At 40.8% G+C, this 59,900-nt stretch overlaps 3 protein-coding genes and 1 long non-coding RNA gene across 6 annotated transcripts; 2 read left to right on the forward strand and 2 right to left on the reverse strand.

The window, feature by feature from the left end:
- Positions 1–7,545: 7,545 nt before the first annotated feature.
- Positions 7,546–9,806, forward strand: LOC306893595 (zona pellucida sperm-binding protein 4-like). Its single transcript, XM_079455528.1, has 8 exons — positions 7,546–7,927; positions 8,002–8,189; positions 8,257–8,354; positions 8,425–8,582; positions 8,672–8,864; positions 8,934–9,081; positions 9,157–9,232; positions 9,299–9,806. The coding sequence occupies exons 1-8, from the start codon at positions 7,594–7,596 to the stop codon at positions 9,367–9,369; spliced, it is 1,266 nt and encodes a 421-aa protein (XP_079311654.1). The 5' UTR covers positions 7,546–7,593; the 3' UTR covers positions 9,370–9,806.
- Positions 9,807–17,310: 7,504 nt separating this feature from the next.
- LOC306893604 lies at positions 17,311–19,034 on the forward strand. The gene is made up of 4 exons (XR_013786598.1): positions 17,311–17,546; positions 18,189–18,295; positions 18,390–18,482; positions 18,577–19,034. It is a non-coding gene; the product is annotated as an uncharacterized lncRNA (long non-coding RNA).
- A 1,357-nt stretch (positions 19,035–20,391) lies between these two features.
- On the reverse strand, positions 20,392–42,876 carry radil2a (Ras association and DIL domains 2a). The gene is made up of 16 exons (XM_079455539.1): positions 42,348–42,876; positions 40,694–41,023; positions 40,310–40,545; positions 39,054–39,382; positions 35,828–36,475; positions 35,608–35,645; positions 35,074–35,240; positions 34,850–34,962; positions 31,737–31,956; positions 31,075–31,247; positions 27,853–27,997; positions 27,580–27,758; positions 26,525–26,891; positions 24,711–24,820; positions 22,574–22,713; positions 20,392–21,772 (listed from the first exon to the last, which is right to left on the reverse strand). The coding sequence occupies exons 1-16, from the start codon at positions 42,473–42,475 to the stop codon at positions 21,673–21,675; spliced, it is 3,423 nt and encodes a 1,140-aa protein (XP_079311665.1). The 5' UTR covers positions 42,476–42,876; the 3' UTR covers positions 20,392–21,672.
- Positions 42,877–46,050: 3,174 nt separating this feature from the next.
- luc7l3 (LUC7-like 3 pre-mRNA splicing factor) lies at positions 46,051–58,776 on the reverse strand. 3 transcript variants are annotated; one of them, XR_013786636.1, is made up of 11 exons: positions 58,502–58,732; positions 57,516–57,582; positions 57,394–57,433; positions 56,902–57,046; positions 56,178–56,252; positions 55,988–56,092; positions 52,659–52,820; positions 52,214–52,557; positions 51,804–51,991; positions 49,324–51,692; positions 46,051–46,927 (listed from the first exon to the last, which is right to left on the reverse strand). XR_013786636.1 is itself a non-coding variant. In XM_079456005.1 (11 exons), the coding sequence occupies exons 1-10, from the start codon at positions 58,598–58,600 to the stop codon at positions 51,529–51,531; spliced, it is 1,389 nt and encodes a 462-aa protein (XP_079312131.1). In that variant the 5' UTR covers positions 58,601–58,776; the 3' UTR covers positions 48,909–49,397; positions 51,496–51,528. The 3 variants fall into 3 exon arrangements, 2 of the variants coding, with proteins under 2 accessions (XP_079312131.1, XP_079312130.1); XM_079456005.1 differs by lacking the exon at positions 46,051–46,927 and having other exon boundaries at positions 48,909–49,397; positions 51,496–51,692; positions 58,502–58,776; XM_079456004.1 differs by lacking the exon at positions 46,051–46,927 and having other exon boundaries at positions 48,915–51,692.
- Between the last annotated feature and the right edge of the window lie 1,124 nt (positions 58,777–59,900).

A 59,900-nucleotide genomic window follows, 5' to 3' on the forward strand; every position in this document is an offset into this window, starting at 1 on the left:
GCTTCGATGACTTGGATGGAAGCACTGGCCTCTGCGGAGGCGATCGCTGCGGCGACGCTGGCTTCGATGATTTGGATGGAAGCACTGGCCTCTGCGGAGGCGATCGCTGCGGCGACGCTGGCTTCGATGATTTGGATGGAAGCACTGGCCTCTGCGGAGGCGATCGCTGCGGCGACGCTGGCTTCGATGATTTGGATGGAAGCACTGGCCTCTGCGGAGGCGATCGCTGCGGTGACGCTGGCTTCGATGACTTGGATGGAAGCACTGGCCTCTGCGGAGGCGATCGCTGCGGCGACGCTGGCTTCGATGACTTTGATGGAAGCACTGGCCTCTGCGGAGGCGATCGCTGCGGCGACGCAGGCTTCGACGTCTTAGATGGAAGCACTGGCCTCTGCGGAGGCGATCGCTGCGGCGACGCTGGCTTCGACATCTTAGACGGAAGCACTGGCCTCTGTGGAGGAGATCGCTGCGGCGACGCTGGCTTCGACGTCTTGGATGGAAGCGCTGGCCTCTGCGGAGGCGATCGCTGCGGCGACGCTGGCTTCGACGTCTTGGATGGAGGCTTCTGCTGAAGAGTCTGCTGTGGCAGAGCCCGTGACTTGGGCGATGGCCCCTGCAGGCGGGGTCTGAATCCCTGGTAATTGCTGAGGCGGTTGCAGTGGCAGCGAGATCCCCCGCCAGGGAGATGAAGGCCGAACAGTGGAGGCCCGAGCCCATGTGGGCGAAGGATGGACTCTTAGATGATTCGGGAAATGAGGGTTCGATGGGCTTCCCTGATGATTGAGAGATCTGACCTGATGTAGCTCTTAAAAGCTTCCGATGTCCAGCGCCCTAGTGCTTGGATTTGAGACTGCGATAGGCCTTTTTGGGCGGCTGTAGTTGCTGCGCCTATGCGGAAGGAGTGGCCGGAAAAGTGGTCTGCGGGAATGCCAGACAAGAGCAATACGGCTTGAGGTGTTTTTGGAACCAGAAGCGTGTGACTGGGCGGTTAGATTCGTCCACGAAGAGAGGGTCTGATGTGGTTTTGGTCTGAGATTTCCTGAAGTGAAGGTAGGCTAGAAGGGTCTGATAAGGCTGAATCGGTGACTGGAGGTTGAAGATGTAGATGAAATGTCCCCTCCTGGTTTGGTCCGTCTTGCTTTGTTTAATTAAGAATGAGATCGTCTCTGAATCGAGTACTGATAGGTCAGATAACGTTGGATGTATTACGGGGTTGAAGATGGACGTGGTGGAAATTTCAGAACATCTTAGAAAGCCGAAAAAGGCTAGGATAAACATGGAGTCGAGCGTGCGATCGACGTGCTTGGAGTGATATCCTTTACGGAGGGTGGAAATGCATCTGGTCAGTATATCCAGGGTTATAGGTTGCCTGGGCGAGCAGGCTGGGTTCTTTGAAGGCCCTTGATGAGCATAGATGTTTGGGAGCTGGCTATGGCTGCGGATGGAGAGTTGAATATGAGCTTGTGGAAGAACTGGACCCCACTCATGTAACCTTTAATTGAGCTTGCTTGGAGGTTTCATTGCTTGAGAAATTGTATCCATAAGCTCAGGTCGTCAAGGCAGGGGCTGGATATGGATAACATGTCCTCTAAAGCGTGCGCGGAGGACGCGAGAGAGGGGAGGTGTGAAACGAAGGGGCGACCTTGCGGGATTATTCTCATCGCGAAATTCAGATGGCCGAGAACGGACAGGAGCTCGCGTTTGGAGCAGCGGGGATTTGCTAACAGCGAGGAAGCGATGACGATTGTTCTGTCGATTTTCTCTTTTGGCAGTGAAGCCTGGAATTTAAGAGAGTCTAATTTTATTCCGAGAAATTCGATGGAAGTGCTCGGTCCTGAAGTTTTGTCTGGGGCAAGGGGGACGCCGAGTTTTTCAAAAACCTGATGGACTTTTGCTAGATGCGCAGCTGGAAACGAGTCGGGAGACGAGATGATTAAAAAATCGTCTAGTAGGTGGATTAGGTAGGGAATTGCATAATTGTTAGAGAGAATCCAGCAAATTGCCTCTGACAACATGTCGAAGATTTTGGGGCTGCTTCTGCAGCCGAAAGTAAGGCGGACAGAAAAGTAAAATTTATTGCGCAATTGTATGCCGAAAAGGTGCCAGAAGTCTGGGTGGATGGGCATGACTTTAAATGCGGACGTAATGTCGACTTTGGCTAGCCAAGCTCCACGACCTGCATGTTTTATTAAAGTAATGGCTTGATCGATGTTGTGATAGTGCAGCGAAAATTCCTCAATTGGAATGAGGCTGTTGATGCTTGGAAAGGCCGAGCCGTGCGGTGACGAGAGATCGAAAATGAGGCGCTTTTTTCCAGAGAATTTACGAGTTGCTACGCCGATGGGGCTGATGCGAAATACGGAAAACGGGGGAGCTTCGAAAGGGCCGATAATGAATTTTGCGTCAATCTCCTTTTTAGTAAGGAGATCGACTGACTCTGGTTCGGAAAGCGCGGACTGAAGGTTGGGGCAAATTAAGCTGCGTGATGGAAGACTGATAACGCCGGGGTCGAAGCCGTTCGAGAGACCGGTCAGAAGGTAGTCCGTGAACTGAATGTCGGGGTGCGAAGACAACTCGAAAGACAAACAAGAAACGTTCACGGGAGTCGAGAGGTAATTTTTTAGATTTTTATTCTGCACTTGGGACATCGGGCATACAATACGAGCGTGTGCACCGCTGCAGAAAAGGCACACGTGCAGGAAGTGACAACGCTGCCTGGAACATCTTCCTGAATTGAAGCTCCTGCATGCCTCCAGACTGCTGGGTTGCCCGTGAGCTTGGTTGGCTGGGCGGTTTGGCAGGCGCGGAACAGAGGAAGTGGATTTGGGAGGCGAAACTGGGCATGGGGGAAGAGAGGGAGTGACTAGGGGACAGTTGATTGTGGAATGCGCTACTGAGCGACATACCGCGCAGGAAATATTCCGAACGCCTAAGAAAACCCTGTTATGCAACTCAGTGTCCAGTGCGCCCCAGTAGGGGCACTGGTTCCACTGAGCCACACGAATGGCACACTTGGCGGAGAAAAGTTTGTGGTAAGTATAAAAATGCGCGCCCCCGTAGGAGAGAGCGAGCTCTGCCACGATGGCGAGGTAATCGCCCAGCTCGCGTCTCCTATGAGGGAACGCAGTGCAGATCACGTCAGTGTAACGGGAAAAAGCAACGGTAAATTCGGGGAAAGACAGTGTGCGGGTGTGGTTGGGTGACTGATTTTTAAATGTGAGCGATAGATCACCGTAAGTGATCTGCCGCTCGGTTGACGGGGGTGATAATGGTGAGAGGAGGAAATAAAGGTCTGTGTCCGCACCTGTCAAGATCTGCGTTCTTATGTTCCCCGAAACTGGAGGCGGTTCCAAGGCTGGTGCGTTGATTGGCACTGGCATTGCTGTCGCCGAGGCCAATGAGAAGCTCGATCGAGCCTGCGGAAGAGAGAGAAGGGGGGGAATGGCAGCCGCCTGAGCGGCTAGCGGAGACATGCTCGCGCTAGCAGCGGCTACCAAGGTGGCTGGGAAATGGCTAGGGACCGGCGCCTGCATCGCTAGCTGAGGCAGCCTCGCGCTAGCGGCAGCTCCCGAGGTGGCTGGGAAATGGCTAGGGACCGGCGCCTGCATCGCTAGCTGAGGCAGCCTCGCGCTAGTGGTCAACGCAGGTGCCGTGGGCCAAGAGCCAGGGGCAGGGAATGGGTGGTAAAGCACCGGAGCTCCAGGTGCTGGTGAGCCAATGCTTCGAGGGCGGCCCGCTACTGCTGGCGGGGTGTTTGCAGGAGGCCGAAGCTGGCCGACGGCGAGAGGGACCGGTGGGTCCGTGGCGATACCTGCGCTCACGGAAGCCCTGCTGTTCCGGCTTCCCCGCGGGCGGCCGCGACTAGCTGCGGAGGTGGATTGCCCGGGTCTGGAATACGGAGAACCGCGAGCCGTGCCCGGCTTGGTGGCGGAACCCCCCGTAGCGCCCTTCGGTGAGGCGGTATCCGCCAGGGAAGAGGCGTAGAGGCCGTAAAGCTCCGCCTTGGTCTTCCGCCTGTGGAAGTGGACATCCGCGTTTGACAGAGCCAGGCGTAAGCCCAGGACGGTCCATTTCTGTATGGCGGGGATCGCGTTGTGAGCAGATGTGTAGGAAGAAGCCGGTGAAAGAGGTGGACGTCTCCTCGAGCCAGGAGACGATCTGCCACCTGTGGATTTAGCCTTCCGAGGTGTAGAACGGCGGAGCTGGCGGCCTCGTGATGAAGCCGGGGAATCGCTTGATGTATCCGATCCTGAGCTGGACTGATGAGCGCTCGGCGGCGCTGAAAGAGTGTCGTCGATGACGGGGTTCTCAGACATAGCGTTGATGCTTAATCTAAGGAGATCGAGCAGGTAAGATGGATTCTCTATTTATGAGCGAGCTCGCTATGGCTAATTGTGTATGTGCAGTGATTGCTGATTGTGGACCAGCCGGCTGATTATATGCTACGGCTCCTCCCGAACTTTGTTAATTAAACATCATTTTGGGGGGGACTCCCGACTACTCGGACTATAGTGACGCAGTATATACATTTTTTTTTTTCAGAAAACCACTTCCTTTCAGCGGGTTTCTCTGTTCTTACACAGAGGAGAGCTCTGCTCACATTCTCAAAGACAAAATATCTGCCTTTCTCGAGAAGGGTAGTATGGGTGGTACCTCCGCATCTATGCAATCAGGGTTTTTATTCTCGTTATGATTTCCTAGTTCCGAAAAAGGACGGCTCGCTTTGTCCCATTTTTGACCTCAGAACAAACATTTAAGGAAATACAATTTCAGGATGTTAACACACACCGCTTTTTCTCTCGCTCAATTCATCATAACGACTGGTTGACATTAATCCATCTTAAGGATGCTTTTATCCACAAAAGCATTGATCCTCTGCACAAGAAATTCCTTAGTTGCGCCTAAACAAGGCCTATTGTGTGCCACACAGGAAGGAAAAGCAGTGAATGGTGTTTGGCCAAGTACACTTCGCTCAGCCCATATCATTATTTGGAGCTCCTCACTGTGTGGAAGGCTCCTGAACATTTTTTTCCTGCCTGCAGGGGCATCATGTGTTGGAAGGCTGCAACAATATCACAGCTGTAGCACATTTTAATTGCCAGGGGGAATGAGCTCCTCCGAGCTCCACACTCACAAGCTTGAAAACTGTTAGTATGGAGCAGGCAGCCTTTCTTGTCTTTACTAGCCACCCATGTTCCGGGCATTCTGAACAGGGACGTAGACCTTATATCGAGGGGGAACCCACTTAACTAGTAAACTGGTGCCTCCACCCTCAGGCAAGGGGTCTTCTGTGGCAGAGGTCGCCCAAACAGCTGTAGATCTCTTCGCCTCATGTGACAATGCCCATTGTCCGATGTTCTTCTCACTACGGGACGAGGACGCACCACTCAGCATGGACGTACTAGCCCAACCATGGCCTTAAGTGCTGCTCTATGCGTTCCCTCCTCTCTGCCTGATAATGCCTACTCTGGCTAGAGTAAGAGATCAGAACCTGACTGATGATTCTAATAGCAACCAGATGGCCCAAAACACCATGGTTTCCGGTAATCCTCTGATCTATTCTCAGGAAAGGATATGTTAAATTATTGCACCAATGAGGACAGCGCCATCTATGTGCATGATGTGATTTAGCGTGTGGAGTAGGGACCGCCCACAGCAGAGTTAATGAAGCATTTCTGTAATTTACATGTTTTCCGTGGTCTGAGAATAATCATTTATTACAAAACACAGAACCAAAACACAAATATTTGCTCTATTATGACTGTATCTTCCGTATAACAGTAAAATTAAACCCATGTCGACGAGGACACATTTAAAGGTCCAGTCAGTAATACCTGTAAGGAAGGTTGCGAATAGTAACCAACCGCTCACTCCACCCCTCCCTTTCCAAACACTACAGAACAAGTTAATAAAAACATAATGCTTCATTGTGTAAGCTTTTTATACACCTCTGAAGACATAGATATGTATATTATATTGCATTTCTATCAATAAATCATCCTTAAAAGTATAGACTGGACCTTTAAACAGCATTTTTATACTGAACAGGTCAAGGGGTGTGTTCCCAATGGAGTAAAACCACATCAGAGGTGTTTGTTAAAGTGGTAACCACCATGTCTACCATACGGAAGGGCTCAAATCTGATCACCTCAAAGGCTGTTTAGGATGCTGGATTTTGAAGGGTACAACTGATTTTATGTGTCATGTGAGTGTTTTACAGGTCTCATACTGTAGGTCTGATGGTTTTTTCTGTCTTATGGACAATTTGATAAGTTGTTTTAATTTGATGTCTTTTTAGGGCTGGTTTATTTAAGATGTTTTAATGTTATGTCACAATAAATGACTGGCATGTCAAAACAAAAAAAATTAATTGCCTCACCTATTAGTTATGACTGTACAAAAAAGGTGAAAAATAGAAGAAATATTAAAACCTTTTGTCTTGTATTTAAGTATTAGAAAAAAACTAACTTTGCTATCCACCACTGGAAAACCTGTAACAGCTAAACTTGGCTTTACAAATTAAGAGAACCTTTCAAAATAATTTTGAGTCATTTGCAGAAAAAGTTCATATTCACTTTTAAGCAATACAACAGTCCTATTTCTACATGTATTGGGAAAAGTAAAAAAAATGTAGCGAACAAACAACATAGATGAACTTCGCGAACACAGAACTCTCTCTCTCTCCTGCACACATGTGAAAGTGACATGTGCGCATGGACCTTCTCCCGCTCTCCATGGTTGATGCATGGGCGTGCTGCGTGCTTTTCTGGGAGAATTGTCCAATAAGGGACTAAGAAAAGTTGTTACATAACGATTTTTCATGTTTGAAAAAAACTTTCCGAAACCTGTACGAACACTTGGGGAGTGTATCGAGCACAGAAATACTATTTTATACGTCCAACTAGTGTTTTGACAAGTTGACCATGATAAGCATGACAAGACAACATGTTCAACACTGTAAAGAAGTCAGAATGCATGACACACCGTTGCACCACCCCTTTAACCATCATACATGTTTCACATTCTTTCTGATGGCACTCATCTTCCACATATCATGCACATGCAGGATAACATTCACATTTAAGTGTGTCTGCTATCTACATCAACTTTTAAATAACCTTTTGAAGAATGCTTGTTTAACAATGGCTAAGTAGATTATTATTGTAATACATCACAGGTCAAAGGGAATTCAGGTGACATGACAATAAAAACATGGCAGATTTTGTATATATTCATACCGCACCCACACAAACAACATGGAACATATTAGTTGATAGGTGTGTTCTTCATCTAATTCAGTATCTACCATCTGATATATGTATCATATTTCAGACGGCGCCCTGCATTTTGGTTTTTGTGGTTCCAGTGTTGGAAAATATTTACAGATGTTCACTACATTTCATGTTTTTTGTTTGAAAAGAGCCAATCCAAAAGAAGATATTGTTTAACTTATTGATTGTGCAGAACTGGACTGTGATAGATGTTAATTACAGAGGAGGGGTTCTCGTTATCACTAATCAATCTACAGAGTACAAAAAAGACAAGAAACAGTGTCTCAGACTATCAGTGAGTGTATTCTTCTGTGGTAGAGAAATGGCTGGAAACAGAAATTTACTGAGTCACTTAATTTTTCTTTTCCTGAGCTCTGTTTGCAGAGCTGTTCCACAGAGAGGGATCCCAGTTAATAGTCCACAAGCTCTTGGGTTCCAGCAAAATGAACAGAGATTTGGACTCGATCAGCAAACTGAACAACCGTTTTCTCAGCAGTTTCCACTTCAGAAGCCGGTGGTGCAGTCAGAACCTCTTGACAAGTGTGCTGTAGCTGATTATGAGCAGATCCAGTGTGGAGAACCTGGTATCAGTGGTGCTGATTGTGAAGCTATCAACTGCTGCTTCAATGGACAGCAGTGTTATTATGGGATGTCAGGTAAGGGTGTTTGTCCAGTTAAATATTTCTTGCCAAGCTGATCCTATGATAACTTCCTCTGTTTCTAATTACAGTGACTGTCCAGTGTATAAGAGATGGTCAGTTTGTGTTAGTGGTGGCTAGAGATGTCACGCTGCCTCGTCTGAGTCTGGACACGGTCCGTCTGCTGGGTGGAAATGAACCACCTTGTGGTCCTGTTGGTTCCACACCTTCCTTTGCGATATACCAGTTTCCAGTCACTGCCTGTGGCACCAGCATGATGGTGAGTTTGCTGTTTGTGATTTGGCTGTCTAGAACATATTTGATGTCAATCGTGTTTCTGCTTGCAGGAGGAAAATGGCTATGTTGTGTATGAGAACAGAATGACTTCATCCTATGAAGTGGGGATTGGACCTCTTGGCTCCATCACAAGGGACAGTCATTTTGAGTAGGTTATCTGCACTTTCTCATGAGTGAGTCTTGAACCGATGTCAAAAGCTCACTGTTTGTTTGTGTAGACTTCTCTTCCAGTGTAGATATTCTGCCACTGCTGTGGAAGCTCTGGTTGTGGAAGTCAACACAGTTCCACCACCTCCACCTGTTGCTGCTCCTGGACCCCTCAGGGTGGAACTTAGACTGGCGAATGGCCAATGTGTCACTAAAGGCTGTGCAGAAGGTAGTGACTTGCTAGTCAAAAAGGAGTCGTACTTGTGGAACTGGTTTAAAACTCTAGATTGAAACTGTAACGCAAGTGTTAATCCTCAGGAGATGAGGCGTACACGTCCTACTACAGTGAGGATGAGTATCCAGTCACAAAAGTCCTGCGAGAGCCTGTGTATGTTGAGGTGCGCATTTTGGAGAGAACTGACCCCAATCTTGTCCTGATATTGGGGCACTGTTGGGCGACATCAACCCCTAGTCCTCTCAGTCTACCCCAGTGGGATCTTCTAGTTGATGGGTGGGTAGAATCTAAAGCATTTGTTCAGATCGTGCACTGTAAACGAGTCCTGACTCACTTCTGTTTTAGATGCCCTTACCAGGATGATCGTTACCTGACTGCACTGGTTCCCACAGTTGGCTCGTCTGGTCTTCAGTTCCCAACCCACTACAAGCGCTTTGTTGTGAAGATGTTCACGTTTGTGGATCCAGCGTCACTGGCCCCTCTGCAGGAGACCGTATGATTTCCCTTAGACTTCTGTATCCTCTAGATTCCCTTGCATTTGATGCTAAAGCTGATCTCTGTTTGTCAGATCTACATTCACTGTAGTACAGCGGTGTGCCACCCTGCTTCTGGCTCCTGTGAACCGAGCTGTGCCAGGAAAAGCCGTATGTTTTTTACTTCGGTTTGATTTGCTGTTAGTTTATTTGTCCTGATACGTTCTTGTGTTCCAGGGAGAGGTCTTGCTTACCAGAGGCGTGAAGAAACCGTTGTCTCCAGTCAAGGCATTGTCTTTAAAATGTAAACTGAATTGCCCTTTTAATAAAGTCATTGGAATCTAAGCATTTGTGTAGCTGTGCTCTCCCCAATGAGGATTTTGGGGGGTTAGCTTGTGGTGTAAGGTAAAATACAAACTGCTTGTTTTGCAATCGTATAATGTATGGTGCCTTTCCCTGACTCAAGGACCCTTTACAAGGGACACCAATGCAATCACTGCTAAATAACAAATTGCCATTTGGCCACTCAAGTCAAATATAGACTTTCATTACGAAGACCATGTGGAAATATAGGTTAAGTTAACAATAGCTTAAGAGGTCAGACTATGCAATTGATAGTATTCAATGTGTTCAAGTTTGAAAGGCTGCCAAAGTAGAACTGGACTGATTGAACGTGTTGTGCTTTGGTTTAAATTCAGTAAGTAAATTTTACATTTTGCAGATTATTTTATCTAAAGCGTCTTACAGATGAGGAAACATTGGAAGCAATTTTAACAACATAGGCAACAAATACATAAGTGCATCAAGTACTAGCACCGTATACAAAGCTAAGAATAGTGAGTTTTTTTTCTTGACTAAGAAAGAAAAAAGAATTGTTAAATCAATCTGCGACATGTTGACTGAAGAGGTGTTTTTTAAAGATGGCAACAGAGTCTGCTAATCTTGTAGCAGCAGGTAGATCATTCCACTAATGTGTTACACCCATAGCACTGAGAGAAGACAGGAGGATGTGATGATTCAGTGTCAAAAGCAGCAGACAGATCCACATCTTGATGTGTAGGAGTGTATGAGGGTCTGAAAGTATCCCATTGCAGATCCAGTGATAGTCCTCTAGGCAAGCACCAGTGACACCCCAGTGATCATGTGGTGACCAGTGGACAGCGAGCCCTTCCATGACACCCTGAAGGATATGCTGGAGAGATAGGCTCTAAACCAGGGGAGAGGGGACCCTGAGATTCCTAGATATGACAGGGTTGCTAGCAGTATCTGGTGATTGACAGTGTCAAATGCTGCAGATAGGTATAGCAGAATCAGGACCGAGGATTTAGATTTCGCCTTGGCTGGCCGCAGTGCTTGTGACCGATAAAAGTGCAGTCTCAGTGGAGTGGTTTGTTTTGAAGCCAGACTGCTTGTCATCCAATAGTTTGTTCTGGGATAGGTAGGAAGACACCTGGTTGAGAACTGCCCTTTCAAAAGTTTTAGCAATAAATGGGAGGAGAGAGACAAGTCTGTAACTGTTAGTAGTAGCGGGGTCCAATATGGGTTTCTTAATTAGGGGCGTGACCTGGGCCTGTTTGAATGTGTATGGCAAAGTGTCAGTGAGCAGGAAGGTGTTGATGATGTGTGTGAGTGCAGGTGTGAGTGTGCTGGATATGGCCTCAAGGATTCGATCGAAGGGACAGGTTGTGGGGCGGCTGGAGAAAAATCGGGCGACTTCTGTGTCAGTTAGTAGGGTGAAAGGGGAGAGTTCGATGTTTGAGGTGAGGGTAGTGTGTACCGAGGTCTGAGGTGCTGAGAATTGTTTGCTGAGGGATTATGTTTTCACAGTGAAAAATACAGTGAAGTCCTCAGCAGTCAAAGATGTTGGCGGGGGAGGAGGGGGGCAAAGAAGAGAGTTAAAGGTCTTGAACAACTGCCGAGTGTTAGGTGCATTGCTCACCTTGTTGGTTTAAAAATATGCTGTGGTACACTAGCAGAGAAAGAGGAAATTAGTGAATAGTAGTCCCCTAGGTCAGCAGGATTTTTGGACTTGTGCCATTTCCTTTCAGCAGCCCTGAGTGTACTAAGTGGACGGGGTGGCACGAGCTTGTCTGGAGGACAGAGGACAAAGGTTGTCTAGACAGGATGTAAGTGTAGAGCATAAGGTGTCGGTGGCAGTGTCACGTCTAGAGATGCAAAGTTGGAGGGAAGAGAGGATTTCACTTTAGCAGAGAAGGTGCTAGGGGAGAGAGTGAAGGTTCTGTCTAAATTAAACAGGTGGTGGTGTAGTGCATATAGGGAGGAGCATGTTGAAAGTGATGAAGAAGTGGCCAGAAATGTGAAGAGGTGTGACTTTAATGTTGTCTCTTGTGCAGTTATGGGTGTAGATGAGATAAAGCTGGTTTTCTGATCTGTGAGTACCGGCTGTGGCGAGGCGTGTGAGGTTGAACGGGGCAGTGGAAGTCAGAAGCATAGGATTTGTCCAGGTGGATGTTGAAATCCTCAAAGACAACGAGAGGGCCGCCATCCTCCAGAAATGATGACAGCAACACATCTAACTCTTCAATGAAGTTGTCGACAGGACCTGGGGGGCGGGTAACTACGATAATACTGAGCTGAGTGGGAGAAGTGATATTAACAGAATGGTATTCAAATTAATAGTTGTTGCATAGGGAAGATAGTGTGGAATATTTCCAAGCAAACCTGTGCTCCTCCTCTTCCAGTTTGGCAGGGAGAGTGAGAGAAGGAGTGTTTAGTGGAGAGAGCAGTGGGTGTGGCTGAGTCCTCAGGACGAATCCATGTCTCAGTAAGACCTAGAATGTGAATGTCAGACTGGCTAGCAAAAGCATGGATGAAGTCCGTCTTGTTTACAGCTGACTGGCAGTTCCAGAGACCCACAGAGAGAGTCAGAGGTGTGGAAGTGGAGGCAAGAATGGGACGGGCTTGAGAGTGAACGCGAAGTGCCTTGCGTCTTGGGCGAGAGCCCTATCTGCGGTGGAGTACAGGAATAATCTGAATATATACTGATGTGCTTTGCCGGTGTCTTTACTCTCGTCTAACCACTGGGCCTTTTTAAAATCATGTGAAACATTTCAGTCATTTCAAGTGTTTCCAAACTTTTGACCGGTACTGTATATTGAATGTTCTGATGGTTAAAATATTTTTTAGCTGTTTTTCTTTTTGAAGCACACAAGTTTTGTTTTGTCTCTGTCCCATATTCTCTTAAATGTTGCTTGCAGCCAAATTTAAATGAGAAGTTTAAACTCCTATATACTGTATAGTTGTGGTCAAAAGTTTACATACCACTTGTAGAATCTAAAAATGTGAGAAAAATAAGAACATTTAAAGTAAGTTTGATTTTTAATGATAATACCATGTCCTAACCAATCGCGATGCTGCCACACGCGATAAAAGGTATCTTTGCCATGTTAATCAAAGGTTTTGTCGTAACCAGCTGCGACAGGGCTTCACGACGAGCAACTGCTGTTTCTATTTGCTAAATTTTTTTACGTGCATTCCTCGCGTCGAGCAGAGGATCGCAGCACACCAGTGCCATCCTCGTCTTCTATGCGGTCCGAGGCTGGGGTGACTGCCCACATAGCGGAGATGGCATATTCTGCCTCTAGAGAGGCTGCCTCAGCTCTACACTAATTCAGCAGTTCTCTCACAATGAGCAAACCCTTTCCAATAGGTTTTGCCTTGTGTACATGCTGTGTAATTCAGCCGTTTTTTTCACACAATGAACAGAGCCTCCCCTAGGTTTTGCCTTGTATCTATGCTGTGTAATTCAGATTTAAACATAATTGTCTGAAGTACATAGTGTTACATCTTATATTATACGGATGCGATGTGTCTGTAATACCTGTGTAAATCTTTTTGGCTTAAAGGGTGCGGGCTTTCCACCAAGTGGCTTGCGATACTTCCATGGAAGCAACGCTGCCAATGTGACTATATGGGTGTGAGCACACTTTTGCACAGACCTCCAACCCAGAACTCAGTTTTAATGTCAATCGATCAGTACATACATTGATTGGTTGGTTAATAAATGTGGTTATATGATATTATGTAATGTGAACCGTTAATACCTGTAAAACCAGTATTAGAGAGATTGCCCATCCCGTCTATTGTTGTCTAGATCATTAAAACATTATCCAGCTGTTAGTTTATACTGAACGTCTTCACCGAATTTCTCTCATCTGCCCTTTCTACTGTAAGTACCTGTCATTCTGTCTTGTGTTTTTGGCTTATAGGTAAAATAATGTGTGTTGCTTTGAGCAGCCCTACAACAGGTAAGAGTCTTTTACACACACAATGTCAATCTGACGATGATGCAGAAAAGATGTTTAGAAGTTGAATTGGAAACACTGAGAGATGTTATGATCTTTCTTTAATTCAGTGCTTCAACTTTTTTCAAAGCTCTGCTGAAGAAGCATCTTTATTTGTTTGAAGTGTTCTGTTTGGTGGTTTCAGAATGATTTATATTAACAGCATTATGCATGTGATACTTCCAGTCAAAACCAGAGATCAATTCTTAGAAAATGTATATTAGCGTGCCAATATATTGAACCATCGGTTTATAATTTCCTCTGTTCCTGTTTATAGTCCAGACAGAAGAAAGATATCAGTCTATACATGTTTTATTTTTAAGAGTGTGAAATTATACTGTGCACAAATCTTAGGCAGCATGTTAGTATTTTCACTCCAATAAATTACTTTAAGTCCATTATTTACATCATTTGCAGCATTTTTTCAGTCGCAAATAACAGTTTGCCGATACTGTTTATCCAAGCGGGCCCTGATCTCATCATCATCATCAATTTGTGTCTATTATCACACGAAGAAGAGGAAAAATCTGAGACAAACTAAGTTCTAAATAATTGTGGCAATGTCTCCAAGACACTGAAAGAAACTTACCCGCAAAGCTACCCTAAAAAAGTGTATGTACGACTAAATCTGCTTTGAAAGCAAAGAACAGTCACACCAAGATATTAATTTGACTTAGTTCATAGAACTTAATTATGATTAAAAAACATTTCACAAGTGCCTAAAACTTTTAACAGTACCGCAACGCTTTGCCAGTAAGTTTATTTTAAACATCTTGGAGACGTTGCCGTAGTTCTTCTGAATTTGGTTTGCCTCTGTTTTTTCTCTATTTAACACAATAATCGACATTGGTGTTGGTGAGACCAGATCTCTGTTTGAAGCACCGGCTGTTGTCACACACAAACAACAATCTTACTGAAATACTACAAATAATGACAAACTGATATTAATTACTGAAAACTGTCTTAAAATCATGTTTGGGGTGAAAATATGAACGTGTCTAAGACTTTTGCACTGTCCTGAAGGCTATATGTGTTGAATTGAATGTGATAAGAAAGGACAGCAGATTTTTACTGTAAGCAATAAAGCATATTAAACTACATTTGCGATAAAGCACAGTTTTAAGTGGTCTGTTACAAATTGTACTGAAACAAATTCATAAAGATTGGTCTCAACAAAGATTATCTAAAAAGTGCTGGACAGTTTTAACACGATGCTGCATTGATCAATAAACACCCATAATAACTGCTCATAGATAGCCTATTTGTTTAGATGCTGTATGTAGTCTTTATAGATGAAGTATTGTAAATGATCTTCACTGTAAATGATTTCTGTACATATGATAATGACCGTTTGGATCCAACATGCATCTTTTGTTTAAGGAGCTTTTGCGGATGTACAGTAGTTATACATCGGATGACATCTCTAACATGTACTTTACCTTATCAGGTTTCATTGGAATCCTCTGAAATAGGTGTGTAAGTTTTAAAGCTTAACTAAAGCAAACATAACTTGCAGTAAAGCTTAAGGATCACTTGACCTAAATCTGGTTTGGACCAAATAAAGAAAAATCAGCCAGAAGAATGTAGATCGTCCTGTAATGCTGTTTTTAAAACCTCAAGAATCTGCTGCTTATTAAAAGAATATGATAAGCTGTCCTTTAGTGTAGGACTATAGGGTTCTACTGTATTCAGCTTACCATATCATGTTTGGGGACACTTGATGAGCATGAATACACTGATCTCTATGAGGGGCCGTTTAGGCCATAATTATTGAAATGACTCTTACAAACACTAGTGAAATAAAAACATTGATCGAACTTAGTGAAATTCATTCATACATATTAATGAAATGACTCTTACAAACACTAGTGAAATAAAAACATCGATCGAACTTAGTGAAATTCATTCATACATATTAATGAAATTACTCTTACAAACACTAGTGAAATAAAAACATCGATCGAACTTAGTGAAATTCATTCATACATATTAATGAAATGACTCTTACAAACACTAGTGAAATAAAAACATTGATCGAACTTAGTGAAATTCATTCATACATATTAATGAAATGACTCTTACAAACACTAGTGAAATAAAAACATCGATCGAACTTAGTGAAATTCATTCATACATATTAATGAAATGACTCTTACAAACACTAGTGAAATAAAAACATCGATCGAACTTAGTGAAATTCATTCATACATATTAATGAAATGACTCTTACAAACACTAGTGAAATAAAAACATTGATCGAACTTAGTGAAATTCATTCATACATATTAATGAAATGACTCTTACAAGTACTAGTGAAATAAAAACATCGATCGAACTTAGTGAAATTCATTCATACATATTAATGAAATGACTCTTACAAACACTAGTGAAATAAAAACATTGATCGAACTTAGTGAAATTCATTCATACATATTAATGAAATGACTCTTACAAACACTAGTGAAACCATACATATGTATTACTGTAATCTTTTACAGACACATTTCAGTGTAGTCGATGAAAGATTTCAGTGTAGTCGATGAAAGATTTCAGTGTAGTCGATGAAAGATTTCAGTGTAGTTGATGAGAGCATATTTCACTGGAAAAGGAAGCTGCATCCTCACTTCCGTTTAGTTTGGCGCGCGTTGATGACGTGCAGATATGCCGCGAACAGGAACCTGTCAGATGCAATTAATTTACTGAATTAATTACTTATTAGTTCCTCCAACAACTCCGACCCACTTGCCAGGAAGATCTCATATGCACAGATCTCATATTGCCTTGGCTTAGGTATGAACTGGCAGCGAACTTTAAGCTGCTTGGGCATAAGCCGCCGCACACTATAGACACAGACAGACAACGTCTCGCAGGAGTCACGCAATCTGCGGTTGAGATAAGTGCGGTCACGCTATACGCTTAATTGCGCATCTACACAGGGTTGTACGGTAGCGATCCTCTTGAAAAGTCGAATTGTGAAAAGTAACCACTGTCTGGACATTTCGTTATGGTGATAAAGGTTATGATCGTACTTTTACAGCAAACAATAAATCTATATTCCCATTATTTTGTTGTTTGCCTATGCAATCAGATCATTTGGATCCGGAAATGGAATATGGCCTTTTATATATGGTATGACACATTCTAGAATATGACTTACAAGAAAAACCATAGCCCCTTAAATTATTTATTATTTGTTTATTTTATTTGTATTAAAAAATATATATTATTATTATTTTGTTATGTTTTTATTATAATTGTATTTATGTCATGCACATGGACTGTATTTTCTATTATAACGTTTTGAAATGCCATGTTGTTTTGTATACAAATAATTGTTAAATAAAATTTTAAAAAATAATTATTTGTATACAAAACAACATTACAAAACGTAAGGACTGCAGTTCTAGTAAACAAGGGTTCTCCTCATCCACAGCTCTTACAGCTTGCAACAATGAATGCAAGGTTCTCGTTTGGTCCTCTAGCTCTCTGTGAAGGCTCAACATATTCGTAGCACCATTCGCTGTTTGAATGTCCTCTAAACACTTAAGTGCACTTCTTAGAAAAGCTGTAATATCATCTTCATTGTTACTCGTGTATGAAAATAGCGCAAAACACTTGCTAAAACAAAAAACATCGCCGTGGCGTCATTTTGAAATCTTAAAACCAGAGTTTTATTTCCTCGACACACTCTTTAAATCCTGGTAAAGTGGGAGTAAAGCTTCATTCGAATGTGTAGTTCCTATTGGAATTGCAGACGCCAAGAATTACGGAACCGCACGCTTCAGCTTTTTGGGACAGTTTTATAGTTTTATAGCCAAAATATATTTTTAGACAATAAAAAAATTGCATTGACAACGAAACTGTATAAGGAAAAACCGAAGGTAGCGCGGGCGATTGTAAAATATTGCTCAGTAAATTAATTGCATCAGACAGGTTCCTGTTCGCGGCATATCTGCACGTCATCAACGCGCGCCAAACTAAACGGAAGTGAGGATGCAGCTTCCTTTTCCAGTGAAATATGCTCTCATCAACTACACTGAAATCTTTCATCGACTACACTGAAATCTTTCATCAACTACACTGAAATCTTTCATCGACTACACTGAAATCTTTCATCGACTACACTGAAATGTGTCTGTAAAAGATTACAGTAATACATATGTATGGTTTCACTAGTGTTTGTAAGAGTCATTTCATTAATATGTATGAATGAATTTCACTAAGTTCGATCGATGTTTTTATTTCACTAGTGTTTGTAAGAGTCATTTCATTAATATGTATGAATGAATTTCACTAAGTTCGATCAATGTTTTTATTTCACTAGTGTTTGTAAGAGTCATTTTATCAATATGTATGAATGAATTTCACTAAGTTCGATCGATGTTTTTATTTCACTAGTGTTTGTAAGAGTCATTTCATTAATATGTATGAATGAATTTCACTAAGTTCGATCGATGTTTTTATTTCACTAGTGTTTGTAAGAGTCATTTCATTAATATGTATGAATGAATTTCACTAAGTTCGATCGATGTTTTTATTTCACTAGTGTTTGTAAGAGTCATTTCAATAATTATGGCCTAAACGGCCCCTCATAGATCTCTTTTGTTTACACTTTATACTGTGCATTGTGAATGGTCATGTAAGGACTGTCTGTCTTATAGATCCTCTTGACATTCCACTTTGTTGGCCGGGCTGGACAAATTGATGATCGCTGCTATAAGCCATTCAAAACCCCCAAAACATGGCCTCAGGCTCTGGTACAGACTTAACCAACCCAAACAACTCATATATTGACCAAAAGTTTTCTCCCTCTCTCTCTGTAGGCAGACTGTAAGATGAGGGGCAGTAATCTAACGGTGATGACCAGCTCATGCTAAAGTCTATCATGGGCCGAAACGGTGTTTGGGTAGGATGCATTGATGCTGCTACTGTAAGTCAAAGGTGCTTTAAAACACTTTCATCTTGTCACACCAGACCTGTTGTTTGAGTCAGTCCATTGTGTGTACTGTATGTGTTTCCTATAGGAGGGACAGTGGCAGTGGAGTGATGGTGAACCATTGTCCTGGACGTTCTGGTCAATCTTGGAGAGGAGGACTGCATGAGTGTTGGCATTGGAGGTATTTATTTTCTTTTATACTTAAAAAATATGCTGACTGAACTATAACTGCACTCCATCTCTCGGTTTCTTTCTTTTCCAATCTCTCCATTTAGGACTTGCTTGAGAAGTGTAATAAGAACCTGCACTATGTTTGTTCTACAAAATTGCAGATATAATCATGTCCATAAACACACAGACTGAGACCCAATATAACGCAACCTTACAGTAATTCAATGTTGTTACACTGAGTTATTATGTGTGATTTTACACGGTATATTGCAGTTTTATATACAGTATAAATGTTCAAAAGTGTATAAAGGTCTATGCTTAAAATAACATAATATTACTGATTCTTTTACTGAGTAAATTAAACTGTGCATGGAATGTCATGTATTATGCATTATGCTTTTGAATGAAACATTTGTTCAATACTCAAATAACCTGTTTGGTACTGCATCCCATAATGCAATCCACCTGACCTTCTATTTCCATATCAGTATCATCACTTCCGTATCATGAATAAACCGACAGCTGTTACAGCTGTGATTTCAATGCTTTTTATTTGACAGCTACAATCTGGGAATTCATGACATTTGTGATCAAATACTCGGCAGTGCCAACATTCTATCAAATAGTTTCTTTTATGTTCTAGAAGAAATTCACATACAGATTTTGAATGACGTGATGATGAGTAAATGATGAAAGATATATCAGTTTGGGATTAACTATCCCATTAAAATGCTTTGTTGGAATAAAAATAATCCTAAAGCTCATCCAGCAGAGGGAGACAAACACTAGATTGGGGTGGAGTGAATGAAATCCTCCTTTCCATCCTTTGGAGAGAGTGCCTAACTTGAAACTGTCATGATAAGTATATTACACTGTTTTATCTATTTTAATATTTCAAAAGATCTCTTATAGATGACGTATGGAACATATAGGTCTCTGATAAATATCATACTGTACTATAGGGTCGTCACGTTCGTGATCAGAATAACCATAAGGAACCTTACTGTAGTCTCTTTCTCCACTCTTTTGATTTTACGTTCTAACAAATCATTAATTTGCATCAAATGCCATCACAGAAATTCTTCAAATAGCTGACAATATACTGCACGCAACGCAAGGTTGTTTTAAGTAATAGCCTAAATTATGATTATAATTTGTTTGCAGATTGTTGCACAAATTTGGTTAAACATGCAACATAATTTTGCAGTCTCTGCAGATGAATGAATATGAAATAATATCTTTTCATATCAAAAGTAAATGACAAATGTATATACCATATCACTATTGCGTTTTACCCCACACTGCATGGGGCCTTTTTGGACCCACATATGCAGCAAAAGCAACACCTGGTTACGTTTCTAGGCCCATTGAACATGTTTTTATTGGTATAGACTGTGATGAGTCAACGTGTAAAGAAAAAGTCATATTTCCTTATGAACTAGATTCAACCATGTTAGCTTATAAATTACAAAGGTCCTATAATTTTACTTCACATAATGCTTTACTTGCACCTCTATTGAAGAGTCTACTAAGGTGGGTCATTGAAACTACACCCTACTCGGCACCATCTCTAAACAAATATGTTAAAGAGAGCCCTACACGTGTAAGTGGCATGTTAAAAGCATGTCAGCGAAAGCTCGGGTGTGTCTAACTGTGGAAACCTCACTCAATAAATGCTCTATAAATGGTAAGTGTTGTGGTGGCCCAGCGCAGCATTCGCAGAAACACACCCTTGGACTCCGTCCACGTTTCTTTACAAGCCTGTCCTATTCCTCACAGCAGCTGGGCTCCTCGTGTACCCAGGAGCGTGCCGTTACTTTATTTAGATTTCATTTGTAAACTCCCTGTAGACCAGTGGACCCAGAGCCAGGCGGCAACCACAGTTACACAGACCAATGAATCAAAACTCCATGTTTGTTAGCTTTGACGTCCTGTACTGTATATTTGAGTGTTTTCCTAAACGCTGACAAATGTATACATTTCTCTTTTTATTCCAGGAGAACATATGAAACATATTGAACTTGCACTCACTGGTGTGGCGTATAGACATTTTTATATGACTTCTTAAACATGTTGTATTTATGTATATCCTGCCTTTCTCGAGAGGAATGGACTTTTTTAATGTTTTTGTGCCAAAGTATAGGATAACAAAAAAGTTGTTGAATTATTGGCTTTAAAAAAAAGAGTCCCAACTTCGTGTCTAAATGGGAAATACAAGAACAGGTGAAAGAAAGCCATTCCATATGGTATGTTATAAATATTATGATGAGTGATGTCACTTATAAATGTACACATGTAAATATGACAAATCAAATGCTTTGTTTAACACTATCTGTAACACTGATGACACTATATAACACTGTTCTCTGGCACGGAAAGTGATTACGTATATCACTTTATGATTGACATCAGGTACAAAGTTCAATTTAACTCATGAAAAGTAACTTATGGGTAGCAGAGAATGTGACAGGTTGGTAAAATACTAAATATGATCATGTCCAAAAAGACTAATGTACTTCACTAATACTATTTACACTAGAATTTGAATGTAAAAAAATAGACATACAAAGTTGTAAAATGTAAGTTTAACTCTCTCAGTGTGAGCTGTATGGATGCTGAAATAACTCAGTCTGGACCACAACTATTTCCCACCAAACCAGAACCACAAACACTGAAATAACAGACACTACATGAAAATAAAACACTGGTAAACAAATGCTTTCAAATGTCTGCTAAATCATTTCACATAAGAAAAAGACAGCGTTGAAAGAATTACGTACTAAAGAGGTATCTAGAAGCGATTCTTTTAGATGCTGGTACTCATCCTGAAGTTCTGTTTAAAGGTGGCAGACGGAGAAATTGCCAACATCAGCAACAAAAACAACAACACAAACAGTATAACAATAATTAATGGATCCATTCTGGATCCGTTTTTCTTTGGTTTCAGCAAAAACATGTACATGCATATATTTGGCAGATGCTTTCATCTAAAGCGCCTTGCATTGCATTCAAGGTATACATTATATCAGTTCACGTATTCATGGAAATTGAACCCATGACCCTATGGCGTTGCAAGCATCATGCTCCACTCCTTCCAGTACTTGAGGAAATGAATGCATGAATCTGTAAGGAAAGATCAGCCCAATGATAAAGTCCTGAGCTCAAAGGTGCGGATGAACATCGAGACGTGTGTTTGTTTCTCAACATCTGGTGATGCAGGTCCTGGCACTGCTCCTGGATTCATTTTCCGCCACCAGTAGACGGAGCAAATCGCCCGACGTCCGGATGAGTTCTCTTCCGCTGGGAGGAAAAGACAGACCCCAATTTTAGAAACAAGAACCTCAGACTTCTGATGTAAACAAACATTGTGATCTCTGGGTGAAATATGACTTAAACATTACTTGACATTCATCCTAATGTAATGTGTGCTACGTCTTGGGAGTTTACCTACAAGTTTCTAAACATTGTATGATCATTTAGCAGAAGGCATCTATAAAAGGCGTTATATAACATATAAAACATTCAAATTAATATTAAATATTAAATTAAAGTTGTGCTCCAAAACAACTGCGCAAAACAAGATAGTTGCTTGATAGATTTTACAAACTAATACTTCACATTTGTCTACGAGACTGTGTTATCATGGTTTCTACGGAAGTAAAACGAAAACCGAGGGTAAAGCCAGAGACCGTGTTATTAGGGAGATGCAAGGTCTAGAGAAAACGTAACGGCGTAGAGGAATCATGTGAGGCACATCAGCCAATCATAAAACAGCCTCTAGTCTGCTTTCCTGCATTCGGCTGAAGGTTGCAGGCTTTCCATCTAGTGTCTTTGGTAATGCGGACATGACGCCCCACAGGCGACTGCCAGATACGGGCCCTTGTCACTGGTTTAAATGTAAACATTTTCTCACGATTTACGATAGTTGGAAACATTTGAGATTTAAGGACTCAACTGAACCAAATATAAAACACTGGCCTAGTGGTTTTTAATAGATATTTTACTGCAAAAAAGTTACAAACTGCGCCTTTAAAACAATTACAAAACAATACATTGTAAATATAAAAATCCAAAAAACATTTAAACGGCAAGTATGGTCACCTGTGATAGTCCATGCCCACCAGGCTGATGCCATTCACAGCGAGGATGCGGTTGCCCACTCTCAGTCTCTGGTTAAGGGCAGCCGGTGAATCTGGCACTACTGACTTCACATAGATGCCACTCATTCTCAATGGAGTTTTCTGCTCAGAAAAGACACGACAAAAGAAAACAAAAAGATTAGGAATGACTGGCCAATGACGCACCTGCACAGAAAATGAAAAGTAAATGTGTAAGACGCGTGGAATTTAAGCATTTGTTTCACATCTGAGTCAGAACAGGGAAGGAGATGTATAATGGTCTTCAGATGCTCAAGCACACAGTCATCAGGTTCTTATTACATTTTACTGTAATCATCAGCTCCACCTTTACAAAGACAATTCAGCAGCTCTGGGGAACGCAGGGGGTCGTCTTATGTTCAGCCGTTGGACACTTTGGCTTTGTAAGTGTGGCCAATTCAAGCTCATTTATCTCCAACAGCGCAGCTTCTCGTAAAACATACCCCCCACACATGTTTCTCATGGCGAGCATCTAGATCAGTCATTTACAAGGCCAAACTCTCTCAAGAAGGGAATAAAGAGAACCTCAGCGCTATCGAAGGATAGCAAACAGGGACATTATGCCGCTATATAATTTTTGTTGCTATCAGCCAAAATCTGAAGTATTGCATGGCCCATAATGCAACAAGCTGAAAATAATTCCATAGCAGAGAATCAAAACAAGACAATGAACAACACATGGCACACGGAATGTGTTCAGATCCCGAATCCAAGAACAAAACCTGGTGTCACGATCAGGTCACTAAAAACAGCTTAATAGCTCACAGAGGCGACAGGACATTGACAGCTGATTTCAGATCAAGTCAATGTATTACAAGTTCTCCATCAAGTTTTGTTACAGTGCACATAGGGTTGTACAATGTGTCTCGATGTGTCATAATGGGTATAATTTTCCAACATTATTGGGATCTTATTGGGAAATTGGATTAAAATTCTAGTGAGTTGTTTCATTGTCTGCAAGTGCAGCAAGCACAATAATTACAACCACCGTGTATGTTAGTTTGTGTAAACATGTTCATAAAAAAGGCAAATGGTCCTACTCGCCCCGCTCTGCGCGGGACTCTAACCGGGATCGGTCCGGATGGGAGACGGGCGTTCTAAAGGCTAAAGGCTGCAGCCTCTAATGTCTGTCGCTAGACACCGCTCTGTTGGTCGGGGAGTGACACAAACAGAACACAAAAATTGTGTGAAAGTGACTTTTCTGTATATTTGCATTTAGTTCACTGCGACGCATTCTGGGCAGGGATGTTGCAATATAAAAATCTCACTGTACAATAAAACCTCGGTATAAAGACCACGGTGCAATGTTTATTGCAATATTAAAATGACAAATGATGATTTGGAAATGTGCATTAAACATCGTCTTTTCTTCGTCCTCTGATTTTAATTGGGCACGTATTTTTAGTAATGCTAATCATGTAGTTAACTAATGTTTACAAATAAAAACTGCGCCACAAAAATAAATACATGTCATTTGTCAAAATGACTATTCTGGACGGGATGCGCTGCGGTGCATTGTGTCTGGTGTGCGACCCTCTTTACAGTAGCTATATTTGAAGGCTTATAATAAGCACATACCTGTTGTTCTTTAAATTCGGGTCGGGATGAGTTTTAGTATGAGATGGGTCAAATGACCTTAAAATTCCTTTTTATAAAATAAAATAACTGCACCAGATGGACCTTGACAAAGATAACATCTATTCTTTTTCTAACATAAGCCTGTAACACCTATCGTTTCATACAGTCATGTGATCACAATATTATTGAGACAGTTTTGATATTGCGATAACATGATATTGATAATATTGTTACATCCCTACTTCTGGGATTACCTTATCACTGCAAAATATATGCAACTTGATGTCATTATAGTCAAACGTAGATATCTCGGGTTTTGCAAACAGAACAGAATGTAAAAATACTGCTTTTATGAGATTACAAGACTTTTGAATCTTCTGAACACATGGAGTACTCAGTACACTGTGGAAAATATATTTTGGAAAATGTAACATTTCGCAGAGACGTAATACAGAAAGTTAAAAGACCAAACGCTGATGAATAAACATAGATAAAATTCTTACCATTCCATCAACCAGCGCCAACCCAAGACCGTGAGGTCCTTTCATCAGCTCGACTGTGAACACTTCATCCCTCTCATCGTCATCTTCCTCCGTTCTTTGATCTGTGCTCTCTATTGAGAAAACAAAAAGACTAAATCTCAAAGACTGCCACACATTTCCTTTATTTGGATTATAGTTTCGTATCAAATTCTCTTATTAAGACCTTCTGCTCGGAGCTGATTGAAAAACACAAGGCTTGAGAATAATTCTGTCCATCACATCAGCAGAGGAAACATTTGCCTCAAACAACCCCCACCCCCCCCCCCCCACGTCCACATAGCAGCGTCCCGAACAATGACCGCCGCGATTAAGATTCCAGCCAGCAAGCCGACTGTAAATTCCCATGATGTTTCATCCACGGCTCTTTCTTCTCCTGACATCACAAGCTTTCTTTAATACTTCAACGAGATTATAGGATTTGTGTCACTTCCAAAAAAAGCATGACGCATCAGCGGCCAAAACCGGTGCGGTCGAAGTAAAGTCCCTTTGATTGAGAAAACCCAAACCAGTAAAAGCTCTTTAAGAAAAAGGTCACAAGAAACTAGTGGGAATAAGATCCTTTCAGAATGTTCCCCTGCACGTTTATGTACTTAAAGTCTACAAGTCTTTAGAAATAAAGGGTGTCACTTAATTCCACTGCAGTTTACTACATTTTAGTTGAGACAATCTTTCAGTTTAATTCATAATAAAACTGATAATCCTGACTCTAAAAGAAGAAAGGCTGTTACAAAAATGCATTATCCAAAGGGACTAACATTGCGTTTGAGCCACACATTTGATCAATATGCGTGTTTTCCTGTGAATCAAACCCACAACTTTTGTGTTGCTGACGTAATGCCCAGCTGAGCTGCAAATCAAAATCATGTTTTCAACATCCAGTTATAAGTGACCTCACGTGTCCATTACTCAGAGGCGGTTAACACAAGATCGTTTTCAACTAATAACCTTTTATGCGATTTGGATGTTTTGAGGGCTGAAAACGCAAACATTTGAAAACGGGTCGTTTTTGCAAACGACGGCATTATCGTTTCCGTGTAAACTCTGATGGCGTCATATGCATGTGTTGCGCGTTCGGTCTATCTATAGGCATGTGAGAGTATTCCCCAAACAAAGATGGCGGCATCCATGCTACATCGTTTCTCCAGTAAAAAGTAGATTCACTGCACCACTTCAACAAACGGAGACATAAACAAAAATACACACCGACAAAGTGTATTAAAAGCGATTTTATTTCAAAACAGGGTATGTGCGCAGTGAATGTTTCATTATAGCGTAACAGCGCCATCACCTGACCTGGCACTCATAATAAAGCGTTTTTATTCGTTTTCACAGATCCATGTAAATGCAGATCGTGTTGATAACGCTGTACGTGAAACATTTCAGTGTAATGTCATGTGGGAAGAGGAGGCTTGATCTCCTGGTGTTTGGAGCTAATGGTTCTTCTCTCCTCACGCTCACAGGTTCTTCCATCATTACAGCCAGAGCACACAAACACATCCCTCACATCTACATCTCCACCCCATATTCCTCCAAAAACAATAAACCCTGCCCTTTGAAGTCAGGGAACGGCCCATAGAGTGAGACATTTCTCACAGCACTGCTCAGAAACTGTGACATCAAACATGTTCGGCAAACAATGCTGCAAATCGATCACATCCTTCAAGCAAAGCAGAAGGACTGAAAATGCTGAATAAAATGCGTATACACCCTTGAATCCCGATTTAACTATGTAGGTGGTGGGAAAGGACAGGTTTTTCATATCAAGACATGGTTACCTTTCCTGTTTTGGCGTGCCGTCTGCTCCATCAAACTGGCTTCAAGTTCGGCCTGGTCGAGACTCTGGGGGGTGTTGGGGGGTGTGAGCAGACAGGACGGGTCGAGGGCCAGGCTCTTGTGATAACACAGGTCTGTGTTTCCTGGCAGACTGTTGTGAAGCTGCAGACACTTGAGTTTCTGGGTGAGGACGGCCTCACATGAACTCAGGTTGGCGTGAGAGTCCCGGAGCTGAGGAGGTGTCGTGGACACATGCCGTTGATCCTTTGGTTCTGAATCCTGGCTGATGATTGGTTGAGAGTCTGTGTGTGGACTGTGGCAGTTGGGTGTGACAGACAGCATCACTTCAGACAGATCACTGCAGGAGTCCTAAATGACATCAAATGATGTATGTACGTATTTTTCACAATCTTATCAATTCCTCATGAATAAAAAGTACCGCCCTACATTTTCACGTATCTTGTTTCACTAATATATTGGTCATCTTAGGGGTACCCAGAAGACAAATGTTATTGCTCAGAGGGTGCTCTTTCATAAGATCTGTATCAAATTAGTCTCAAATGTTGCTTGGGAGAAACAACAACAGAAACAAATGAGACAATTGTTAAAATCCGTGAAGGGTATGAAAGTGTCAAATGTTTGTTTGTAGAGGTCAAATCATCTAGATTTGGGTAAACGTGATGAGAAATGTTTGAGTTCATATTGAGAAAATTAAAACGTTGAAAGCGTTTTTGTTTATTAAAATCAAATTAAATATTGGCCTAATAAATATTGTGGAAAAAATGTAACTAACAATTTTTTTTAATGTTGCCTAAACTGAAATAAGTTTAAAGCACTAAAGTCATAATAATAAACAAAACTAAAACTAATTAATCTTATAGGCTTTTGGATTTTCTATGTTGCTATATAACAAAGTTCCTAAACACTAAATGAAATTTACATAACCATGAACAATCTAAAAATGAAAGGTAATTTAAAATATGAATAAAAAGGAAATAAAACCAAAATCAAACCCTATAATAACTTTGTGGAGTAAAAGGCGTGAGGGAGGTTTCACCTGTGTGGGTTCAGAATCAGACTGTGTCTGGTTGTCTGACAGTGACCGGATGAAGTCCTGCAGATGATGGAGAGGAGTAAACAGCCCTGGATCTGTGATGGGACTCCCCAGCTCCAGATGAAAGCCGCTGCTGGGCAGCATTAGTGGAGGATGACTGTCAAAGCTCTCCAAGATCTCAGCTAAGACACAAAAACAGTCAAAAACACCCAGGTCACATTCTGTTCAGGTCTGCTTTGTGAAATGACATATTACTGCTCGCGTGTGTGTGCTCACAGGTTTGGAAGGCAGCTGTGGTGTCCTCCGCAGATGGACTCCAGCACGCAGGACACACACGGCCCGCGTTGTATTCTCTCAACATATGATGTAGCTGGGCGGGATTCAGATGAACAAACTCAACTCTCAGGGACGACCACGATGTCTACAAACACATGAACCGATCTGTAAGGAACGAGTTTAACAACCCACACATGGATGTTTGTGTACACAGTCAAACATCCCTGAACACGCTGTATTTACACAGACACATCCATGGAACATGGAAAGTACGGTGCCATGTACTTTTCTATTGAAGTCACAAACTCCAAGAGGACCCCCTTCTTACTGAGTTTTATACCATCCAAACAAGGCCTTTAGCAATAACTGTCTTTAGGCTAATGATGTCAAAACACAGTCTCTCATGTGTATGGGGTGCATGTTTATGAGTTACTAATCTTATCCAGTGGAACGCGCCAAAGGTTTGTTTTTCCCAAGTGTCCTGTAGCTGGACCTGGAACAAGATGCTTGTTTTGCTGATCGGAGACGAGCTTTCTGTTTTCTACCAGGATTCAAACAGGCCCAGTCTTATGTGCTATAGGTCATGTACAGTATGTCGTACATATGTTGTCTTTATGTACATATTTTGTTTGCTAGGAGGTTGCTCATGTACATTTTAGGAGAGTGTATTTGATAAAAACTAAACAATGGTTTTGGAGCATATTCAAAATCTTTTCTGCATCTTCTGAATGTTTGATAACAGATTTTATTTGCTTTCCATTTCATTGCTATCTACAAGATTGCATTTCAGAATTTTTTGTTGCTCTGGACGACTGGAAAAGCAGTCACAACCGCCGTCTTAAAATAGACACGTTAAAGCGGAAAACTGCAGAAATTGTTTTACAAAACCACAAACTGTGACTTCATGCCTTGGGTGGAACCTTAACAACTTGTCACCAAGCAACTGTGCAACTACACTCTTAAAAATAAAGGTGCATGTAAGGTTCTTCACAGCGATGTCGTAGAAGAACCAATTTTGGTTCCACAGAGAACCATTTAGTCAAAGGATCTTTAGAGAACCATCTGTTTGTCTTACTTTTTTAATAACCTTATTTCGCCACAAAGAAACTTTTGTGAAACAGAACCAAAACGTTTGTTTATGGCATCGGAGAACCTTTTGAAGCACCTTTTTTAAGAGTTTATTGTTTGAAAATATAGAGCGAAATTGACATAATTACATAGATGATGTTGAAAATCACAAACAATCTGATGTGCCTGGACAGGAAGTGCTACTCTATGTGAAGACAGAACAGATACACTAGGCCTGTCCTGTAAAGGTCACTAAAAGATGCAAAACACTGCAAATTTTACAGCTCATTTTATGAGTATGCGTGATAAACTAGATTTAGGTAAAATGATCATTTCTGTTTCATTCTGTCAACTACTACAAATATTTATCTCAAAATGTAAAAATAAATCTTGTTGCTATTTGCATTTATTTGCAGAAATTGAAAACTGAAAAAACAGGTCAAGACAAAAAAACAGATGAAGCAACAGAAAAGTTGCTCTGTATTTTTACAGACCTAGATTCTGCAAAGAAAACAAGTTCATATTCACTTTTAGGCAATACAACAGTCATATTTCTACATATATTTAGGAAACGTTAGATTACAGTACAATTCTTTTTTTATGTCTACCAAATCGGTTGCAATTCCGTTTTGGAAGGTATAGCTAAATATATATAGACTGCGGTCTTTAGCCTCCTCGTTAGAGCGCCCGTCTCAGCCCGCGGAGAGCGGGGCGAGTGGGACCGACTACATATGCTTACATTTTCCACAACGCTGTTTGCGTATAACGACTTCTTAAGATCAATATTGGCGTATATCCACCCTATACCCACTTGGTAGCTTTCACGTTTAACTGTATTGTTTTTCTAGTTTTGATTTTAAACTTGCGATACTTTCATACAATTTGGTGCATTTTTTGAAACCACGTCATCACCAGTGTTAGCAGCGTGCCAGCAGCGAGGAGCGCGTCCTGCCAGTGACTGAAAGAGTCCCACTGAAGCCGCGAGGTAACATTGATCTGTCACAATTTTATATTTAAGCTAATATTTAAATGACACGCGGGGAAATGAAGCAAAGCACTTCCATAGCCCGAGTCAGAATCATCTCTGTATCTTCATTCATTTTAAACATTCTTGTTGCGTTTATTCTACATTTAAACTAAGATCTGTATCTGTGCCAAGTAAAATCCTGCATATATTTTTACTTAATTTTGTGTATGTGATGTGTTAAAATACTACTTATTTCTTTCCAGTGCTATAACTTCATAATTAAAGTAAAAGTGTAGAATTATGCATAATTATGAATAAATTGCGTATTAAACTGTAATGATTGTCATGTAACTAGAAAAACAAACACAGTGTCTTCTCTTTTTTTGCTCTTTTTTGGGGTTGGCGGTAATATAGCGTAGGACAACACAACTGCAGCCCACTATGTATTGGCACGGAGCCATGGTGTTTATGGCTGACTCTGAAATGCAGAACAAACACACAGTGCGCTCATGTGAGAGTGACACGTGTATGTTTCCTTGGAGCGTGTTTAAATGTAAACTTGGCTGACGTCTTAAGAAGGTGGGTTCATACAAATGTAATCCGGCCCTCACGCCCGTGTGTGATACTCTAACAGGTTATAAGCCTCATAAAGGTCAATGTTTATTTACTGACTAGACCAAGAGACACGACTACCGGCCCAACCTGAAGTCTCTGGGTAATCACTTCACAGGTCACTTCACAAGACCTGTAAACCCCCCGGTACAGGAAGTGTTTGGGTGGCATGCTGTAAACTTTGTATTGCGTTCTGTTATTGTGCCTTTACTTTATGGTCTTGATAAGCTTAGTGTTTATTGTTGGACATAAGAAAACATGTTTCAGTATCAATGACTTTTAGAGGAAGTTAACAGGATCAGGATGAGATTTCCAGTGTATTTACAGCCTCCGTTGCTCTGTCTACATCCGTGTACCTACATTCCAAGGTGAAATTTATTGGTTGAGCTGAATAATGACCCTAAATTATGACCCTATAATTCATCATTTGTGTGAATGTTGGAGGACTTTGTCATGTTCAACATACACTGGACTGGAATGACCACAATACATCTAGAAATGCTGACTAACTGAACATTTCAAACTGTCTCTTAATTTTTCTGCAGCTGTCTAATGTAGTTATAATAGTTTCTGACCTGCAGTAGTGTTTCTTTGGGAGTGGCGAGGAGGTTGACGGCTGAGGAAAGCTTCTGGAAGAAGTCTGCTGCCAGATTTCCAAGTCCAATGCTCTGAATCCAGTCCATCAGTAAATCCAGGTTAGCCCTAATCTGCACACCTCTAGACCACTGGTAAAATCCCCCTCCAGACCCTTCACACACATTCGTATCACAATTTATTATCACATTAGGACATAATAAAATGATTATTTATATCATTATTATTATTTCTGACAATGATTTTTCTTTAATAAAATATGTGTGACCTGTAACATAAGTATTCCAGCGTCACACAACCCACAATTACAACACTGTTAAAATTATTTGTTGATTCAACTTAAAAAATTAAGTTACCTGTCTGCCTTATAATTTGGAGTCAATTCAACTGAATTAGTAAACATAACAAGTTAGCATCAAATTCATCTAATACATTGTTTTTTAAGTTGAATAAACTTAAGGCAGCCAGGTTACTTAATTTTGTAAGTGGAAACAACAAATCGTTTTTACAGTGAAACAACAAATACATACATTAAAAAACACGCTTTTATTTAACAATATGTCAAATTAAGCCTAAAATTGACAATTAACAACGAATAGTGTTTTGATTCATACAGAAGAACAGCGTGTAAGGAGATGCTCACCTCTCTCCATGAGCGCGTTGAAGAGCGAGGCATTGGTGAAGAAGAACAGGTAAGCCAGCAGCTGAGATGTGATCTCGCTGTGCACCTGGAAAGTGTTGAGCAGATGCAGAGCCGCCTTCAGAACATCCAGGACGTGACTGAGTCCCGCAGGCATGCGCAGCTGACCGCTCTCAGAGAAAGGATTACTTTCCAACAACTCGGGCAATTCAGCGTACATACTCTAACAGAGAGGAAACGATTCCTTTAAGGTTACATTCAACTTGATTGTCATTGTGCAAAGAAACTCAGTTAGCATCCAACCAGTAGTCCAAATGCAGGCAAATCGATGATACATATATAGTTGGATAGGTTTAACTTTAGGCAAAGAGTTGGATAGGGATTTGTGCATTCAATGCATACAGAACATGTCTAAAAGCAGTGCTGTGCGCAGAATGTGGCGTCTGAGCCAACAGGAAGTGCCGCACAGGCTGACTTCCCCTCAGCAGGGTGATATGTGGCTGGGCTCTGGAGAATGTCTACTTCCTGATTATCCATTGTTACCGTACCAGTGAGAGTCTTGGGAATCATTCAGATAAGACCAAACCAGCAGATTCCTCACAACACTCACTTTTCCCATTGAGCAAAGCAAGACCTCCCCCTCAGCACCAGATAAAGGCGTTTTGTCAACAAAGAAGAAGCACACAGATAATCCTTCCAGTTGGAAAGTCAGACAAGACAGAGAACCCTGCGGGAGCCGGTTTTATCACCGCTGAAAACAACAAAACACTCAACCATAACACTGAGAAAAATATCAAAAGAAGAACAAAATGCACCAGGGAGACAAGAAAACCAGGAAAGGATGCGTATGGAAAAAGAAACATGCCAGAATAAACTTATTTCATTACTAACGTACCCCATGTCAACTCAAACCTATAGGACATAAATCATATTTTGAAGAATAACCAAACAACATTGAACTCAGTTGACTTTCATTTTACGGACGCAAATCCACCGAGGCATTTCTCAAAATATCTTCTTTTGTGTTTCATAGAAGAACGAGTCATATAGATCTTGAACAACATGAGGGTAAATATTCTATGACAACATTTTAACTGACTAATGTAACAATATGATTTTGATATGATATTTTGTGCCAACAATTACCATTTCAGATCATGACCAAAACACTCACACTGCTAGTGTATGAGGACACACCTGAGATATATTTCGGGATGCTTGTGAAGTCATTCAGTAACTAAGCAGAGACACGAGCTCCAGCCCCATGACTCAGTGACTGACACATTCTTCTCCTTTTGTTCAATGCAATGAAATCACAGCACGCTGTATCTTACTATTCACAATAATGACCACACATTCCCCATCACATGACAGCGATGGACTACTAATATCTGTCTGCTTTAAGACTACAGGCAACTGATTTAATGATTCATTACTTTTCACTTCCATCATTATCTGACATTCTCACGTTTTAATTAGATTTAGATAGTAACTACATCTACCGGTACTCAACATAAAACTTGCTTTCGCCGGACGCTTTTCTGGAGATGTCTTTCCTGCAGAGGAAATGTGCATCCCCCATCATCTCAACAGCGGACAGCAGATGTGAAACTCTGCACTTCCTGTTCAATCCACTGTGAAACTCCTGATGGGACTGAACCGTGAAGGACGCAACCTCTTGATCTGCAAAGTTAATCTGCAACATACCCATTACATAATCCAATTTCTTGTCAGACTACATTACCTGGATTTTGTGCACCACTGAACCAACATGACCCCTAATGTCATAGAAAAATAAAATCCGTTGTTTCCAAAGCATCCCAAAGAGGCACATCCTAAAACATGATGGGTTGTTTTAATCCAAGGTTGGTTAAAATATAGGAACCTAACTGCTGGTTTAAATGAACCAATGTCACAATTGGAGTGTGTAGTGCACCCCAAAATACAAACGTTTATTACGTAACACACCTTCTTTCATACGTTGACTTTCAAGAAATAAACACAATAAAATCTTCTGTGCTATATGACTTTGGTATATTCCAAGTCTTCAGCTTCTCCATTCTGACCCCAACAAGCCAGACTGAATATGTGAACGGAGATGTTTTCATTGATTAACATCTTAAATTTGGCCTTTAAAAAAGCTATTATGTCTTTAAAACACATTGTTTTCGCACACATTTTCGTCCGCTTAGAACTATCATTACTTTTCTGCATTTGTGTTCCACAGAAACAACAGTATACAAAGAAAAACATTAAGATGGTCTTTTCGCTTTTTGGGTGAATTTTTGCTTTAAGAAGCACACGTCCAGGCAAGTGCAGCAATAAAATAAATGTTGTCGTTGACACTATTCCATGGATAGGCTGTTGGTTCCAGCCTTGAGAAAATACACGACTTATGTTTTTGTTTTGATTCTACAGAAGAAGACAAGGTATCTTCGCCCACCAAGAGCAATGGGTAATCTTTAAGCCCCCCTATAGCTTGTTATGACTGTACTGTGACCACAGAATGGTGTTTACATGGCTATGTCCTGTTTCACATATTTTTAAAGCTATGAAGGAAACTGCTGGGAAAAACTGCTTATAATAGGACTCAAAATCTGGTGGAATTTAACATATAGCTTGACATTAACGCACTTGGCCAACAATGTTTCAACAAAACAACAATTTCAACGACATACATATTCACATATTCATCCAATGTAATTTGCATCCCACTGTGCACCCAGTTCACGCAGACATCATATGTCATCAGCGTGCTCACGTCCGCTGTTTCAATATAGAGAAAACAGAGAAAAACCTGACTTACCGGAGGAACCCTCAACTAGTAAATTAAAAAAACGAAAGACATTATTTGAAAAAGCAGTTAGGACCATGAAAGAGGTAAAACTCGAATTAACATTGATGCAGCTTTTATGCGAAGGAGACATCACCGGGAGGAAAAGGTATGTTGGTCAGGAATGTACATGCTTCTATAAGAATGTATTGTTGTTTTGGAGGAGGCGTGGCTTTGGAAGGTTATTTCGTATGGAGGGTGGGATCATGATTTCAGTGCTAGCAGGCTAAAGTTAACACCTTAAGACATCATGCATTCTGCCTTTAATATACTTCACACTTACTTTGGTGAGATAGTAGACGCACTGCTGGAAGCTGAACATGATGACTTCCTCTAGAACCGTCATGGCCTCCTCGCTGGCTGTCCGTGTGGACTGAATCTCGGAATCAAACCATTCTGAGCCGATGAAGACGACATGAAACTTAACAACACGCTTACAACCGACATCAAAGCATTGATCTATTCACCAACCAGCGGTCTTTATCTTTAAGGAAAACTAAGCTGTACCTTTGTCTTGTGCCGGTTTCTGCTGTTGTCGCCATGTAAGGAGCAGAGGAACCTCATGCTGGATGAAGTGCAGCAGCTCAATTGAGTTGGACATCCACAGTACCAGCGGGTGCAGACCTGAGATCAGATCATCCATGTTCAACTCTGCCGAAACATCACCGGTGCCACTGCAACAATACATTTTTCAGAAATGATATATCTGAGATAAAATTATTTATCCTGCGTCTCAAATTTTCTTTTAATTCAAAAACCAGGATGCGTCTTGGGCTGACTCTCCTTTAAACACAACTTTCAAACAAATCAGTTCCACACTGCTGTGACACATTTATTACTGCTCACTTCAGCAGATAAAGAAGGTGTTCAAGTGTTTTGATCTCGGGTCGTGACTGAGCGACACAATGAACACAAAGGTGAACCAGACATTACCGGCACCGTGGGTGATAATGAGCTAGTTACTGTTGTTCAGCTTCTCTGCTCTTATTTCAGGGGCGTGTGAAAAACAAATGCGTGCGGGAAGAAATAAAACTCTCTCACGTGTCTGCCTGCAGAGCTGCAAGTTCTTTTGTTCTTTCCTGTGGAGAAAAATGAAAGAAATTCATTTCAGAAGAACGTGCCAATGCCAGGAATCTGCAATCTGCACCGTTTGAGAGATCTTTACAGGGAAAATTAATCCAAAAATAATCATTCTGTCATTGATTCGATCACTGTATATGACTCTTTCTTCAGTAGAACAAAAAACAAGACTTCCACTCACCCACATGGTGATCTGGATGTGACTGGCAATATGGAGCAGTAATTTCCGGAGGTGAACCAACTCAAAGTCAGTGGCGGAGTGCTGAATGCAAAGGCACATCAGAAACGCTGCAGTCAGTTTAGGTTCTTGTCCTTCAGCGTCCACTGTGCTGAGAATCCTCTCCAGTATCTGTTCTTCTTGCTGCAGCTGATATGACAGTGACAGCACCCTACCATCCGAATCCCTCCAGCGGGCGGCCGCTTTCCGAGGCCTTGTCCTCCTCACGGAGGTCCCGCACAGTTTACAGGGAGACACCGTGGCGGGGGGACAAAGTGTGGCCACCCAGGACGGAGTCTGAAAGACGCCCGAGGCTGTGGGGTCCTTGAACATAAAGAGATAGTGCTGACCGAGGCCAACCAGATCTCCTGGACACAAGTCAACCTCGCTTTCGAGGGGGACACCGTTATGTGTAACAAAAGCCCCGTGGAGGGGTTTGAGCATGGTTAAGGTCTTGGTTTGGTCAGCGGTGTTCACACGCTGTATGCGGCAGTGCTGGGGCTGGATGTCAGGGGCGAAAAGTAAGATGTCCACCTTCATGGTGTCCTCATCACTACAAGAGGAGGAGCCAAAGACGCAAATGTTCCCGCTCATCAGATAGATCAGAAAGTCCTGCAATGGGATCAACACAAAATTTGCTTAAAAATCTATTTTTTTCATGTTTAAAGGTAGATTCCCCTTCACTGTTCAATATGCCATTTGAAAACTGATAACCAACAGAGAGTTTTTTACTAAATATTTAACTTTCGCCCCAACAATTATTTGTAAAAGAGCGTGAGCGCGCTTACATTCCAGTGTTTAAACAGACGGCAGCGTTAATCGACAGATCCAATTCTACCGATCTAAAGAAGTCACTGGCATAGAGCTTCTCTAAATCCCTTACCCTGACATAATCTCCTGAGCACCTGTTTGGGACTCATTCAGCCTTTTAAAAACCTCTTTAGCTTTTCACGAAGAACGTAACAGAATAACGCTGTGAATGATGGACGTTATCATTCATACACAAATCTGTGGAGCATTCTGCCAGGTTCATAACATCTACCATAATTAAAATTGCTGCAAATTGTAACTTTTTAGGCAAAAGAGAAACCAATAAAATAAACCCTTACTTTACAGTGATTCACAATGATAAACTTCTAATAAATATAATATGAGGTGCCGGGTACAGGTTTGACTTCATTCTATGTAAAGTATTTAAGGTAACCTGCATTTTTTTGTTAAACAAAGATGGTGATACAGTGGCAAAGGTTACAGATTGCAGCTTTAATACTTTGGCTAAATTTGTAATGCAATAGGTTTATAATTTGAGATAAGAAAAAGTATAGAGAAATAGAGAATATTTAGAATAGAGTATAGAATTCTGTATATTCTTACTCTTTCAACATCTCGACGAGCAAGTACATGAATGAACATTGCACAAAACTTTCTACCCTGATACCCTACTACACAGATTTGCAACAACTTGGATTCTAAAAACATAGGTATAACATCGTATAAGTAGTTGTAAATAATTCTGTCAAGTTCAGGATCAGACCTCTGCGTATTTGCCAACGCCCACCCTAGTTTTGCAACAATATTTACATATTTCTATAAGCAACTGGACACCACACACTATTTCCGTAAATAAGAATTTACATTATATATTTTTTTTATTTATATGTTAAGCTGTCATTGGAAATGTCAGTTTGATGTCACTTGAACTAAACGTATTTAAATATAAGTTTGTAAAGTAACAAGCGATTTTAAGTGTTAAACAAAGATGGCGACAGAGAGGCAAAGGTTACCAAGTCCATCTTTAAAGGGGTCATACGACGCGAAAATATGTGTTTTTCTGTATCTTCGGTGTGGTGTAAGTTGCCCATGCATGTATTAGACACGTAAAATTGCAAGTGTCGGAACAAAAGATGCATTCTATCTAAAAGCGAATGTTCATCCAGACCTGCCTGTAACGCCTCGTGTAACCACACCCCCACAAATCTACGTCAGCTCCTGGAATGATTTGACTAAATCCGCCCAAAAGTAAGGTGGGCGTACCTGTCAGTACAATTGCTCTGGAACCTGACATTTCGGCCACCCGCTTGCAGTATTCAACCAATCACTACGCACTGGTTAACTGGCCAATCATAGCACACCTCGCTTTTCAGAGCGATACGTTTTTTTAAGATATCAGCACGGTTCAGAGAAGCGGGGCAACGATGAGACAAACATGCACGGTATGTGGAAAAACACAGCGATTTTTTACCTTAAATCGTGTTTACACACATTACATCTAAAACAATAATATTCGTTTAAGCCGTGCCATATGACCCCTTTAAAAGGGCTGCAGGGTTGAATATTTTCTCACGATCATGAAGTCAAAAGTGACTAAATGTTTTTAAATGTGAATTTCAGGTTCTACCGTGAACAATTAATTGGTGCTGTATATGTTAGCTTTTGTGTTCAATTACTTGTGTGGTTGTTATAGGCTTTAATGGTGTGTGTAAACACAACACAACACACACACATTCACACACACTTAACACAGCATACTCATCAACACCAGTGATGAGGAATATCAGGGTAGCTGAAAACGCTTAGCGTTACCACCACCGTCAGTTTTTTCAAGATCTGTTGAGAAACTACAGAATTCCAAGAATTTTAAATCTAAAGTTCATTTTAACCTATAGGATCTCTGGGGTCATCATTAATGTTCATCGCACAGGTTTCTTAAAGTCAAGAAGCTGAGAGTTCATGTGGGCCAGCTATACGGTTAATCTCTGACTGCCGGGCTCAGCTCCAGGATGTCTAGAGACACATATGGTTCACCTGCGTCCCACATGACTGTCTGTCTGTCCAAATCATGTCACTCTGACCGGAGCTAATCCTGCAGGAGGCTTCGCTACACACACACACACTCTCTACAATGTGTGGCCACCAGTCAGGATACCCTGACCGGATTAAGGCGTGTTTAAGGGTAGACTTTAGGGCAACTGTCAACAACATAGTGTAAATTAGCCATTGACATATGTAAGCATTAGATAATCCGTCCAAAACTGCTGTCAGGGATGTTTGATCACCTTGTGCTGCAACGAACCCAAACAAAACTTTCACTGGGTTTTGTAGTGTATATTTCTGTTTAAAAAGTGTAAATCTAGAATCCCGAATCCAAACACACCACATAAGAGAACATCGTGGGAAGCCACTGTCCTACCTGTCTGTGGTTGAATCCCTGCAGCAGAAGGAAGTATGGGAAATCAAAGGGCAGGTGGATGGAGTACTGTGTGGTGTTGTCATCGCTGCTTTCTGTCTCTTCTTTTTCTGCCTGCATGCGGTGAGCATCTTTATCAGCCTCTGCCTCTGGATCCTCCTGCAGAGGAGCAGTACGGGTCACACCGGTGTCCTTTCCTACAGCAGAGACGTCCATGTCACTCAAGCTCCTCCAGATAGCTAAAGCGTCCACACCGTCATCGGTTCCATTAACAAACAGAGAGGTGACACGTGATCGGTTGTTCTGCAGTTTTCGGAGTTGTGCATTGAGGCCTGAAATAAAAAAAGAGTCAGGGATTTATTCCATTCAGCGACGATAAACACATGATAGGGATGAGAATGCTTTTTTATTGGTGGCGGTTGGTAGTTGCTAGGGTATCCTGAATTGTTGCCAGGAAGCTGATAATGTAGGTTGTTACAGAACAGACATATTTTTGGGAACTGATGATGTCATAACTTCGAAGTCATTTGCCAAACATAGCTGTACATCTTTAAAAAGAGCCACTTGTATTTTTTGGCAACCTTCTTTTACTCGAGTTGAACATGTTGCTGGATAGGATTCACATGTACATACATGCCTTACAATATACTAAAGCACACTTCAATAAAGTTATTTTAGTTAAATTTAACGCGTATACCAATTAGCCTTTGTGCGCATTTTTCCGAAATATACTTTATATACTTCTGTGAAAAACAAGTGACTGTTACACTTGAAAGTACACTTTTATAAACAAATAATTTGGTACGTTTAGTCCCAGGTAGGGGCTTTTATTGTAAAGGAGTTGTTACGTGCTATGAAATGCTCTCAGAGGTCAGGCTTTAACACCCATCAACACTCGGGGCGTTATCGGCTGTGGAAATGGGCGTTTCATCCACATTGTTCTGCCAGAACACACAACGATGAAGCTGAGCTTCCCCAGTCACCGATTCACAAGGGAGCTCTGCAGAAAAGCCCGACCCGACCCCACGCCAAAGCCAACAGCCTCAGAGCGCAGGAAACACGCTCAGACAGAAAAACAAGCGGCTGTTTCAGTGTTTAAGGAGTGGGAAAGCCCAGTGTGAGAGCGGATAGGTCAATCCCAATGACAAGCTCTTGTTGGAATAAGCTATGAAGTGCCTCAGATAGTTTATAAATTGTCAACTGACATAAATCACAGGACAGGTTATGAAAACATCTGAAAGCTTGCGTTCGGACGATACCTGCAGTCTTGGTGTCTGTGTCTTTGGCACTTTGCGCCTCCACACTTGACCGTTTCTGGATCTCGAAACGCCTGGAGAATCCTTCCTTGGGTTTCCATAGCGACTGCAACATGAGCGGCTTCTCGTGGTCGCCGACAACCCGAAAGCACTCAGTCTTCCACTCGTTGTCCAATCCAGTTTGACCAATCACGTCGCAGAGCACATACAAACTGGAGTCTTCCTTTTCCAAGCAGTACCTGTGAGACAAAATAATACGTTTTACTCATATTACTCTGTGCTTGTATGTTTCTATCCATCTGTGTCTTATCATGTAGCCAAATGGGAACAGGATCTAATAGAAAGCCTTGAAATGGAAATAGTAAATCCCAAGGGCATGTCCGTCACCTCTCCAGAGCTTCTTTGACCAGCTCCTTGGCACTGGAGTGAATGGTGGCCAACACACTCTTGTAGTTGGTCCCTTGACAAATGTCACTGCCAAATATCTTCAGGATCCCTGGAAGAGACTTCTGAACGGATAACTCAGCAGGGTCGTCCGCTGCCTGCACGTCCCCTGCTAGCGTTCTGCCATCCTGACCTTGACGACCGTCTCGCAGAATGGGACTTCGGTTAAACACGGTGGTCAGCCTGTTGTTGTGTCGCCGTATCTTACTCTTGGCCGGCTGTCTGACTCCGGTGCTCTCCGTAGATCGAGCTGTGCTATCAGATGTGTTGGAGCTAAGAGATGTGAAAGAGACATATGAGAGGTTATAATGACCTAGAAGATCCGACACAGCTGTCTGCTTATATAAAACTATGACATTGTGCTCGAACAGTAAGTCAAAAATGGCAATATGAACTACAGAAAGAAAGTCTGACTTTGTCTGATTATTTAATATTTTAGCACACTGACGAACGATAAACGTCATTGAGTTATTATTAAAAAAAATCACACCAATAACAAATGATGCCGGAGCTTTAAGAGTATTGGCCAAATGGTGTCAATGGTATTTTCAGTGCATGTATAGGCTAAAGTCAGAGATCATCATATGTACTGTTTCTTACATAAAACAACTTGTACACAAATATAAGAGATAATAAGAAAATATACATTACTATTATATCATGAAAAACCTTATACGCTTTAACAGCTGGGCGTTATGGGTGTGACATTTTGTGTTACGGAGTATATAATAGTGCATTATATACCAAACTTATTGTATTTTACTAAACCCTTGTTGATAAGCAGTGTAAAAATATCAGTCTATGCACATGTTTCTATTTGAAAAAGGGCAAATAAACATGCGTTGGGTATGTGACAAAAAAGGACACAGTTTTAGAGAGACTGCATACTTTGTAGATTTTCTGTTAATTCAAATGTAAAAAATCAGAAGCAATATAATACAAAACAAATGAAGAAGGGATGGCTCTTCATAGAACATAAAATAGCTATTTTTTCACGTATAGGAATATGGACTGTTATGGAAGTGACAATCCTGAAAATGGCACCAACTTGACTATGGAAAACCACATACAGAAAAATACAAATAACGCTTTAATAACTTTGAAAAGACCTCACATGAGTTTTTCAAGCTGTGAATCTGTGCTATCAGTACAGTAACCTTGGGTGAATTTTTTTTCACATTTGCATTAAAGTGCCCAACTTTGTCAACATTTAAAAAACCCTTTAACTGTTTTAAAAAAGAAAAATGACCTAGGTATTACACGTGCGAATAAATATGTCCAAATATGAATACATATTTGTTACATCATTACGAGCGGTTTGAATTCATCGTATTTTTGTATATTTTTTGTTATATGTTTTGATTTTAGGTTTTTAATTCATTTAGGTGTATTTATCAAATGTTTAAAACTTTACATTAATGTACCTGACAGTGGCGACACCAAGTTAGGCTATATTGAACGTCAACAACTATCCAAATTGTTTGTCCAAATCTTCATACTTCTTTCCTGCCTTTACATTTACATTTAGTCATTTAGCAGACGCTTTACAATAAACATGTCATATTTTAAAGCCATGTGACGTATATGATGAACTTACTGTAGAGATCCATTGCTGCTCTTTCGGGTCAGCATCGCGAGGCGTCTCTTGGGTGAGCGGATCAATAACCCAACAGGAAAGCCCGCAGTTTGTTTCGAGATGTGACTGCTGCGCTCCTCTGAGATCATTTCAACATGTGAATGTATATCGAAACAAAACCTTTTCTTTCTTCAGTGTGTTGCTGTCTGTGCGCTCCACAAGCAGCCAAAATAAGTCCTGTCGGCGTAACGCATGTCACAAGTGTCTCGAGTCCCGTCTCTCAGAATAAACCGACTCCACTGTGACATCTAGATCCATTTCGTCATTGTAAATAAATACATTAATGTAATTGTAGGTAAATCAATTATTTGTGGTCCTGGTGGGTATATGATCAAATCCAATTTAGTCCGACAAATGAAACAACGCCGCATTAAGCGACAATCAAATAAATAGGTTTTTGTATTATTGCCGTGGATCCCGTTGAGCGTCTCGTGAGTGCGTGTTTCAGTCCCGTTTGAAAAGTTCAGCGCTGTTACAACAACGACGTCATGAGGGCGTATACCACCCTGACCGGAAGCCAGTCCTACTAAGGTGAAGGTAGAGCACGTGCATACTCACCTTAACTAAAGCATACGCGTGATTCTTTCACGCAACATTTAATGATTGTGTTTCTGTTAGCATCACTGTAAACATACAGATGCTTTATGATTCAGACATACGTGACTGATGACAGACCAGCTGTTGTGAAGCGTAAGGAAGAGGGTGGGAGAGGATTTCCCTTGACCTGGCCATATGAAAGCGCTCAACAATCTAAATATGCCAGACATGTCGATGCTTCGTCATAACTCGTGCTGTGCTCCATCCAGCGGCGGTGTGCGTAATAAACCTAGTACCCATAGTGTCTGTCTGCGGATTGCACGCGGGGGCGGGACTTGAAAGGGGGGGCGTAACTTGTAATTGTCCAAGTCACATGGAACAACGCGAGATATCGAAATGAGACGTCGGCAAGATCGCCTTCTCATTTTATGTTTTAATACTGTTAAGTTCACTTAAGTGACGACTTTTTCCTTTAGGACACTGTAGTTATTAACAAAGACAAACAGCAACTCGTTTTCACATTTAAGCATTTCTTTATTAATCGTTTATAATGTTTAGTTTCATTCAGCGACGCATCATTTGGGCTATTTATTAAGTTTGTGTAGCGCCCTCTCGCTCCGTACCGGTCGCAGTTTTGAATCTTCTCCAGATGTGTGTGGGATATCTTCTGTGACACACATTTATGAGACCGGAAGGAAATATTAGGCTTGTTTGAGATGCGCCTAGCCTCGCCTGAAATATAGGCGAGAGTAGGCGGCTACAGTGAGGGGAGGAGTGAAAAAAGTGCAGGCAAGCCGGACACTTCCTGAATCTCGCTGTGTTGTGGACTGCAAATGTCAACAATGGAAGAGATCGCGTTCGCGTTCTTTATCGCAGACGAAGTTGATGCAGTTGAAATACCACTGTTTTTACACGAAGATGGTTATGATGAGGAGAATCACCGAAGGTGAACAGTGCTCATTACTTAAAATGGCTTATTCAGTAAATGGTAGGGATATAATTCTATCTGATCTAGAGTGGTATTGCAACTTGCATCTAATGAAATTAATGTCGAGTAAAAAATAAACAGTCCTGACTGCAGATAATTCAGCACCAAAGAAAATTGTTTTTATTATTATTAAAGTTATTTGGGTGAACTATCCCTTTTTTACATGACAAATATTCCATATAAATATATTACACAATTGTTTGTCACCTTAATGTAAGTTTCAATTCATGTTTAATGATTAGGAAAAGTGTGTGCTGCAAATTATTCTTAAAAAATAATATGAAACAACAACACATTCTAAATTAAGAAATGAGCATGTGTGGGTTTTGTTTATTGCACTCATGGAATCAGACATATCCAAATAAAGATATCGGATAAAAACACAAACATGAGGCCTAATTGTAAAACAGTCACATTAGATGTATGCATGTATTGATGGATTGACTAATTTATTTAATGGAATAATGTTGTACAAAAATGTCAATGTATAAAGAGAATACACATCTATCAATAAAGAGAAAATTAAAACAAACAGGACTTCACTTCATACCAAGAAAATAAAAATAAAACATGTCCTAATTACTAAGTACTATAGAAAAAGTAAATCGTATTAGGCTATAGGTAATGGACTTCTTAGAATTAAGGGGGAAAAAATATCAGCTGACATTCTCAGCCAATGAGCACGAAGCTGTGTCGTCAGTCAGTCGTTTCCCATCATGCTTTTGAGTAGCGCAGTCGGTGGAGAGCAACTGCGCTCGACTGCTCAATCCGACACAGCCGCCTCGCTGTCGCGAGAGTTTTTGGGCACACGTCAGCATGAGGTCAGAGCAAGGCGGACGTAACTCGGACACTTCTCTAACCGGCATGCAGCTCACGGTGATCACCGGTGATCGGTTCTGCGCAGATTTTGTTCATCTCAAACAAGCCTATTAACTCTGGCTTTATTTACAGGTGCAACATACAACCATCCGTGACGTTCAACACCTTAACATTTGGATTGATATTGCAAAACAAGGGTGACGAGCTCTGTACGATTGTATGTCGAGCTAAATTCTTCATCCACAAATGTAGAATTGTGAAATCATCTCCCGAATTTGTTTTTTTAAATGAATTTAAACTGTATATTAAATCTTTAAAAATGTTGAAAGATCCTAAAGCACAAAAAATATATGATAGCCTAAAATACTTCCCAACTGAGGTTAATAGCTGAACAATGACTGAATTCTCCCCTTATGTCATGTTGTTATTTAATTTTTTCATTTATTTATAAATCATCTTTATTTTTGTTAGGTTACTAAGACTACACATATATTTCCTGTTTGTATTAAGAGCTGCTCCCTCAGGCTATATCTTTTCTGTATCCTATTCTGAAGAAACGAATGCTATGTAGCCATGTTTGTTTGGAAATCTTGATATTCTAAATAAAAAGAAAACGTTCAACACCCGACTTCCACCGGGAACACTCTTCAAGGTTGCACAGTAGAACAGAATAACATGCTAAATGGTAAAATACGCCCTCTACTGGCCACCTCCACCACACAACAATACATGTGTCACAGTTAGTTTTTCTCCATTGGTTTGGCTCATTAATTGAAACAGAAATTATATTCTCAAAATTCTAAGATCATTTGGCAAAAAAGTCTTACAGTACAGCACAACACTATAGCTCACTTGCAAAAGCTAACATCTCTCCCAAAACTGTTCACTCATGCTTCAAAACTAAATTCTTGAAACAGACCGGACGTTATCAACACTCTTGATGCTTCTGCCAAAATAGTGTGGATGGTTCAGCACAACAACATGGTTCACCTGCAAAAGCTCATATCTCTCCCAAAACACTTCACTCGTGTGTCAAAACTAAATTTCCTTCTCATTTAAACAGTCAGTGCCCCCAAAATGTTTCGTCCCTTTGGCATTGTGTAAGCACTGCAAGTCAGAATGTTTAGATGTTTTGTCACTATGGCAGAGGACCATTGAAACATCGCTCATGTCCACCTTTCAGTCTTAGCCCCGTCCTTCATTGACAATGGTTACTGTACTGTTTTTGGATTTTAGGGTAAGGGTAGCCTCCAAGGTTTGACATTACACAATGCACTCATACTGCCAAGGAATTTGTGACCATTATCATTCACACACATCAGTTCAGTTCATCTTTATTCATTTCTCGAAGGCAGTTTGGTTGCAGCACACAAGTATTCACATAAACATAAAGTAACTACCATACAGTAAAAGAAAATGTATACAGCATAATATACTGCAATATAAACAAACAAAAAACAGTGAAAATTATATGCAGCCTGCAGTGCTGTAAATAATGCTGGAGTTTCACAATTAACAGTTCTTCACTGGTCGCTGTCCTCACCCTCCGGCCATCCACACGCTGTTGACTGTCTGGCCACAGATTCTCGTCCACATCACAGCGTATATTCTCCCTTGCGATGCAACGAGGGAAGAAACGACGTGCATGTCGCAACCATCCCCTACACTGATCTCATGTAATATCCTCACAAGCAGCATCCATTGCATGGAGCAGGGACCTCTGATCTTGAGCCCGATGCTCATACACTCTCCACCTCCAAGTGGAGAAAAACTGTGAGAATAAGGAGAATAAGGTGGTAGGAACACCATGAGCATCCTTGGATGAGTAGTGAACCAGGCCCTGATGAGCTGGCCACGGTGGAAATTCACATTGTCCCATACAATGACATATTGTGGTAGGTGAGGCCCTACAAGACCTCTCTCATTTTCAGGGATCAAATCAAAATGAAGGCGGTCCAAGAAAAGAAGGAGCTTCTGTGTATTGTATGGGCCAAGACTGGGGATGTGAGTGGCCACACCATTCTCAGATATGGCAGCACACAGTAATATTGCCCCCTCGCTTGCCTGGGACATCCACCGTGGCCCGGTGGCCAATAAAATTACGGCTACATCTTTGGCCCTTGGCCAGGTTGAAGCCAGCTTCATCCACAAACACGAGGATGTGAGGGGTCTCGTTTCTTTCCAATGTCATTATTCTCTACAATAGCGGAAAAAAAGAAAATATCAAATCAGTCATACAGAAGAGTCATGCACTACAGTTACAGACAATTACATAGGAATGTTCTATGTTCTCTAAAAGTTCAATATACTACTGGCCACTACTCCAGTGGTTCCAAACCTGGGGTACATGTACCCCTATGCAGAGGAACTACAGGGGGTATTTGACAGAAAGGGGAGGGGGAAAATCATCAATGACTAGGCTTACTGAAATGTAAATCAAATATTTTTATACCTGGATACACAAATGCGAAAAAAGCGAAAAAAGTTTGGGAACCACTGCTTAATTGTAAAAAGGTTACAATGATGGACAACCAGTAACTGACTTCCATGTATATAGTGGTACCGCAGCTCTTTCACTCTATCAGAGTTCCTCTCAAATGGTACCCTGTAAATTTGCTTCATTGTCATCTGATGCTTCTTCAATATACGGTCTATTGTGGAGATGCTCATAGAGTTGATGTGGCACAAACACAATTTAATAAACAAATACATGAAAAGGGTTACGTTTGATGTACACACTTTTGGGAATACAGATGTATTTAATTTTCTGAAGATGTTAGAGCTCTAAATATTTCAGCATACTTTAACAAATCTGCATTTAAGAAACACACAATGCATTCATTTATTAATTGTTTATTTATGCATTTGTTTATTCTTTTTCACTCATTCACTGCAGTGAAATTTCTCATTTTTGACCATGGCATAGAGGTCTACACACTGTACATCACTTTCCTCCGTTACGCAGGCTTTAAATAGGACATTTCATCAAAAACACTTCACAACACTCATGAAATTCCTGTATTTGCTGTCTACCTGACACTACAGCGGAAACCCTTCTTTATTGAATGTAGCAAAGGGTTTGTTCAACCCTTAACTCACCCTCATGTCATCTCAGTTCTCCTTCCTTCACTTGAACACATACTATTTTAAAATGTATTTTATCTTTTAAATGGGTCTAAAAATGTAGAAGCTCCAAAAAGCACAGACAGACACTTCATTAAAAACCCAAATGACTTCAGTGTGGTTAATAAACATCTTCACAAACAAAAATGTTATCTGCTGAAAATAAACCCTACAAATGCATTTCAAATGAACTTAAAGAATTTTTTTCCGTTTTTTGGACGCATTAAAAAGTGCTTTTTATACTTCAAATGCATTTAATTTTGGTATGTTTACAGCATTTAGAAAATGTTGTTTTTCAGTTGTTCATGCTCCTTTTCATCGATTTCTCTTATTTCTTTTGTTGCGGTTTATTTAGCCTAGTTGTGCAAGTACTGTGGAGCTTGTAGCGATGCAGCAGTAGTGCCAGAAGAGAACTGGTTCCCCTGAGACCGGTTTTCTTGCCACCGTTTCCACTCGTTTTGCTCGCCATGTGGGCTGAGTCTGTGCTGACATCAGTTTTAGAATTATGTACTGAAGATTATTTTGAATGTGTAAATTTAAATTACTACCACCCCATATAGGAATTTATATCCTGCATAATATATGTCGTGGCTGAATGGTTAAGGGGAAATCCATTGGGGTCTCCCCACGCAAGTTCAAACATTCAGGCATTCGCTACGGGTAGTTGTGGCGTAATGGTTAAGAGTCGGATTTATTGACTAATGTTGCCGGTCGATTCTGAGGGCCGTAGGGCACCTCAACCCTGCTTGCTCCCCAGGCGCTGCAATGATAGCTGCCCAGTGCTCCGGGTGTACGTGTGTTCACGACTTGCTGTCTGTGTTCACTACTCTCTGGATGGGTTAAATGCCGCATTTAGGGTATGGGTCACCATTTCTAACAAATAGGTCACTTGATATTACCCGTTTCTCTTTCATCTTATCTCTCTCTCTCTCTCTGTCAGTAAATACTGTGTGTTATGTTTTCATGTACAGCTGCTTTGTAACAAGGAAAATAAAAGTTGAGAACATACCCTACATAATAAACAAATAAATTCCACACAAAGATTGTTTTTTCATTTTATTGGAGACAAATACAGATTTTAAAACTGGAACAAAATAAAAATTTCTCTAAACTAAAATTGTATAAAGATTTGGGATTTAGCATACAGAGGGGAAATAAGCAGTTAAGAGACCTTTCAGGCTTCCAGTCAAAATACTCAACAAAACCGATCTTCATAGTTTACTTGAGCGGACTGTACATAGCGAACATGCCACAATGTTGTTTATTCATTCTGAATGCATACTAACAAAAATAAGGGTGGACCTGCATCTATGGGTTTATAGCAGTAAGACCAAAGCAAAGAAAACCAAACAAACATGATTAAAATAACACGAGAGGTCCTGTCGAAACGTTGAAAAGGGACACAGAACCATTCAACATCTGTACATCTTTATAATTTTAGCGTAATAGACCACTACGTCTGTGGTTCACCTTGTTTAAAGCATCAGAGTTGTGTTGCGGGATGAAGGTCTTCAGGTCTTTCTCTTCCAGCTGTCCAACTTCCCCTGATGTACAAAAATGGTCAGAGAGAACTCGATTAGTGTGTGAAACCACATTCATGGCACATCCAAAAAACACATCAAATACATGGAAAACAATAGTTTTCTTTTTTTTAACAATTCCAGGACTGTTTTATATGACTGGTGAAATGACAAATGTGAAACCACATTTGTTTCAATAAACGATGCAATTTGACCAATAAACATTCCTATATTGCGATTCATTATCTTAAATGCACATTCATTTTTACCTACAACATATTTTATTGCACAAGTACAAACAAAGGAAAGCACACAAACAGAACTGGAGTATTTCTTTGAAGAATTAAATTCCCTTCTATCCGTGACCTGACTGAGACTGTGAATAGCTGATCTTTTTCTGAAAGCATGCACTGCTATCTTGAGGATAAGAGAAAAAGAGATAATAAAGTTGACCTGAAATAAACACCTGCAATAGTAAATTATACTAGGGCCGGACGATATATTAAATATTCACGACATACTGATACTACAAGATTTTGCATGTAATATCAAATTAATGCATCAAGTCATTTGACTTCAACCCACATAAAGTAACCTGTATTCAACAAAGATAACGATAATGCAGAAAGTTAAAGGGATAGGTCACCACAAAAGGTTTGTTCTCCATTTATTAACCCTCATGACATTTTCAACCTGTAAGACTTTTTACAGAACCAAATAAAAATTGATTTCCACCATTGATTTCCATTGTTTGGAAAAAAACACTGAGACATATCAAAAAATCTGCAAAAAACGTCAGGTTTTGAAGGACATGAACGAGAATAAATGTTGACAAAATTTGTATTTTTGGGTGAACTATCCTGTTTAACCTCAGTAGGAACAACAGCATAAGAAATAGTGAAAGATCAATTTGGGTGAATCAGACCAAATGGTTGATTTCAACAGATCGATTCAAAACGATTAGTTTGTCGTACTACCAGGGTACGAAAACGTTTTAGTAAAAAAACAGTAAATCCTGTTATTAACTAGTATATTGCAATGGCTATTAAACAATATAGACCAAAAAGGAAAAGTCCGAAAGCAGTACATGTCTGGAATAGTTAGAATTGTCATAGTTATATCGCCCAGCTCTAATTCAGACCTATCACTCCTTACTTAACAGGCAAAACAAAAAAGCGACACAAACAAGGAGAAAGGACCGTTTTAAGGTTTGGCAAGTAACTGTCTCAATCAGGCGCGTCTGTAAATCTGACACATTACATCCACCTGTTTAGGCGCGGAGTAAACCATTGGCCCTTGAAACCAACAGAAAGCAAAACCAAAGACATTTAAAACTGGGAGAAGAGAGATAGGGTAAAGACAGGCAACAGCATTCAAATGGATGTGGGTAGTGAAAGGAGTACCTTGGGTGAGTACCTGTATAGATTGACAGAATCCTTGATTTTTAAATGGGCTTTCATGAGGGTCGCTCGCGACACCAACGCTGTGTGAGGTGCGGAAGTCAGCTGCAATAATTCATTAACCCTACACTTCCATCAGCCCAAAGCTATCGGGTCTCAACTTTAAGAACAGACGTATTAAAAGTGCAACATATCCATGTAACTCCAACAAAATCAGTACTCATTGCAGTTCAGTGAACTTTCTGGACCTCTTAGGAACAGCTTACAGAGATCAGATGACAAAATGATGTGCGCTTATGCATGTACACACATGAGCGCACACAATCATTTAAGTGCATCAGACAAAGTTTTTTCTACCAATATATTCTCAGTGGGAGCACAAAGCAAACAGATTTACCTAGTAAAGGCAGAGTTAGGAAAAAAGGGATTTGATTGAAAAAAAAATTAACACGTAAATTTGGAAGAGAACTTGTCTAAAGAGACAGATGTATGACCGATACAAAACGAGGTACCTCCAGGCATGTTTTTCAGGACTACACTGGCCTTTCCCTCTGGGTTTGTTTCATTCTACTTTCTTCCGTTTCATCGGCCTAGTCTCCATCTTCAGTGCATACTTACGATGCACTATTAAAAACAGGAAGAAAAATCACAGACAGAACTGAAAGAAAAAGGGGGGAAGGGGAGAGGGGGAGAGACCCGGGCCGGGGGGACGGTGCACTTACCTGGAGCTGATCTGAGGTCCTATCAGATCAGTTTTAATTGGACTGTGTGTCACCTTCACAATGAAGTTCTTCAGCTGTGCCGTTCACCTCCGCTTTGGGAGGCTCAGCATCCATGGGCTCGAGCTTGGAGAGCTCGCTGGACTTATCAGCCGAGCCCTTTCTGCTGCTCTTTTTCTCATCGGAGGAGTCCTTGTGCTCTGCGGGAAGAATCGTAGCACATTTGAGTAAAAGCAGATTTGTAATTGAATTAAATGCTGTGAAGTAAAACACAGCAGATAAATAAGCCCAAGTTTAAGAGGATGTCACACCTTTGTCCTTAGAAGTTTTGTCCTTGTCTTTGTCTCCTTTGCCTCTCTCTCGGTCTCTGTCTCTGCTACGGCTTCGGTGTTTGAGACTCCTGCGCTCAGAGCTGCGAGATCTCCTCTTCTCTCTGCTACGAGAGCGCCGCTTCCTGTCCGAGCGATCCCGACTGCGCCTCCTCTCGCGGTCACGGCTCCTGTTCAACAAGCAGTCGGTTATCAACAAGTAATATTTCAAAATTCCAAAACCACAATTTAACTTGTGACCCCTCCCAACACAGCAAGTTGGCTGAACAAGACCTAATGTGATACAGGAAGATGACAAAAAAATGAATGGTGTTTTGCCTGAAAACATCATATATTGCAAATAAACATGTTATAAACGAAAGCTCTGTTGTTACGGAGGATGTGAAACGTACCTGCTGCGCTTCCTGTCGCGTTCTTTACTCCTGGACCTCCTCCTGTCTCGTGAACGGCTCCTGCGACGGTCTGACGCTCTGCTGGAGTGTCTGCTATTGGAGTGACTCCGCCTCCCGCGTCTATCTCGTTCTCGTTCCCTGTCGCGTTCTCTCTCCCGCTCGCGTTCCCTCTCTTTCTCACGCTCTCGCTCCCGCTCCTTCTCGCGCTCTTTCTCTTTCTCCTCCTCCTCCTCCTTGCGTTTTTTCTCACGTTCTTCCCTTTCACGCTCCCGGTCCTCCTTCTCTTTCTTCTCCTTTCCTCTGTCCTCCTTCTCGGGGTCTTCAGAGCGCCGGTGCAGTTTTTCCTTTACGATACAAGAAATATTTAGTTCATACTCTACAATACACTAAACATTTCATAACAGGTAACACTGGATTTTGTTTATACAGTTGACAGTTCATTTACCTTAAGTTCCTCTACAGTGCCTTTAATTTTGGCATATCCCATATGCTGCTTGCCCATTAGATGGTCATCCACTCTGGATTGAGCATCACCAACAATGAGGAAAGCACCACACACTTCACACACCTCCATCTGCTTCTCCTGAGCCGCAAAGCTCTCGATAGTCTGACAAAAGAACAAAACCACCAGTACAAAATGCACTCGAAAACAGTGTGTTTTCTGACAATTCTATTCATTGTACTAGTAACTAGGGGTGTAACGATACAACAATTCCACGGTTCGGTTCAAACAGGGTTCATGCAATGGCACAAGCAATGCTACACACTAGAATCGTTTTAACTTAACAATTCAACTCATTTAGGTGAACTTTATTTTTATATATTTATATATAAATAAAATACAAATTTATAAATGCAGTCTGCTTCCCACACAGGCAATTTAAATGTGTGCGGAGGGTTTGCAATTTCAATTTGTTGTGGAGATGCCATCCTGACAACAATTCTTAACCACAGAGTGTGATGCTGAATTTCACATTTGATCTCAATACAATATACAGAGCATCCGGAAAGTATTCACAGAGCTTCACCTTTTTTCATGTTGCAGCCATATTCCAAAATGGATTCAATTATTTTCCTCAAGATTCAACAAACATTACAACATAATGAAAACGTGACAGTAGTTTGTTTGAAATCTGCTAATTTATTAAAAATAAAAAAACGAAAAAAGCACATGTTACTAAGTATTCACAGTCAATACTTTGCTGAAGCTCCTTTGACACCAATTACAGCCTCAAGTCTTGTAGAGTATGATGCTACAAGTTTGTCACACCTATTTTGGGCAGTTTCTCCCATTCGTCTTTGCAAAATCTCTCAAGCTCCATCAGGTTGAATGGGGAGCGTCGGTGGACAGCCATTTTCAGATCTCTCCAGAGATGTTCAATCGGGTTCAAGTCTGGGCTCTGGCTGGGCCACTCAAGGACATTCACAGAGTTGTCCTGTAGCCACTCCTTTGTTATCTTGCCTGTGTGCTTAGGGTCATTGTCCCTTGGAAGATGAACCTTTGCCCCAGTCTTAGGTCCAGAGTGCTCTGGAACAGGTTTTCATCGAGGACGTCTCTATACATTGCTGCATTCATCTTTCCCTCGATCCTGACTAGTCTGCCAGTTCCTGCTGCTGAAAAACATCCCTACAGCATGATGCTGCCACCACCAAGCTTCAGGGATGGTTTTGGCCAGGTGATGAGTGGTGCCTGGTTTCCTCCAGACATGACGCTTGCCATTCAGGCCAAAGAGTTCAATCTTTGTTTCATCAGACCAGAGAATTTGGTTTCTCATGGTCCGAGTGTCCTTCAGGTGGGCTGTCATGTGCCTTTTACTGAGGAGTGGCTTCCGTCTGGCCACTCTGCCATACAGGCCTGATTGGTGGAGTGCTGCAGAGATGGTTGTTCTTCTGAAAGGTTCTCCTCTCTCCACAGAGACATGCTGGAGCTCTGTCAGAGGACCAATCGGGTTCTTGGTCACCTCCCTGACTGAAGGACCTTCACAATCGCTCAGTTTGGCTGGGCGACCAGCTCTAGGAAGAGTCCTGATGGCTCCAAAATTCTTCCATTTACAGATTATTGGGACCTTCAATGCTCCAGAAATTTTTCTGCACCCTTCCCTAGATCTGTGCCTCGATACAATCCTGTCTCAGAGGTCTACAGATAATTCCTTGGACTTCATGGCTTGGTTTGTGCTGACATGCACTGTTAACTGTGGGACCTTATATAGACGGGCATGTGCCTTTCGAAATCATGTCCAATCAACTGAATTTACCACAGGTGGACTTCAATCAAGTTGTAGAAACATCTCAAGGAAGATCAGTGGAAACAGGATACACTGAGCTCAATTTTGAGTGTCATGGCAAAGGCTGTGAATACTTATGTACATGTGCTTTTTTTGTTTTTTATTTTTAATAAATTTGCAAAGATTTCAAACAAACTTCTTTCACGTTGTTATTATGGGGTATTGTTTGTAGAATTGAGGAAAATAAATAATTGAATCCATTTTGGAATTGTAACATGACAAAATGAGGAAAAAGTGAGGTGCTGTGAATTCTTTCCGGATGCACTGTATTTCTTTAACAGCGTCATTTTATGAATGAAAGCAAACATTCTGATAAGTACTGTAACTGATGTTTCTATTAAATTGATTATTTTAACATGAATTATAGCCATACAACATAATTGAGAGCTATCATGTAGGAAATAAACAGACATTTAAAGAAGTTTTTAAACACTTTACAGTCTTTAATGCTATATTCTAAATTAAATGCAGAAGAATTCTCATTAAAGCTATAAAATCACATTGATTAATTTTGTTCTTTGATTGACATTAGTGACAGGAGTCACAAAAGCACGTTTAAGAACGTGACCCCTTTAAGAGCTGCTGAGTATGCAGCTACACCGCACTCCAATTTTCACAACTCTCTACCTTCAAGATTTTATTTCACACTTTGAAGTCTATGCTTAAGAAAATGTTAGACAAAACAGGCTTTCTGACATAATCTTGTGTGGTTTTATCCATTCAAGCACGATAGAGAACTCAACACCAACGTGCTGTCAGAGAGAATCACAGACGCAGCCTTTAGCCCGTTACTGTACACACCAGAAACGCATTATAAAGATAACATGATTCAAACTTTTATCTGATTTGTTTCTCAGACTCTGAATGTTATGATGAGAGATGAAGAGTGCAGGAGTGATTGACAGAGCTATACAATCGTTTTACTCTCTCAAACACAACACGCATATAACATGCTATGTATCTGTGGTAATGACAAACGATATGATTTTATGACAATTTAATTCTTTAAATTAAGACAGACTTGTATTAAAAATCATTTAAATGTGCTTTGGACAAAAAAGTCCTGACAGCAGCGTATTTTTGGAAAGTCGCGTGACTGTTTAAAACACAGATAACCCTTAGACGCTTTTAAGGTTCTATGTGCATTCTAGCAATTAACAATGCACTGCCATCACATTATTGAGCGTGATCAAAAGTTGCTTCACTGCTGCTTCAGCTTGTGAAGTAATATGCTCTGACCTGCGCCAGGAAAAGCGCACTTGTCACACGCAGCTGACGCATGTGATGGATGGGGCTGGGGGTCAAGTTTGACAAATAAATACAAGTTCTTAGCACTTTTAGCAGATCATAAGCACATCTACACAGGGTGCTGCTAAATTTTTGCCGTTATAAGTAGTTGTTACACCCCCGAGGTAACACTCAATGAGCTATAACAAGATTTATGAAAAAATATATATATATGTTGTGTGTTCAACAGAATGAGACTTACTGAAGGCGTGGAACTGAGCTCCTCCCTCTCGTCCTTCAGCTGCTCCACCAGCTTCATCATACCCTGCGCCTCCTCAACACGGCCCTCTGAGCCGAGCTCCTCAATCTGATCACACATATACACACACTTAACATAACACTGCCTCCTGAACATACCCACACTAACCTCCGCAACAGTTTCTAGAGCTCACCTGAACAACAAGAGCTTCAATCTTCTCCGTGAGAACCTGAGACTTCTCCTCGTTCTTCCCCACTGGGCCTGGTATCTGGAAATTTAGAAACAGAAGAGACATGAAACGCTTAAAGACATGATTTATTTTCAAGAATGGCTGGACTGCTGCTTTTCAGTCAACGGTGGAAAATCTTAATATCTTGAAAGGAAGCATTGGTTCATTCATTGCTTAATTAACATGGCGGATGCTTTATATATCACCTTCATATAAAGGGCGGCTTTGGTCTTTTTTAGAAATATCCATAGGATCTGTATTAAATCATTGGTAAGAGCATTGCGTTAACAATGCAAGGTTGTGGGTTGGATCCCAGGGGATTGCAGATACCTATGATAATGCAATGCAAGTCGCTTTGGATAAAAGCGTCTGCCAAATGCCTAAAATGTAAATGTAAATCAATAATCATTGACTCGAACCGAGAGCTTGCGAATCAAATCAGAATGGATACCCAGCTGTAATTTCAAGTTCTCCATATAATAGCTATGTGTGGAAAGTGGGCTGGGAAAATGTGAAAACCCTCTAAGGCAACAAAAGCGAAACTCTATATTAGTAGAGCTTATTTTATAAGAATGTAAAAACCAAATCTGATGCAATAAACGTTTTCTAAGTCTCAAAGGAATAGTAAAATATAATGGTAACATGATGAAAACTGTGTCAGGCCAATAAATGCTGTAGCAGTACATACCCCAGCGTTCTGCTGGGCTTGTGACAGCGCCAAACGTGCATGACCCCTGCGAATTCTGCGCTCCACCTCGGCCAGGAGACTCTGCAAGTATCTCAGGAAGTCTCTCTCATATCCTTCCTTCATAAAGCGGGAACTCTTCTCATACCTAAACATTCAATGTAAGATCATGTATCAAATGCGTTTGAACATAACATTCTTGGTAATTCCCCTTATTGACAATGGTGACGTTATTAAGGTGATAATTATTAACATCAACAGTGCCACAAATGCAAAATTTGCTTCGAAAACGCATGTTTTTTATTATGTTAAAATGTTTTTGTTGTGTTTTATTGTGTTAGTATTTATGTGTATTTATTGTATTGTGTTGTATAAATGCATGTTTATTAGTTGATGAATTGCGAAGTAACATCACTCTGCAAACTGTGGCATAAAGACAGCTTTAACACATTATACATGTTACAATTTAAAATGAGATTCACTCAAACAACTTACAATTTCCTCAAATTTTCATCATGGATTTTTTCACAGGGACCTGAAAACAAAACACTGCATTAGACAATTGTTAGGATTAAAATGAAAAGGAACATATTCATATTTTCGGAAGCCATTCTTACCCAAGTCAGATCGGGTGTTGGTGAACAGCTCTGCAGGGCAAAAGCCACACAGGTAGTACCTGCACACCTGGACAGATTTTGTATACATCGTTCAATTATTTCACTCACAAAAACAACGGCCGTCCCATTTATTTCACATTACAAACACTATATACCGAGCATAGCATATGGAGTTAATGGTCTAATGGATTAAGCATTTTTTATTTACACCAGGAAATCACTATAGTTTCACATATTACAGCATATGAATACATTTAGAGAACAAAAGCAAAACAATCATGTGGTAAACCTTAACCCAGTTAAAACATAACCCGCACGCCGCACCTATATATAGCTACGCAACATCCATAAACCTTATGAATACACTTTTGCTAAATACTCTAAAGAACTTTTACATATTAACTTTTTACATAAAACGTCGATGTATAAAAATATATTTAATAGAAAGCTTATTTTAGGTGTCAGCCAACACCGAGTTTTGCCGCATGTTGTTGCGGTCGGTTGCCATGACACTTGTGTGATGTTTCTAGCGCTGTGCACTGTGCAGTAATGTTTTGGTTATCTAGTCTAAATCATCAAACTACGATAAAACATGTTGCTGACCAAAGTAGTTCTGTGAATTTAACATGGCGTTGTTAGCTTCCCTATCGTCCACAGAGTAGACTACGCGGGTTCAAACAGTACTACATAGGGCTAGTCGTCATAACAGCTCCCTAGGTTTAACACTAACAGTGTTTGCTGTATGAGGGCGGGACGCTGAAGTTACGTTATGCGCGTCGCGTGCGCTCACATTCCACAATGAGACTAGTGTGCTAACTGGTTAAAAACAAACCTAGCAAACGAATCCACGTTCACTACACCGCGAATACAAACGAACGCTTCTTAACACCCCTTTAAGCCCGCACGGGAATGTACAGGCTTTAATAAACCTGCGTGTTGGTGCAATTCGTAAATGGCTGCTAGTCATTAGCCGTTAGCTCACTCACAGTCTCGTCGTCCCAGCGCACATTACAACGCTTCTCATCCGGAGCCAAGTTCCGGTCCCGGCCCATTAACTCATCGAGTAACTGGGCTGCAGAAAGCATCGTGCTTCGAGTTGAATTCAAATGACTTCTTCTGGAGTCGTATTATTCATCTATAGAACAACGTGTGCCGCTTTCCCTCCTCTGATCTCTACTACAAAATGGCAGAAGGATGACGCAAAAGATCTTACCCATAAGTCACCTCGTGTTGCGCGAAGTCTGTTGGCCAGACTTCCTGCGCCTCCTAGTGGAGTGGGGGACAAGTATGTTTGCACATCTTTTTTTTCATTTAATCATACACAAATGACACCAAAACGTTAAGAACAAAATACTAATCTATGTTATGTTCTCATAATATAACTTTTGCATTGGATGAGATGTTCTTCAACTGAAATGATATGAAATCCACAAAATATAAGGATGTAAATGTAATTCACATAAATTAAGTTCTACTTATTTATCACGTAACTTCTAGTATTTCATAAATCATTCGTATTCAGAAGATAAATCCTCCTACCATGGTGGCTTAAATGTGTTTTATTTATATAGCGCTCCATCTCATGATTTAACAGTAAGTGACTCCACTCACTTTATCTTGATACACTAGGTTACATTTGCTATTATATATACTTTAGCTTGTATTCATTAAATCATGGCACTTTACAAACATCTCATTTATTCAATAGCACGGCAATGATGCCAAAACATTAGAGGCAAAATTAAACACTATGAAATACTTTTACACACCGAGATTCACCTGCAATAACGTTGCTTATGTTAAAGTAATTTTGTTTTGTTAGTAAATATTTAGTTTAGGCACTGCAATCTATTTATTTAGCTATCACCCACAAGTATGCGGAACGTAAAACGAATTATGATTTTTTTGCGTAGGCCTGCATCAATTCCTTAATATATACGTCAACATTATTTTTATTTTATTTTTTCTTCTAAATTCACTATTTCTGTTAAGTACAATGATAATTTTGTTTTCATTTCTTTAGTGACAATGTTTCTCCAAGTCAAAATGACAACAAAGATTACGGCAAAATTCAAAATAACAACACAGTGTGTGCATATTTGAAGAGTTTGGTTTCAAAATGAGATTTGAAAAACTTTGTGTTATCATGTTTTTGTTGTGTTTTATTGTGTTAGTTAGTATTTCTTCAGTTAGTATGGCTTAAATCAAATGAAAACCAACTGCAGTTTGATTGATATTAATTGGAATTCACAATAAACAACGTGATTTTTGGAAGGGAACTCTTCATTTCATACTCAGGTTAGATTGAACTATTAAACATTTTGTATTTACTAAACAAAGTTCTTTGGCAAAAAGGCAAACTACAGCATATAAGGGAATGGTTTC

Source organism: Barbatula barbatula (assembly GCF_947034865.1).
Source record: "Barbatula barbatula genome assembly, chromosome: 5".
Lineage (NCBI taxonomy): Eukaryota > Metazoa > Chordata > Actinopteri > Cypriniformes > Nemacheilidae > Barbatula > Barbatula barbatula.

Excerpts from the sequence above, each read along its gene's own strand:
- luc7l3 (XM_079456005.1), bottom strand. The coding sequence starts at position 58,600 with ATGCTTTCTGCAGCCCAGTTACTCGATGAGTTAATGGGCCGGGACCGG. Across the intron at positions 57,434-57,515 it reads CAACACCCGATCTGACTTGG|GTCCCTGTGAAAAAATCCAT; the intron begins GTAAGAATGGCT and ends TTTTGTTTTCAG. Across the intron at positions 51,693-51,803 it reads CAAAACTTCTAAGGACAAAG|AGCACAAGGACTCCTCCGAT; the intron begins GTGTGACATCCT and ends TTCTTCCCGCAG.
- LOC306893595 (XM_079455528.1), top strand. The coding sequence starts at position 7,594 with ATGGCTGGAAACAGAAATTTACTGAGTCACTTAATTTTTCTTTTCCTG. Across the intron at positions 8,355-8,424 it reads ACAAGGGACAGTCATTTTGA|ACTTCTCTTCCAGTGTAGAT; the intron begins GTAGGTTATCTG and ends TTGTTTGTGTAG. Across the intron at positions 9,082-9,156 it reads TGGCCCCTCTGCAGGAGACC|ATCTACATTCACTGTAGTAC; the intron begins GTATGATTTCCC and ends TCTGTTTGTCAG.
- radil2a (XM_079455539.1), bottom strand. The coding sequence starts at position 42,475 with ATGATCTCAGAGGAGCGCAGCAGTCACATCTCGAAACAAACTGCGGGC. Across the intron at positions 36,476-39,053 it reads AGGGATTCAACCACAGACAG|GACTTTCTGATCTATCTGAT; the intron begins GTAGGACAGTGG and ends ATCCCATTGCAG. Across the intron at positions 27,759-27,852 it reads CACAGCTGCCTTCCAAACCT|CTGAGATCTTGGAGAGCTTT; the intron begins GTGAGCACACAC and ends TTTGTGTCTTAG.